The sequence below is a fragment of the Nomia melanderi genome, chromosome 1 (genome assembly GCF_051020985.1).
Source record: "Nomia melanderi isolate GNS246 chromosome 1, iyNomMela1, whole genome shotgun sequence".
NCBI lineage: Eukaryota > Metazoa > Arthropoda > Insecta > Hymenoptera > Halictidae > Nomia > Nomia melanderi.
The window spans coordinates 27,659,768-27,727,716 of NC_134999.1; the positions used below are offsets into that span (position 1 = coordinate 27,659,768).

The 67,949-nt window shown below is 34.3% G+C and overlaps 2 protein-coding genes across 4 annotated transcripts; one reads left to right on the top strand and one right to left on the bottom strand.

Moving 5' to 3' along the window:
• Nucleotides 1-361: 361 nt before the first annotated feature.
• Nucleotides 362-33,097, top strand: Awh (LIM/homeobox protein arrowhead). Of its 2 annotated transcripts, none has more exons than XM_031980226.2 (6): nt 362-569; nt 19,127-19,410; nt 29,664-29,881; nt 30,841-31,089; nt 31,648-31,821; nt 32,676-33,097. In XM_031980226.2, exons 1-6 carry the CDS (start codon nt 564-566, stop codon nt 32,780-32,782), a joined length of 1,038 nt encoding a protein of 345 aa, XP_031836086.1. In that variant the 5' UTR covers nt 362-563; the 3' UTR covers nt 32,783-33,097. The 2 variants fall into 2 exon arrangements, with proteins under 2 accessions (XP_031836086.1, XP_031836087.1); XM_031980227.2 differs by having other exon boundaries at nt 32,715-33,097.
• A 2,525-nt stretch (nt 33,098-35,622) lies between these two features.
• LOC116428538 (LIM/homeobox protein Awh) lies at nt 35,623-60,958 on the bottom strand. 2 transcript variants are annotated; one of them, XM_031980288.2, is made up of 4 exons: nt 60,694-60,958; nt 48,127-48,446; nt 37,883-38,337; nt 35,623-36,907 (listed from the first exon to the last, which is right to left on the bottom strand). In XM_031980288.2, the coding sequence occupies exons 1-4, from the start codon at nt 60,706-60,708 to the stop codon at nt 36,699-36,701; spliced, it is 999 nt and encodes a 332-aa protein (XP_031836148.1). In that variant the 5' UTR covers nt 60,709-60,958; the 3' UTR covers nt 35,623-36,698. The 2 variants fall into 2 exon arrangements, with proteins under 2 accessions (XP_031836148.1, XP_031836150.1); XM_031980290.2 differs by having other exon boundaries at nt 37,879-38,337.
• Nucleotides 60,959-67,949: the final 6,991 nt, after the last annotated feature.

Sequence of the window (67,949 nt, forward strand, 5' to 3'; positions counted from 1 at the left end):
AACGAAGTTCCAAACTCTAGGAACATCTCATTGAAACCTATCGGGACGTGTTGTACAATTATGCCAGGCTATCTCCGTCTAAAGAGAAGGATCTTCAAGAATGATCCTCGTGCGGGAAGCGACCAATCGAGGTAGAGCGGTGCCGTGGGCTAGGAGGGGTTGACAGATGCGCGCGCGCTCCATACGCGTGGCAGAACTGGATTCGTCACTGTAGGCGGAGCGTGTGTCCGCCAATGGGGGGGCGAACCAGCGCTAGCCCCTCCTGTAGCGTTCCAGCCACGCCTACTCTTACGATACTAACGTCGAGTCGCATCCCGTAGATTGTGTTCGTGTAGCGCACCCCGCTCGGGAATTACGTTATTATACTGTCGAGCGCACCGAGTCTCGAGCCATGCTGCGCTCCTCGGGCGTAGCTATCGCTTGCTCGCGCGCCCCGTGAATCCGTTTATCTTCCACGCGGTTCTACGCGATGCGTTTGAGATTGCGGATTACGTTCGTGTGATCGATACTACGGGAGATATCATCGGTCGCTGGCCGTGGTATCGCACAAATCTCGAGGAATCATGAAGGTAAGTATTTCACGTAAAATTGGAGCAATGTTTGCCGTCTGTGATTCGTTCGATTACCGCCCCTTCATTTTTATTGGGAGTGAGTGAAACTTGATTTGTGAAGATAAATAGTGGTTGCTGCTGATAATGTGGCTGATGAATATGGTTTGGAAATTAGCTGCAGTTCTCGGTGTAGATTAATATGGTTGGAGTATTCCGAGTTGGAATATACAGCTCTGTGATTGTGGTATTGATTATTCGAGTTCATCGTCGAATGAATGTTTGAAGTGCTTTAAATTGGTCTCTCGTTTTTTGGTAAATTTGGAATTTCATTTGCAAAGGAAGAACAAATTATCGATGCTACTCAGTGTCGTGAATTTTATTATTTTAATTTGTTGTATGTTATATTACCGAGATGTTTTTAAATTGAATTGGAAGGGACTGGGGTTTCACTATAGAGAATTACGAGATGATTATCTTAGTTCTTTATCACAGCGTGGTTTTTATGTGTGTCGCGGTTTCAGGTATTTACTAGAATGCACAGCAGATAAGCATTTTATATAAGGATACTTAAAAAATACCTATTAGTTTTGATCAGGTACTTTGTTTCGTTCTAAAAGTAAAATTAAAATATTGTCGTCATTTATTGTTATATTTTTATTCAGAAAATTACCGTATTACTTATATGTTTGTATATGTTCGTATTACATGGCATTTTTTTCAGTTCTGTATAAAAAATTGAAAATTTCCCCTTCGTTGAAGAATATTTTACGATTCTTGAAAAACTTCAGTTTTACGAATTGGAATAAGTGTATTACATTTATTAGCTGAGAAACATCTTAATAATTAAATAAATGAAAATGATTCGAAAATTTTCAAACTTGATTTAATTAATACAAGCTATGTAGCCTTATCGAATTTTGATAAATTTCATCCGTACATTTAACAATTACAAAAAACATAAAATTATTTAATCACTTTTCGGTAACAGCACTTACTCTTAGGTTAACAATCGTTCGAAAATTTCGCTGTCAATTACCGCCAGTATTTATAATCACATACATATTACACACAAATCGTATACAAATCATTTTGTACTTCAATTAAATCCAATCATTTATGTCTTGAAATGAAAACCTACCCTACCAACATATATAAAAATATTTAAATTAAATTTTATAAATATATCAATTACAAAACCTCAAGATTTATAAATACTTATTAAATTACGTGACAAAGAATCCTTTTCTCCGCTAATTCGTTTAGTATTGTTGCGTAGCAGAAGTCAGAATATTTTTAGTTCCACTCTTTCTAATTTTACCTCAAAATTTTTCCACTAAGCTTCACATATTTTAACAAATTCTAAATATTCAGCGTTAATGGGATTCCCCTATCTACTGCTAGAACATCACTTGACGGCTAGGCTAAGAAATTCAGCTAATCAATCAGTGTTCATTTTTTCTCGTCTAATTTTCTGTTAATTTTATCTCCTACTTTTTGATGTCTTTGATCGTTAACACGTTGACTACCACGGCGGTCACCGATAAGCAGAGCTTCCAAATTACAAACAAATAATTATAACTTGCAAGGCAACTGATGTCAAATAAAAATGTTTACAAGCTTAAATAACTAGATAATAGTGTACCGTAAAAGGTTTGCTACCAAATAATTAATAATTTTTTCTGTTTTTATAAAGAATAAGCGATACATAAAACGCTGATGTTTTTCATGGCAGTCAACGTGTTAATTCACTGTTTGTTACTACGGTCACGCGAAATTGTAAAATAGAAAGATCCCCTTTGCCCTTATGCCGTTGCGCTAGGCACCAAGTCATTTCCCAACTATATTGTAGAGAGATCATTTGATGACTCGGCTGAGGAATGTGTGTGTAATTGGTTAGTTCTAATTTTTCTTATAATGCTAATTTGTTATTCGTTAATACGGTTATGCGTAACCAATCAAAACTATAAGTAAAATTATTTCTTAACAGTCGAGAGCTATTTTTGTAATACTCGCCCATAAGACGCTAGAAAATTAGGAGAAAGCTTACAAAACGTTTCCAAAAATGAAAACTTAAACATCACATTTAAATTGGTTGGTTTAGTTATAAATTCAAGATATTTAGTTGATTAAATTCTTTACATGTTGCCGTTTAGGGCCTTTCATTCGTTAACATGTTAGCGCTATGTCAGTCACTGATAACCGACGCTTTCAAATCACTTGAAATCAATCGTAACATTTAAGATAACCGACGTTGAATGAAAACGTTTAATAATGTAACTAAGTTGATAATAGTGTAATGCAGGATCGTAACACTAAACAATTAATAATTATTTCTGCCCTTCTTTGCTACAAACGAATAACTCTACGAAAAAACGGTCAAGATTTTCGTGGTGTTTAACGTGTTAAGGGTTAAACTATCAAAATAACTATAAACGACGAGGGGTGCTCTTGTCCTTGTACCTTCGCGTTAGACATCAAGTCATCACCCAACTGTACGTCTTGCGCCCCGGTAATCAGGAAATGACAAACTTCGTGTTGGAGTGGTCCGCGTCATAAAATCCCCAGATCCGTCTCGCCGGGGCTTGATGAGGTTGATGAGCGTTGGTGGACAGGCCGTGTCTCCCTGCCGCGGTGCCACGTTAAAAGGAAAAACAAACGGCGCGGACGGATAGCGGGGAATCTTCGATGCAAGACGGATATACCGGCAGTTCGGTTGCTTCCAATGTATTGTAAAGCAGGGTCGCGCAGTTGGGGAGTAGCTCCGCGAAGTAGGGGTGCCGGATTACGCTCGATCGTTCCGTGCGATTGTCTTGTCGGGATGTCGATCGTGTGTCATTTCGACTAACCCTCTGTATGCTAAATATATTGAATCTTAGCGGCCGCACGATCGATGCAATTTTCTCCGTTGTCACCGACACATCGATGCGTGTCGTTGCTCCGATCGGAATGACGGAGCAGTCGAACGTTTCCGACCAGCGTCCGAGACGGTGAACGTTTAATTATTCATTGCGCTGCGCGGAGGCTAGCTTCTACGAGTTTAGCCCTTTGCACCCGAGAGGTAACTCTCGGTCGACACTTAATTCGATCCAGCAAAATTATGGTCTTTACAATATTAACCTTAACCTTTTGCCTTATGATTTATTTCTCAGCTATGAGAATACAAGTATTTTACCATTAATAATTGGTTGAAGACACAGACAAATTTTAGACGTGTTCTAAGTCCAAGTATAATTATTGACAACTGAAGAATAATATTTAATTTGAATTCTAAAGAACTTAGTAGTATTCGCACTTGTTAAATTCTGGTTAAAATCTTCACCACGAATCTGACTCGTTGTTGTAAGGCAAGTTAACCCAGCTGGTAGAATAAAAATACACGTTTTGACTTTGTCGTAGATTGAAGTTGTTTATAAGTTATTAATCGTAACTATTGTCAATTTCTTGATTTTATATATTTTCTCTGGGAAAGAGCATATGCTGGCAGAATTAATAGTTTACTTCTTCTTTCTGTAAACGTAAAAAGTATTGGGAATATAACGAAATTTCTCTTACTTAATCATCGGTCGCTTAAGTGTTGTTCAGTGCTTTGTTATTCCTTGAAAAGTGAGGAATATCCAATTCGCCCATAATTCCGGAGTGAAGCAGATATTTCTCTTTTCAATTTTTTGCTTATAAAGTATTTAAGTTTTTAAGCTTTTTACAATTTCTTTCTACTGATATTGAAGCTGCGTGTGTATTAAGAATAAATTCGTAAAATGAAATTTTTATTCTAACTTTTAACTATTAGTTTTCCACTGATCATTCCAGGATCTAGAAAGAAATTCTATTTTGTGTAAAAACTTTTTATTTAATCTGAAATTATACAATTTAACGATAATAAAATCAATTATTGGCATATTTGTCGCAAATATACTACCTTTTAACACTACATATATTAAGACAGTTTTTGTGACACAACTCTTCCCAAAGATTGCATTGAATCCAATCTTTTGAAGGTGGTTAGATAAATTCTTCATTGCAATAAATACATTATCATTCTCTGGAAGATCCTGTATTTATGTAATAAATTCATCCATTCTTATTAGTTTTCATCCTTCTTTTAATAGTGACCTTGGTTGGTCTAATCTTTAACTTGTTTTATTGATTTTCAACAAATATTTTTGTTGACAAGTGATGTGAAATGTAAAATTGGTCTTTTTATTTATTCGACAAGTAAGTCTTCTTTGTACAAGGTATGTAATGAGTTTCCGGAACTTGACGTATGGCCAGTTATTTGGAGTTAACTCTTATTGTTGTGCCTTTCATTGTTTCTGGACACCGTGATCCCTGATTCGTCTGGTTTTATACGTTTATATATAAATAATTATGATATTTACAATCATATACAGAAAAAAATGAGGAAAAACAGAAATCCGATTCGCCCCATACGATTTAATTCGAATAGCCCCGTTCCGAAGGATTTCAAAGTGAATGTGATAAATGAACAAAATACGATATAAAAATCTAAAGTACGTTAAATACTGAATTTAGACATTTGAGAGACTAATAATAATCAACACATTTAATTTTTCAAGCTTAGCTTGCCATTTTATATGTGAAATTCTAATCGACGTATTTTAGACAAGTCACGAATTTGTTACGCTCGCGCGCGTTCGATTCTAACACGTGTTGGTGGCAAACAACGGTTTGAAACAATTTAAGATGCATTGGAGTGTGTGAAGTAATATCGACGGTCAGCATGCTGATTTTTATAACAAAATATGGAAAATATTCTTATTTTTATCCGATTCGCCGCATGATCCTATTCGCCTCGGTCAACTGTACATAGTTTCAACCTTCATATTTTATTAAAGTAGATTATTTATTTATATTTTAGTTTATTTTACACTTATTCCATCTACAGTTATTACTTTCGCGTATATTTCATATAAACTTAAAAATAACGTCCCTTTCTAAGTAATCGTTAGAAAATTAAATTTCTTATTTAATTTAAAATACTTGAATACCATTTCTATTTAGAAACATTTATTTATTTGCACTTTACACGTAACATTCTTCGAAGTTCCATCATCCAGTTAACTGCGTTTGATGAGTTTTTATATATTTATCCACATCATATTAAAGCTCGAAATGATAGTAATTCTTTCAATGATGAATTATTTATTTTTTCAGATAAACATGCAATTCTTCTTTGTTTCGCGTTGATTTTTCATTAAAATATATCCTATTTTTTAGTTTGAGATTTTTCAAACTAAATTCCATAGTTAACCGTTCAGAAGCTGCCCCAAAACGTTTCTAATTATACAGGCTAATTCTTAGTGATTTGAAGCAATATTTTCCACAATCAGGAACTCGATTCACTTGGACAGACGGCCGCAACAGTTCAAGTGAACAACTGTGCCGTGCCTCCCTTTCTGTCGTCTCGCGGCGACTTGTTTTCTCCGTTCAGTCACGAGTTCTCTAAAAACGGAGTCATATAACTCCGGATCAGGCTGATGCGCCATTTTGCGCCTTACGTCGACAATTTACTGGACCACACACGCACTGGACGCACTGGGTACCATCTTGAAAGGTCCTTTTGCGCGCGTGGGTCGCCGTAAGTCTCGATTTTGATCTTACAGCTATTTACGGTTTCGCTCCTGTCTTTGGGTAGGTATATTTTACTGATATCCGTGACCTGTTACCGTAGGATAATCGCAGAAATTCTTTCGATAATTCCTCATTGCATCAGGTTTGTTGCACGTGAACTTTTGGACTTGAGGAGCAGGCCGGATTTATCGGTTTCGCGATGCGACGTCATGAATGAGACTCATCAACGATGCTCGCTGGTAGTATCGTGAACTAAACTGTAAACTCTCTTGTTTATTAGGTGCTATTTGTTTGGTAATGCAGACCACCTTTGTTTCCTAACTGGAAGTCGACCCGGATAGTCGTGTAGTTTAAATCTTTGTTAATATTTATTTAATATTAATTGTAATTGTTACGATTATTACTGGTATTTTATTAATATTTTATTTTTTTTAAATAATGGTTGTCCTTATAATACGTAAGTACCATTTGTTTTGTATATAATTTGGTAAATGTTCTTAAAGCTTTTATAATTAAAAGGAATTGATAAACAATTGTTGAAAATTAGCAGTTATCTATAAGTCTTCCTATTTAAAATTGTTTATGAAAACATGAAAATTAATATAAGGAACTTCTTTATGATGATGAAAATTAGATCAAAATTAGACATTGATTATCTTATTTTTAAAATATTGAATTGGAATGTTCTTTGCGTCTCGGTTACTCTATTTCACACGTTCCTTATATTCCAAGAATTAATTTTCTATTAAATTCATTACCTTATAAAGGTGAAGGTCAACCTTGATCAGAAATTCCTTTTTATTTTAAAAAATCGTGTCTATTTAATAACGTGAAATATAAGGTCGGATGTCGTAAAATCTTGATCAAGGTAGAAAAACGTTTGTCGGAACTCTCGGAACGGACGTTATTTGACATCTCGCCGATCCCATAGATCGTAACTCCGGATGATCCGTTTCACGCGAGGTATGAGTTAGATCCGCGTGCCCTTTTACATCATTATATAATCTTCGGTGATCTCTCGAAATCTCTGCGTTAATCCTGCTTTATCGGTCCCGTTTACTTAACTCGTGGTGAACTACCGTTTCTAAATCTCGTTTTATATTATTTGTTTGTGATGGTATGCAATACCCACAGATACTTATTATTTTAAAAAGTTAAATGGAAAGGGACGTATAATTATCAGAGTAATTGCACGAAATAATTACTGTTCCAAATAATTATCGAATATAAAACAATGAATGCAATAGGCATGCTATTCTATTTAAAAATGGTAATGACCTTAGAATTTCAAAAAGATGGTGCTGAAAAGAGAACATTTTTCACCATCATCAAATTTGCCCCTTTGAGTAGTAACTTTGAACTAAAACATTTTTTATTCTGACTTTAAAAATGACGAAATTATTATTTTCTTTTTGTTACAATTTGAAACGTATGTAATTATACAGTGATACAAAATAAGAAATAATGAAAAATGTGGTAGTATTTGGTCGTGTAATATGAAATGTCGGATTTTTCTTACTCATAAATGATTGAACACTTGTCGTTGTTCCTTTGTTTTTCGTATAACCTTTTAAAGAGTTTTATTGTAAACTATCAGAGTAACTTCTTGCAAAAGAGCTTTTCCGAATTGTGCATAACAACTATTGTTTGTATTGTTTTTTTATCTTGGATACCACCAACATTCGCGTAATATTCTTATATGAATTCAAATTTGGAAATAATGCTGCAGAAATCGCTGAAAATATAAACAAAGCATTTGAGGACAATAGGTACTATTGTAAATGAAAGAACAGTGCAGCGTTGATTTGCAAAATTTCGTTTCGGTGATGTTTCTTAGCAAAACGATGTCTTTAGCATTTATTTATTCTAAACATTTAGAATTTTTCAAGAAAGGAATGCCTCTATCAAAAACACGTAGGCAGGAGTGTAACGAATCGAACGAAACATATTTTGAATAAACATCTTTTAAAATATCAAATATGGTTTCCTCTTTTCCGTAAAATCCAACAATTCACATTACACGATCTAATCATTTTTCATGAACTTAAAATTTTCTTAACACTGAAACTATCTACTAGTCAAAATGACGGGTTTCGATTTGTTTCTTTCAAAATTATTGATATCTCCAAAGCATTGAATATTCAAAATGATCTTGAAAATAAATAGTCCAACTTGAATACTATAACGAATGTCTGAAGAAACTGAAAACAATTTATTGTCCTAATTTCTATACCTGTTACTTAATCGTAATAACACTAAAACTACCGAGCAGTTAAATTGACTTTTTTTAATTCCTCCATAAAAACTATATGATTGCATCTATTGAGACTTTAATTGATTTACAATTGAGTTCGCGTATTGCTAAATCAATTGCTTTAATAATTGCTCGAAGAAACAGCTATTATCTCTTTAATAATTTCAAAAAGAAGAAATCAGGTATAGGTCATTTTTACTACATTGGATAGATTCAGTGTTAAATGCCTGGTAGTTCTAATGTTCAGCGATAGAAATATAGCTCGATCGCAGTTCACGATCTTTTTGATCGTTTAGACGTAGGAGCGTGAGGCTCGTCGGCCCGGCCGAATAATAATGGGTACGATACACCTTCGTTGGCATACTCACTAGCCAAATGTGGTGGTTATGCTAATTGGGGGAACGATTTTTGGAGGGAAGGAACGTCGCCGCGTCGATGACAAACTGCGTATTCCGTGAACCGCAGGAAGAAAAGAGAAGAGCCGCGATAATATATCGCGATAGTTGTAGAAGCAAAACGAATCAAGCCACACTTCTGACACTCTATTAATAAAATGCAAACATATGTTAATGTGACGCGTTCCAACGATCAACTGAATCAATTTATTATCTAGATTCGATGTTCCCGGTTTCTTATTCCATTCGATTTGGCCGTAACACACGCAGCCGGCGTGACTCTGGAGAAGTAAACGCATACCACTGCCACTAATTCTTGGGAAACCCTGATATTTACGGGTTCGACACGATGATTGATTTATTTCTTCGCCATCGTCGTGTAATAAGGCATATTTAATATTTAACAACTAGATTGAATATAAAAATCATACTTACGCAACCTCACAGTTTGACAGATTTAATGAAATTTGTAATATTAATATAACGTACCTAATAAAAGAGTTTTATTTATTTAAATAGGATAATATACGAAGTTACATACGGAACAATAATTTATATGTTGAAAGATAAAGTTGTATAAACAATTAATAATCAACTATTAACATTCCTGAAGAAATAAACAATAATAATTGTAATAAAAGGTCAATATACAAAATATAAAATAATCATTTTCTATTAAATCTATTTCCCTCAAACTTCATTTGAAAATTAGTTCAAAAATTAAATTAATCTAATTTCAAACATAGTAACACAATCACTAAAAACAATATTCATTTATAAATAAAATTTCTATATGTACAATCTATAATATTACAATTTTATAATACCATAACCACATAATTTTATAATCAGTAATAATAAATAAGTAGTTAACAGTCCTCAAATTTTCGTCAATCGAATTTCCTTATTCGAATTGCACGATTAATCGTTTGTTTCTTTCCACATTCCGGTATCATCGCAGCATAGCAGTGAAGTTAATAGCGAGGCGAATCTGTCCGGTCATTCGGTGCATTAACAGAACGATTTGAGAATAGCGTAGCGTCGTGTCGCGCGAAACCAAAAATCGGACGACGATTTAAATGGATTTTGAGTGGCTAGTCGTCGGCTCCTTGAACGGATCGTCCATTGTATCCGCGAGGGATCGTTTCTTCTTTGGGGAGCCACTAAAGTGAGGTAGGATTTTTCTACGAAGGCGTGAAGAGAGGCTCGTGCCCTTTTTCGTTCAGTGCCACTCGAAAAGCCGCTCGAAACACACAGAAACCAGAGGAGCATTATTTTCCTGGGGTATCCTCTTCCTTGTACACTTCACCCCTCGCCCCTCCGCGCCGTTCCACCTTTCGAGTAGCGGAGGATCGTTTCAAAGGGCGACCAAAAGAGGGATGCCTGTAGCGGGCCACTTTGTCAACTTGTCACCTGGGCCCAGAAAACGCGAAAGAAAACGAACGAAAGGCCCCTCGGGCAGAAAGGAACGAGTCTTCGTTCTTGTTCGCACCAGGAAGTCTCTAGACTCCTCTCTTCCTGGAGATGTTCTCCTTTATTTCTCGTTTTTTCTTTCACTCGAAACTTTCGACTCGTCTCTCGCTTTCGGGTCCCTTTTGATTTTCATCGGTGAACGGCTGGCCGCGCAATTCGGTGCAAATTGTCTTCGATCGTTTAAGGGAGTGTTCAGGTCTAGCATTTTTTGGAAAATTGATTGCTGTTTAAGGTGTTCTTAGTTTCTTGAGCTTAGGGGACGTGTGGCTCCAAAGGGAATTTGAAAATCTCAGGAATTATTGTGAAAGAGTTTCAAAAATTACTATTACAGAATGTCAAAAATTACTATTACAAAATTTCAAAAGTTACTATTAAAAAATTCGAAAAATTACTATAAAGTAACTGAAGTGTCACCAGATACTCAAAAAATATTTTTTTTCGCTTTCTTATATTTGCTTGGTGGGTACTCTATCTTAGAAATGTTGTGTAGTGTAAGAATGTAATAGATTTTTTACATTAGACTTGTGGTTGAGGTACTAGGCGTACTGTTAAAAGAGAATTAACATTAACATAATACCTACACAAAATAAAAAATTTCACAACTATTTGTATGTTGGAAAGATATTTAATGAAAAGTCGAAAATCACAAATTGATATTTGGTTTAGTTTGTCATAGAAAAAATTCCAAAGAATGATTTTTTTCTGTAATCGAAGATCATAATACTTCCTTACAAAAAACTGAACTTTCTCGGAACTAATAAATCGATAATAAATTAACGGGTTATACGGCGGTGAAAATAACAAGCAAAACGGATTAAATAATTAAGTCGGAGGAACTGAATATAGAGAATGAGGTCGTGCAGCTGTTGCATGTAATTATACTGACAATGAGCGACTTAAGTGTTACGCGAAAACTTAAAGTTCATACTCTCAATCACAGTCTTATGTGTTTCTATAGATGGGACGCTCAAATAGGTGAGGATGTTTGTGAGAGGTTAATTAGCGATACAGAGATACATGTTTAGGATATTTAGTCGATTTGTTAATAATCGATACATTTCTGTTTGCAAATAAAAAACTATATGATGTGATGGATCACCAGAAGGTATACTAATAAATGTTTTAGTGTATTTAATTTTCTTATGAAGTAGCGTACATATAAAAATTATTTAAAAATAAATGGTGGAAGTTAAAGAAAATTCTGCTGCTATCCTTCATATCATTATAATTTTACAACTCTCTGTACTATTCTAAAACATTTAAAAGAAATGATATTGAGTTATTTTTGCATATCGCTGTATTTATATTAAGTTCCTCGTCATGGGAAAATAGTTAACTTTTTTCAAATTCTTTGACAAAGAATATAATTTATTTTACTGTTGTTATTTATTCGAAATCGATAGATTTGATCAATAGTTCAATTATTTTAATGAAATTTTAAGTAGATAATGTAGACTGTGATTAATGCGATTAATTCTTTTATTATTAGAGAAAAATTCTTTTAAAAAACGTCTGTTCGAAAGACAGTTGTATAAATGATTCCGGAGAAGAACTCGTTTAAAATTTCGTTCAAATAAAATTGAAACATTGATTCCGATACAACGTCCCAGTTTGTTTAATGCCACGCGATTCCCCGTGGTTTACAAGTTCCCTGTGTGCACGGGGCTACTTTTCCTGGATTCTCTGTATTTCACGAACACGAGGCGTAAATCCGTTTCTGCTAGGAACAAACACGCGAGCCAATTAGAAACGAACATTTTGTACGGGGCTCTCGCGAATCGAGAAGGTCGCCGTCCAACAGGACTTATCTGTATTCACAAGTTCTCGTTAGAGGAGTTTAGTAGTTTATATGCTGAATACTGTCGAAGGAACTCGAATCATTGATTACTCTTCGTGATCGTATACCTACCTACTGTCGTGCAATATTAATTATACGCTACGTTTCAATATGTTGACGTTCGAGAACAGGATCTGTAGATTACTGTGTAGATTCGCAATTGCCCATATCGATATCGATTTTACTGTTGAAATATATTTAAAATTTATATCTTTTTGATATTTATCAAGTCTCTCGCAAAAAAATATTAATCATCTCAGTAACACGTATTTCCCGTTATTTTTAAGTGGGGTAAACCGAGACGAATAAAGAATAATAATTAAAACTCAGAATGAACATTTTTCAGCGTCAATATTAATAAAGAAAAATTTTAAGAGACTTAAAAAGGTTCTTTTGATCAGTTCTATATGACTGTATTGACGAATGATAAATTAGTATTAAAAACGAGATGATAAAAGATGAAAACTGATTAATTAGATCAGTAACTTAGTCATCAAGTGGTAGACAGGCAATAGGGTAATTCCAAGTGAGATGACCCGATCCCATATTATCAAATATCTATATTTTCAGTTGTTTTTAGTGGCATACTGAATCTTACATACGAGTCTATTTAACTATCCTTGATATATGTATTTACTTTAATAAATATATTTTCTTTACGGCAGGCATTAACCAGTTAACTGTGTTTGACGAGTATACGCGTCATCTTAAAGCTTGAAATGATACTAATTCTTTCAACGATAAATTCTTTATTTTTTCACATAAACATGTAATTCTCGTATGTTTTTCTTTGGTTCATCATTAATTCCTTGTCCCATAATATCGTATTAAACTTGCGACGAACATTTTAAACTAAATTTGAGAAATCTAAGTATTACTTACTGTTTTTAAATATAAATTAAATATTACTTTTCTATTATCAATCGTTAAACTTCGGAGTAAACGTAGACGTAAAATAGGTACAAAAATATTTTCTCTTCCTAATGAATGATGAAAGATAAATTAGTTGTATCGATACGAAATAATTATTTAATTTTATTGCTCGCAGAAATAGAGATTTTTCAAACTAAATTCCACAGTTAACAGATTAAGGATATTTATAATGTAACAGTTCTGTTTAAAAAAACTGATCCGCCTCTGTCCAACATACCCTAACCCAGACACCTTGAATATTCTTGAAAATCGAAATCATTGTAACGATCGTAGAGGAACATTATGGTTATTACCGGTACACGGTGGTGCCGAACCCCATGGCAGCATACCTAGATAGGAACTGGAAGGGAGGGAAGTATCGGTTTCAATGGACACACCGTGTCGTAGACCGGAAAGTGACACGGAGTCGCGGATACCGTAGGAAAGGGCGCACTGGGGTCCCCGAAGGACCTCCCGTCGACAGGCTTTGAACTTTGAAAGTCATACCCGGGTGGTGGGTTTCCGTCGACAAGCGGACCGAAACCGAAACCACTCGAGAAGCAAGAATGGGGCCTCATGGCCGACTTGAATAGAGGCGTGCATAAACCCCCGTGTACCAGCCCTCTATGGATGTCTCTCTGCGGACCGTTCACCGATCCACCTTTGTGTAAATAAGGCAATAAGGCGAAGGAAGCGGGATTATTCTTCGCAAAGTCCACAGATCGGATTATGGTCGAGAGGCTATAGGTGTACATCGATACTATCGGGACGCCAAATATTTGAATGGACCATATAGCGTCCTTCTGCAGCTTAAAAAGAGTTGTATGAAGATGTGGCGACATTTGGGTCCGGCTGGAAATGGGTCGGGGATTCGAGGAGTTGCTTAATGTCGGTGTAATATGGTTGTACTAGGTTACTATGTTCTTTTGAGGTCATTAGTGGAATTTGGTGGTTAACCGTTTTGAGTGTTTCTGTTTCCAACGGGTTTTTGGTATGTATATATAATTTAGAGTATGTCATACTTGTTATTTGTTACGAGTAAGTGTTAAAAAGTATAATGCAATATAACTTATCTTGGTAACCGTGGAATTTAGTTTTAGAAGTCTTTTAATGTGCATGCAGTAAAATCAAACAATGGAGTGTATACTGGTCACATGCAGCTTAAATGTATTCATAATATATTCTAACGACAATATTAAAGCAAAACGACGAATTACATGTTTACCTGAAAAAATAAATAATTCATTGTTGAAAGAATTAGTATCATTTTGACTTTTAAGATGGCGGGTATACTCGTCGGAAGCAGTTAACCGATTAAATAAATACAACTTAAAATTTAAGTCCTAGACCGCTGATTGAAGCTTTCAGATTCATTTCTGTTTGCTAAATATGCTTTAAAAGAGAACTTTTGACCAAAGAAATATATTCTTTTAATATGAAACGATATATAGAAAGATTACTTAACAATAAAAACTAGAAGCATAATCGGAACTACTTTAAGACAGTTCCGTGTAATACAATATCCTGCTAATACAGAGGTAATTATGAACGCAATTAAATGTCCATTAAAACAGAATTGAAGCATGCAGGATAAAATAAAAAACCATGAGATTACATAAACTTACAGTCTCATCAAAAATAGATGTTTTTGTAGAAAAAGGGGATGAATTTTTAGGATATGGAAAACAGTCGAACCATTCTTGTCGCGCTATCCGAAGTCAGATTTCTATTCTCGCCTATCATTCTCATAATAAACTTCGAAAATCACGCCTCTGACAGGCCGTGCGACCGCAGCCAGCAACCGTAGAAGAGTCAAGGCCGAGTACAAATGGGAGGGTACATCGTTCACCATAACTCATGGGGCTGGTCCTATGACGAGGACGCGTCTCTCCACGATCGTCAATACATAGACCTTACAACACACAAGCGTTAAGTGTTAGATGTATGTAGGTATAGATGCGGTACCTACGGCTTGCAGGTATTACGTTACAATGCCATTATGTGACTCCCGTGTGCCACCATTGTACACGGTTCCCTCCGACGTATGGTTAACCACCAACCATAACCAACCAAATGTTCGCACATCCTAACCATGTACGGACATTGTGTTGTGTCGATGTGATGTTATAGGTACATATTAGTGTATTCTAAGCCAGTGATGTCGATGATATCAATTTTAAAGCAGAGGAAAGACGATTCTTGAACTTAATGAAATAATATTTGCACTTTTGGGGAAGAGATTTCTCAAATTTCACCTTTTCGTTAGAAATATTTGTGAAATAATTAGAAATTGGATTGTTCTGTCACTGTTTTCGTTTTTCATGTTTGTTATTGATAATTATATGCTCGTTAAGCAATAATTTTTTTCGAACGCATGACGTTTAATCTAGATGTTTATTGTGAGTTTCGATTTTGTTGAAATCCAAATTGTAAATTTTCTCTTTTAGTTTTATTTGACATGAATTATATAATATAAATAGTATTTGATTTAATACAACTATGTAATAATTATATTATAAAATATAATAATATAATCGTAATTACATAATGTAGATAAAACGCGATAATTCTTGCGGATACATTTCAACTTGCCTGAAAAAACTACTAATTATACCACACAATGGAGCAAAAATATTTTCTTATAGAAAGTGGGAGAAATTACAAATTGTCAGATTTGTTTTGAACATAGAAACAGATTTAGTAAAACACGTAATGTTGGCAGTAGTAGAGTCAACGCTGAGCATATTGTTATCCTCATAGGCACAAAATTTTCTCCGACTCCTAATAAATCAGCCACTTCGAAAATGAGCCAAAAAAGAATTTAGGTATAGATTTTCATTTAATTTTTTGCATATGGACAAAACTCTATAAAAAGCGTTTGTTGAAATTTAAAAATATAAATACGTGTGTATTTTGAACAGGATAATCAGCAGCATAACTGTTTTTATTGGTTATCTAAGAATTCACAAGCCTCTATAATTACTCAACTTTTGAATCCTTTCATCAAGACATTTAAATTTCTTACTGATTTATCCCCTTTTGTAACCAAATTGCTTTAGATCCACGACAAAGGCGTAACTTTAAAATAGTCTACGTGTCTTAGCAAGATTAGAAACGTATACTGTGAGTTCTATTGCAAAATTGCTCGTTAATCTTCTAGGTTCGAGTCCTTTCTTCCGTCATAATAAATCCGCCGCTAAAATATTGCCAGTTGGTATCAGTGTGTTCGTGGTTCACACAGTGTGCACACCCACATTATAGAAGTTGGTTCGAAAGAGAGTTATAGGTGACAATAACGAGGGCCGGTTGTATGTGGAGCGGGATCATAAAACGGAGGATTAGACTGCTTTCGGCCATTAGTCTAATATATGTACACGTATGTTTGCGGATATTAAAAACTCTACGAAACGTTCAAACGGTCCGACATTGCAAAGTAGGTATTGTCATTATTAGATAATATTCACTTGGGTACTTCGGCTCATTCTCCAGTGAATTTAAATTTTATTGCTCCACGACTGGATGTGATTCCTTTGCATCTATATGCAATGAGTTTAATTCAGCCTATAGTTTAATGATTTATAAAAACATTCAAAGTTTATTACCTATGTTCTTTATATTACGGAATTTTTATATCCGAATTCATTAAGCGAGTTTTTAGAGTATGAACATTTCTGAAGGAATAATATGAATATAGTAAATATTTTATAGCAATATACGGTGATGTAAATGAGAAAATATGAAGTTGCTGAAGTGTGAAGTTGAACACTACGCATACCTGGTTATTGGTAATTACAGGTTAATACGTCTTTCGCAGTCAACATTAAAATTAACAATCAATGTTTTTATTGGAATGGAAAATCTCTGAAATTTTTAATATAATACATAATATTTTTTTATATATTGAGTGTTTTAGTAGAGAAGCACTCAATCGCATTCGTAACTTATTCTACAATTTTTCTTCAACAAGAAAATCCATAGAAAAGCATCTTCAGGTACAAAATATAAAAGCAAAGGCTTTTATAAACATTTAACACCGTATTACTATATTACTATAACCAATTAAATAACTAATTACAAAAAAACCTAAACAAATTAGATTTAAATATATGTTAGTAAAACCAACAACAAAAAACAAAAATTAAAAAAACTCATTGATCAAACAACACAAGAATCGATATGAAATTAACTAAACAACAGAAAGCTCGGAATCTTTAATCTAATCTTAAAACCGGTCGTTTGATCTTTTAACGTTAACCCCTTGCCCTATGATTTCTTTCTGAACTATGATCGATCTATTTTCTTATTAATAATTTATTGAAAATACAAGAAAAACTCTAGGCATATTCTACGTTAACGTTTGCTCTAAAGTATAATCATTGAAGAAAGACAAATAATATTTCATTTGAATTCAAACGAATTGAATAATGTTTCTATTTGTTAAATTCTAATTGAAAAATCTTTACCACGAAACCGGCACGATATTGCAGATCAAGGGGTTTGGCGTATCAACTTATTAGAATCCATTACTTCTATTAAGAAATCGGTTTCGGAAACATCATTAAAGCTTCACCCCTCTCGGCCCTCCCTCTCGCCGGAAGTTTATTTACCCGGCACGCCCCCCTCGTTCAAAAATCATTTAGCCCGTGGTGAATTCCAGTCGATCCTACCACGGATCCGACGCGAGTTCCCGTAACAAGACCGCCGACACAATGACAGAGATGTTCAGAGGCGGCTGGATGCCACGGTTGCCCATTTACGCGTCCAATTGGCGTACACAGCCACTGTGAAAGCCTCCGGAGGGATGTTACGGGGTGGGCCGATCACATATATTACACCGGTGGCTGCGTGCTAGAGAACAACGACTTGCACGCACAATAAAGCCACCCGTACGCGGGCACAAGGAGGCATGCGTGTCGCCATACTGAAAGGGAGCATCGGGGGATTCGAAGGGCCGATACCTTCCAGACTAGCACCGCAGTTATGTTAACAACGTGTAACGTTCCCCGCGGGGTATCTTTTCGCTTGACCAGCTGCCTACCGGAGGGTATGCCGAACGTGAACGTTCGACATGTTCACGGTGTAAACTGTGCATTAGTGGAGACTTTGATAATCCACGGGAATTATCGGAGATTTTCGAAAGTGAATTCGATGGGAAGGCGAAATTGGTGGCATTTTTTGAGAAGTTTCTGTGGGGTATTCCTGGCGTGGTCTGATCTTATTTACACTGTCAAATGTCTATATTTTTAATCGTTCTTAACACATTGTTGACTGGCAATTCTACCCAGAAACTATCCTATATCACTGGTTACTGTTCCGTAATTAAATATGAAAGTGAAGCAATCTAAATAAACTTCAATGTACTTTATTTATACATAATGAATTAAATATAACTTTCAATACTTCGCTTTTGCAGCATTCTATATTGGCTGCGTTTCAAAAATTGAATTGGCTAATGCAAGTGCAAACACGAGTTAACTTGTAACCGGTTAACAACGTGTTAATACTAGATTTTACGTACATTTACTGTATCTACAGTTTATTCTCTTGCTTCTAGAGAAATAGATTTTTTTTCTTTCATATTCTTGAAGTTAGGGGCTTAAAGGTAAATTAGAATACACATTTGTATTTGCATCAATGAAAATCGACCCAAACATTTACCACACAGTGTTTATGAAAGTCAATATCAGTCAAACTGTCTCGTTCTGTAAATCTAGTATTAATGGTATACTGAAAGTTGCACAGAGGCCTATTTAACTATTTTTCTTCTACTTATTATTTATTTATTACGCATAATTCTTCCCTTTCCGGTTTAGACGAACTTCCATCCTAATATCCGTTTACATTTACTTAACTTACTTATGTATTTTTACCTAAACTTTATCATCTTTGCACTTCCCCTATCCTTCTCTCTTGTTTCACTTCCTTCTTTTCTATCGAAATTTTCTAATCTACCGAATATTCTATACTTTATGACCACAGAGAACTAACGTGTACGTGTAATAAAGAAAAAGCATCTGTCGATAAACGAACGAAAAATGTACTTTCGTTGATAGCTGTTCTTTAAGCTTCGAGTGCCATTTAAACCTGACGATGAGGTTTCTCTTTGATGTTACAGACGGAAGTGGAAGACATGACGAGTGACAGCGTCTGCGAAGGCACCGGTTCGAGCCTCGGTGCTCCTGAAACCACTGGCGGTTTGATAGGACCGGAAATGTCATCGAGTGTGATGGAGTGTGGCGGCTGCGGGGAACGTGTACGCGAGCGTACCGTTCTCTGCGTCGGCGGTCGAACTTGGCACTCAAGGTGTCTGAGATGTTGCGCTTGTGCCAGGCCACTACACGATCAACACTCCTGTTTTCTAAAAGGAATGCGCCTCTACTGCAAGCACGACTACGCGCTGTAAGCAAGACATCCATTCTTTTATTATTATTTAACACATTGAATACCAAATAATTTCAGCCTAAAAAATACACAAAATGGGAAAAATCTAGTATGCAAATATTTAATTAAAATGCGTTGTTATTATTGCACGTTTATCTTGGTAGATAACAAGACATCTATTCTTTTATTATTATTTAACACGTTAAATGTTAAATGATTTCAGGTTGCAAAATGCACAAAATAACACAAATGTAATATTAACACGTTCACCGCTACGGTGATCACCGGTGACCGAAACGTCCGAATTACTTGAAAACAATTACAAGAAAACTGATGTCGAATTATATTGTTTAGTAATATGAGTAATTAAATAATATTATAACTTAAGAACTATGAAACCAAGCCATGAATAACTGATTCTAATACCATTTGTCTTTGTTATGATACGATAAGTAATGTTATACGAAACGCTATAAATTCTCGTGGCGGTCATCGTGTTAAATTGTTTCATTGAATTGAGTTGTTATTATTGCACTTTTATATTACTAGGTAGAATTATTTGTGATATAGAAATGTTTTCAAATAGTTATCGTTCAATCGAGTAAATCCTGGTAATTCGATTTAGTTGGGAGTCACCGGCGATCACCATGGCATTCAACGTATTAACAGTCACTATCCATCACTTGGTCTTTTTAGATTCAGATCTTTCTATGCCGGTTTTTAAATAAAACTGCTTATTCCTGGTTATTCTCTAAATAGAGTAGTTAGAATATACTTTCTTAAGAAATAATGCGTTGCTTTTTAAATAATTCCATTTCAATTAATTGATTCACTAACATTACTTCGAATAAGACAAGTCTAGGTATATTATGCGGACAACGTGTTAAAACAAAATCTGATAACTTATAAAGAAGAATGTTATAAAGAGTAAACTATCGAAATGTTGAATATAAAAGTATTTCGCTATTGAAACCTCGTATCTTGTATCATTATATATTGGTAAACAGACATACGTATGCACCAAATGCAAGTTGCATTCCACACGTTAATAAACACATAACCAACAGGAAACAATCCAACCAGTTCATAAACACGTTAACGTTAATTTACGTTCGCTTATCGGTCAACTAAAAGAAACCTGGACAGGTTGTCACGCCGTATAATCCTTCTGTTCGTTCGTATTAATCAAGCAACAGATTTTTGCAGGCCAACGCGCGAACCACTTGCTATCATATTTATTGCATCGATACCGTAATCATAGCAGTAGCAGTTTTACTATGCCTTATTATGCGATCGATTGATCTACCGGTGTTAGATATCACGCTGCTCTGTTCACTTTCTAGTCGCGGTTTATCTTGATAATTGAATCTGTTTCGATCGCTGAACCATGATTGGTGGAAAACGCAGATCTCCGATGATACAGTGGTAAAATTGCACGCATTGCACTTTGAAAATTATATTTCTAGTCTCGTTAGTACGCTGCTGCAATTACCTATTATCTTCAATAGCTACTGCCTGGCAGTAATAATAAGTATACGAGCCGCTCACTGGACAAATCGGTTAACTCCATAAACCAAAAAGCAGAGAAAAGTGGCGCAGTAATATAAATTGATTTTTTAAATTTATTTTTAAATGGAACATCACATTACCGTTATAGAATGGATCTCACTTTATTATTACAGGTGTATCTTTGATCTCATAAATATGTAAAATGCATGAAATACTATATTGAAGGACAACTCTGTATTACCTACCATTACAATTTTTATATGAACAACAGAAGTTTTATTATTTCGAGGCACCGAACCTAATAATCAGGAAATTTGTTATAAATATAAAAAGTTGGAAACCAGTCAAGCACATGGACGATAAAATTTTAAAAAATTCAAGAAATGGAGTTAACCGATTTAGCCAATGAACGGTTCATATAACACTCAGCAGTTGTGGTCTGTGTATTAATCGATTCTATTTGTGTTGATAAATATAAAAATTTGTTTAATTACCAATTATTAATCATTGATGTTCTATAATTTATAAGTGGATTGATTATATGTACAGAAGTATATAGAAAACTTTATATCATATTAATTATTGAATAAGATACCTTAGTCACTTTTCATTAAACTTTTTTCATTAAAAAATCCATTTCTTCGCATAAATCAAATTTCCAAAATCAAATTCGAGAATATAAAGAAATTACGCATTTCATTCGTTACACGTTCCTCCAAGAATTGAACCGACAATCACTATTTTATTCTCCACTCTTAATATTTCTCTTAAGCTCCGATTATCTACCAAAAAATTTCTTTACAATCCCCGCAACGGTCACATTATTTGAAAATGAAAGTGAGATCTAATTATTGAACGCAACCGGTATAATACATTACTGATTGGCGCGCCTAATATTTGATGAATCATTAAATGTTATAAATGTTATAAATTAAATCACATTGTGTCAATAATTGAACGACGCGAGGGATGGAGCACGCCGGAACGGTGTCCCTGGTCTCTTGCGTGTACGAAAGGACCGCAGTGTAGTTTCCGATCATTTATCACGGAAGGTAGAGAAGCGTAGATCGAGAAGGTGGCTTTGGTTCTTTCGAAGTCGCTTGTCGACGAGTCTACGGGTCGTGGATCCTGTCGACCGGGTCATCGTAAGCCAGCATTACGAGGCGAAAAGCATGAGTCAAAAAAATTACGCGGCGGATTCTTGTAGACCTCCCGCATACACGACTTTGACTCCTCAAAGACAGACGGGTCGAGAAATCCGGCAAATGTCTTCAGAGGGAACGCCGACTCCAATGCGAAATTTCTGATTGCGCTTCTACAGTCGAACCTTGTCAAATCTGTTGCCCGGTGCCTTTCAATGTGTCGTGAATAATTATTTCTATTGTCCTGGAAAATTAATTTCAACGCTCAAATAATGGATTTCCTCATACCGGTAATTCGATTTATTCTTTTATCGTATGCTTTTTCTGAGCTTCAATTCATTTGTAGTATGAAGTACTGTGAAGTAAATTTGATGGAATTTAAATATTATGAAATTTTTTTCATAATATCAACAAATGAAGTAACATGCATTGAATGTTTCTATAATAGGTAAATATTGTAGTAACATCGTCTTCTATCTCATATAACATAAACAAGGAAATAATAATATATATTTGAAAAATAACATTTTTAAATTATGGAGAAGTAAAATATAGTTTTAAGAAGAAAGGATAATAAAAAATTAAGATTTTAATTTAATTAAATTTTTATATGTATCATTCAATTTACAATCAATATGATTTAATTTAATCGATTATCTGCTGGATTACCTGATTATAAATGTGCATTACACGCTTGATGATTATAGCAACGAAATTAAATCTCGCGAAATTGAGTTAAACCTTTTTTAATAATAAAAATATTTATTATGGCACATGTATTCTCAACGCTAAGCGACGATATAAGGTAAACTCGGGTCAGTTTCTTTCTTTCTCAAGGTATATTCATTTCCGTGTTCGATAATGTAGACAGCGATCGCGTTTCACGATCGGATATTACGATACGTGATTTAGACAGGCCGGTGCAACAGCCAGGTGACCGGTTCAAGTTTGATTGACAGTTGGATAAACTCGTTGGAAAGACTTTGACTTTGACTCCCTGTGCACAATCGACGAGTCACTTCGTAGCTTCTTTGGCTTGGTTCTCTATAGGCTTTCGTGGCCTTCTTTTCTACTCTCGAAAATATTCCAGTTCAATATCATTCTTCATAACATTCGTTTGAAAAATACTTTCGTTATTTAAAACAATTGACATGTACGCGAATATTTAAACAATTTCGATCGTGTTTAAATGAACAATTAGCTACTCTAGCCATTACATTTTTGTATTTCAGATATCAACTACTGGGAATTTCAATGTAGCAAACTTATATTTCATCTCTCTTGTATTTTGATAAATATGAAATCTGAAGTGATCTGAATCTCTAATACTTTGATAAATATGAAATCTGATATGATTTCAAATTCCCAAAGATGAATCCATTCTATATAGATGGAATCCATAAATTATTAAAACTTTAGGAAGAAGTCATTAATAACGATATATTATTCAGTAAATATTAACACTAGAATCACCGAGCGTTTAATACAATTAATGTGTACTAATTTTTAATTAACTAATAATAATTAACTAATTTAACACGAAAACTACCGAGCAGTTAAATTGACTTTTTGAAATTCCTCTACAGAAACTCCAAGAGTACATCTATTCAGATTCTAATTGGTTTTCAATTCTGTTTGCACATTGCTATATCAATTTCTTTAATAGTTTCTCAAAGAAATATCTGTTACCTTATTAATAAATGCGAAAAGAGGAAACCAGGAATGGATAATTTTGACCAGTCCGGTACTTTTAGTGTTAATTAAAAAACGAATAGAACTTTTATGTTGACCAAATAACCTACATCTGATAAATACAGTATAATATTTCAATTCCAACTTCAGTTTTGCTTTCAGAAAGAAAGTGAACGCGAGGTAGGTATTATTTCTTCGATTCAATGCACTCTTCAACCTGCTCTTATTTCCCTTCCTCCATTTGCATCTATTTCTTCGAATCTTTTACACTCGTCTCACAGCTGCCACCACGTTTCTTCATCTTGTTTTCTCCTTTCCTACTTTCCTTCCACTTCTCGCTTATCGTAGTCCGTTTCTCCTCTTTGCCTTCGCGACCCTCCCTCCTTTTATCCTTATACTTACTCCGCTCCCAGCGACGTACTCCGCGGGTTTACATTCACGCAAACATACTCTTCGAAGTTACAGCTCGCGCTTCGGGGTCCAGGAGTCATTTATTTGTCGCCTGGCGACCGGTATACCCCTCGCCACCTTCCAGGTAAACGTACGTCCGTGCGCAACGCCTTATCTAACCCTGCAAAGTGCTCTCCCAGTCGAAGTACGAATTATTTCTGCGACCGTTCACGCGAGTACGATTATGGTTACGGTTTACAGCCCGCATTCTTGGGAGAAAATGTCATTTTTCAAATCGATACCGATGATTTTTGAGCATCCGAAAAATCGATTTTTCGGAATATGATATTAACATTGATAAACAAATAACGGTAATTATTATAGAGGCGCGTTTAACGGTTTCAATGACCTTGCATTATGCTTTCATCATTCAAAATCATGTTTTTTCTTTTTAGTGAAAAATTGCATAGAATCATGTCACTGACGTATTTTGAGGCATTGAAACCGGTGAGGATGTCTCTGTTCCGAATAATTATGCAAATAAGAAAAGTTTTAATTATTTCTAATTTCCTTGAACCAGGTACGAGATTATCAGAGATAATCTCTTATATTAAATCAGAAGCAACCTCTGCAAAGGAGAATACTCTATTAATATTTTTTATGGAAAATTACATAGGAGTTGCTCTTACAAAAAATGATTAATGTCAAAGTTATTTGATTTCGATCCCCTACAACTTTAGTTTAAAACACTTTTTTACATAGCAAATCATTCATGAATAATTTTCAATAATAAATTAAAAATGGATGTCCCAAATGTAAATGTTGAAAAGTAGATGTTTAAGAGACACGAAGGAAAAGAATGGCCAACAAAAGGAATAATGAAGGATACAGAGGATCGTATTATAATAGAAAGTATCTGTAGGGGAAGGGAGGAAAGTTTAGGGAAGAGAAACTTGGCTCTCTCGTCTTGGAAAGTGATCTCCACTAGCGAATGTTTCTCAACCTTTAAAGCCATCCAATGCTTCTACTATTTCTTCCTTCGATAGCCTTCCTCCAATTGAATATATTCTACGATTTTTATATACTTATTTGTTCTATAGAATAGCGTTATAAGCTTCACCATTGTCTCAATAAGAAGTTAATATGAGATAATATGTAAGAATCCAATTAAACTATACTTTCGAAAATCAAAACACTATAGTGTTTCCAAATACTTAACCCTTTGCACTCCATAAGTTTTTCACTAGAAAAACCCAATATTTTCTGTCGAGATACGCACAACGTTCCTTAAAACTGATTTATTTCTCCCATCCTAATTTTCAGTAACAACGAGTTTTACTGCTGACAATATTCCGAAATTCACGTTTATTTTTCATAACTTTCCTATCATATCCAAGATAAACAATTATTCATTTATTTATTCATCAACTATTCATATTGTATTCCTTAAACCACGTAGAGTAATAACGTCCATTAAAAAACTATGGTCGACTAATCAACTCAAAAATCAACTTTCAACATTGTTCTTTCGAGGGAATTAAAGTATTTCTATTCGCATTGGCTCAAAAGGGTCCGACGTACTCACTGCTTATTTCGTCTAAAAATCTCAGTGAGCTACGCCTTTACGGTGTAAACAGTAGCCGTGTAGCGGTAGGACACGAGCATGGTACACGACACACGCACGTACGGTCAGATGAATGGCTGGAAAGGTGGGTGTTACGGGTGCACCGAGAGGAGCACCCGGAGCAGCATCCTCCGGCAACGACAAGCTGAAGCGGAGAGACGGTGACTCCACGGCCGAGTCCGGTGTGGTCGGTTGTGTGCGCAGCGGCTGGTAATTAAACAACGACTAGTGGCCATTAGCCCATTATCATATTCATGAACACGGAAAGTGCATCCCGATTCCTCGTCCGGTTCCTCCGGCGACGATCGAGCTAGCTGTTTATACGGTCTGTGTTCGCGGACCCTCCCCGTCCTACCGCGCCCGTCGCGCGTCGGCGAGTCGCGGGGATATCTTATGGGGCCACGCGACTACCCCGGTGGCCCCACCACCCCATTCCACACGGTGAAAGTAGATGCGGGCTAGTAGCTACTAGATCCATGACACTGCCGATCATCGATGAATTGCTACGATTCGTCTTGTCGCGTTTCCGCGGCAACTGCTTCCTTAAACAGTTAACTGCGTTTTACGAGCACACAGGTCATCTTAACCCCTTTGTTGTCCATCGAAAGAATTGTACCTAAGTGAACGATACCGAACCAATTTGATGTAACTTAGTACGGCTCGAAGAAAAATCGTTAAAAAATGTAAGAAAGTTATCTACAAAATTCGAAAAGGATCACATTACTAAGTAAAGGGAGAATGAATTAATGCCAGTTGTATTACAATATTTGTTGAAAATTGTATTAATAATATTTATTCAAAGTTATCAGGAAAAGTGGAAAAATTAGTTTTCTTGTGCAAACGGTGTTTGCAATTAAGAAGAATCACGGTTTGGTCTTAGTTTGATGTAGGGCACGTGAGGATAAATATTGTATTTTCAATTATTTGTTATAAAAGTACTTAAAAAGTAACTATACAATTATTTGTAGGAAATTCCACGTGTCAAATTTTTATTTTATCGCTCTAGCGTATACACAGTCTCGGTATCAATCATCGCGAAATATAACGAAAAGTTAAACTCATAAACCATTTTTCCAGTTTGTGCAACATCTCACATAGGGTTTCTGAAGAGGAATTCAACCATTTAGAATGTTTTATAAATTAATTTTAAGATAAAGTTCTCTCACGATGCGAATAATAAAGCGTCATCGCATACGCAACAATATGTCGTCGTTGGCACTATTCGCAAATGTTGCTAATAACGCAATATCGTTGTTCAGCACTAAAAGGGTTAAAGCTTGAAATTATACTAATTCTTTCAACGATGAATTCTTTATTTTTCAGTTAAACATGTAATTCTTCTTTGTTTTCCTTTGGTTTTTCATTGAAATATACCCTAAGTGCATTCGTTCTGCGTTTGACGAATATACACTTCATTTTTTGATTTTATTGCGCGCTAAACGAGACATTTTTCAAACTAAATTCCATAGTTAACAGGTTTATAGCTTTCAAGTGTTTTTGCTGAGTACGAGCATAAAAAGATGGCAGTTTTTTGTGTTGTGAGGAGTGTACTCGCCATTAAAGATAGCAATTTATTATTTTCTGACGAGTATATTTGTCACGAGAAGATGGCAATTTTTAAATTTATGATGAACATACTCGTTGTGAAAATATGGCAAGTTTTTGTTTTGTGATGAGCACACTCACCGTACAGAAAAAATTTGCCTTTGCTATTCAAAGTGAAATTTGGGTGACATAAAGAAGATATTCATAATTTTGTATTTCTACATTTATAATCCTTATAATTATAAGTCGGTTTATTTCTATAGGTAATAGAAAAAGTTGAAAATATTAATCGAACTATAATATTTTGAAGCTAACCAAGAAATGGAGATAAAACGTTTATAAAGAATTAAATAACACAAACGTATATATATTTAATTATAGTTTAAAATATGAATTTAAAATAATTACATCCTAAATAAATATTATTATAATACTATTTATTAAAGTGTTCAGATAGTCGGTTTTAGCTTCATTAACGCGAAGACAATGGACTTGTAAATACCTGCATAAGCAGCTACCTATAGGGATTATATTCCGTTGTTTTCGATGCACGTTGCAAGTTTTCTTGGGGTAAAAAAAATTTCACAATTGACATCAACTCGCTTAAAATTCTAATCCCTGCCTAACATCTTAACGTGGGCGCTGAAGACACAGAATCGCTGATCCCCTATATAAGAGGTATGGGATTAAAGTTTATGGTTTTCATGGTTGCTATACCTGTATCAATAAGATTTCATAAGTTATGAGAGATTATAGATTTCAACAATCTATATGAATCTAATGTTTCCTTTCCATTAAATTTTAGCCTTACTTTAATTTTCCAAGCTATTAGCAACATGAAAGGTCTAACTGCTTATTTATACTTCAAACATATCTTAATACTGAAACTACCAGACGGATCAAAACAACCCATTCCTGATTTCTTCTTCCTGCAATTATTGAAAAGATAACAGATATTTCTCTGAGAATTATTAAAGAAATTTATTTAGAAATACACAAGCTGAATTCTGAATTCTCAATAGATGCAGTTTTGGAGTTTCTACAGAGGAAGTTCAAAAAGTCTATTTAACTGCTCGGTAGTTTTAGTATTAATCGTCGCAAATATTTTTATTGTTTCTGATAATACAAAAAAAAGTTTCAAATCATATTTTTGGGAACTCCAAAATGCCCATCGTGTTCGAATAAACATTCGCTCAAATCACATCTCCATGCGAGACATAAATATGAGAGTAATTAAAACATATGAGTAATTAATATCTCTACTATGCATGCAATAATTCTCTACTTAACTGCAACTGCTAATAGCCCATAGAAATAAATTCCATTGCGAAATCTGAGAGTTTTCCGGCACGGAGAAGCACCAAAGACGGTGCTTGGATTATCGACACCTGAATACGAGCGCACACAGAGGCAAAAGAATCGTCGGCACTTTGCCGGATACATTCGTTAGGGAGTGAGACGTCTTGGAAGCTAAAGCCTTCGGTGAGCTTCCATCGTGGAATTTATGGGCGCCATTGCCGCAGGTGACCGCGTGCTGCGTGCGTGCGAATTCTTTACGATCGCTTCTGATTTCCCTGCATGAAACCGCGTCGTTATTCAGCAGCTCAGCGTGGAAAAACTATGAGATCTCTGTAAATTTTTGCAGAAAACAAACTAATTGAAAGTTGAGAATAAAGTTGAGAATTATAATTTCCTTGTTGCAGGATTCCTCACCTACCTGACATCAAATTAATTTTCAGATTTACGTTTATGTACTTTAACCTGTTGTGTTCGAAGAAATTTTCCTGGGAAGTTAGAAATTCGAAAAGTGTTTGTTTGAAAATGAATAAAAGTTTTCGAAAACGAATAACACGCAACACATAAGTATCTTGTCCGTACAAGTGATTAAAAGTTCGGAACTTTTTTTTGATTTTCGATAAAATTATTTATTTTCAGCAGTCTAAATTTTGGTTGCTGAAGTTCATTAACTTAGAGATAATATTTTTATTTCTATGACAATTTCAATCGATTGCATATATTAACTATTTTATTTCAATATTTAATTGGTAAATATATTTCTAGACTATAGATTCAATACCAAACATTGAATAAAAGGTTTAACACGTTCAGATGTCATGTCTACCATTTTTGATATTTGGAATACACGCGCAATATTTCTAAGGAAATATTTTTTATGAAACATGTGGCAACGAATAGTGGTACACGTCGCGAAGCAACGAAAACGTAAAGAAGTAGTATCAAAATATGTATAAAAGTTAACAAAACCTTGAATGTAACTTAATATTTCATTTAAAATCAGTGCAATAATAAACGATTTAATGTAAGAGATTTATAAGATTGCTGAAGTATCATCTATATTTTGTTTACAGAACATTCGGCGCTAAGTGTGCAAAATGTGGACGTAGCGTAGGAGCTGGAGATTGGGTAAGGAGAGCTAGGGAAAGGGTATATCACCTAGCCTGTTTTGCTTGTGATGCCTGTTCCCGTCAACTCTCTACAGGTGAACAGTTCGCTCTCTTGGATGCCAGATTGCTCTGTAAGGCACACTATCTCGACGTCGTCGAAGGAAATAATACTTCTTCCGATGGTGAGGTTATACGGATACATTGCAATATTTATCCATTGCGTTATGATTTCTCTCTGAACTATGATCAGTCTAACTATATTCTTATTAATTTATTAAAAATACGAGAAAAATTCTAAACATATTTTGTGTTAACGTTGGCTTTAAAGTATAATCATTGATAACAAAGGAATAATATTTCATTTGAAATCAAACGTATTGAGTAATATTTATATTGGTTAAATTCTATTTGAAATCTTCACCACTAGTCAAACACGACATTATAGGACAAGGGGTTAACACATTCGGGACCATAATCCTATATCTTTTTATATTTCTCAGCTGAATACCAATAACGTACTTCTACCTCATTTTTAATTTTTCCAAAAGAATACCAGTAACATAACTCTACGTCATTTTATATTTTTTATAAGAATTCTGATCACTTAATTCTACGTCATTTCAAAATCTGTAACCGAAAATTAAAAACATAGCTTTACCATATATTTTTTGTATTCACAGACATTTGAACAACATACTTTGTGGTATTCAACTATAGACTTTAGGAAAGATATATAGTCGCGAATGTGTTAAAGCTATTTTGTGTATTAAACTATCTTATAAAACGTTAGCTTATCTATAGAAAGGTTACTCCGAAGATTTTACAGTAGATAGTTAAAATCATGCTCGACAGTTTACCAAAATGATATTTATACAAAAAAAATTACATTATCATATTGTGTTTTATTTTCCCATATAATCATTTTGAAGAACATTTAACATATTGCACCTGTCAAGATGCATAATATTATTTATTCATAATTCGCGTAAAAATAGAATAAGCTTTATAGTCGATGACTGGACTACTTTCTATTGTGAAATGGTGTAAATTTAGAGATTCAAAGGAGGATAGGATAGAGAACGGTGGGATGTAGAGACAAATGGAAAGGAAGGTGGGGCGTCTCTAATTACTACTTTCGCAGAAGGCGGTGACTCCGAAAGTGGCCACAAGAACGGTAACAAGGCGAAGAGGGTGAGGACCACCTTCACCGAGGAGCAGCTTTCGGTTCTGCAAGCGAACTTCCAATTGGACAGCAACCCCGATGGCCAAGATCTGGAGAGGATAGCGCATGTGACTGGACTCAGCAAAAGAGTTACGCAGGTTTGGTTCCAGAATTCTAGGGCGAGGCAGAAGAAGCATCTGCACACAGGCAAAATGAAAGGGCAACATGGTACTTCTTGCGTTTGTTTCTTTCAGATTACATACTCAACTCACGGCAATTCCTATTAATTACCATACGTAGGGTGTAACGAAAAGAAACAATTCTTTTATTCGAGAACATAGTAAATTCCCTCGAATTCTTTATATTTTCCAATGAGTTTTAGAGTATGAGTTTTTTATTCGGTAAAATAAGAATTTAATTTCTTAACGATAGGAAAACTTTTTGGAAATTTTTTGTATTGCAGTTTGTAGTCTATTTAAAGCTAATTAAGTTTTATTGGAAACGTTTTTTTCGTTAGATTATCGGAAGTGCCTAACAAATCATGGCGATAGTTACGTGAAACATATTGTATATTGTATACTATATTTTTTATATACAGTTTATTTATTTTAAATAGAAATTTCGGTTGTTTAAAGTCGAATGAATGTATCGAATATCGTGAAAGCATATTTGAGAACAATCTAAGTATGAAACAATCGATCTTTCGACAGGGTAAATGACAGTTACACCTAGAAGTATTAGATATTACAATGCTCTAGGGTTAAGAAGCATCATTTACTGTTACAGTTCATCAATCACCTCCGAATTCCACTGCCGCTACGGGCGATTTCAGTCGGCATATCAATTTACATCTGACTTATTCCTTTCAACATCAGCAGCAACACCATCATGGCCAGCAACAACCGCAGCTCAGCCCAGCTACGTGCAAGAGTCCTACACCTTCGATTTATCATAATCACGGTAAGAGAATTTTTAACCTCTTGACTTTCTTCTGGCGTCAGGATGTATCAAACTTTTTAAACTTTCTCAATAAGGAGTTTTGAGCAATAAATTAAAAATATAGGTAAATCTGTTTTTCAAAGAAAATATGTTTAACGGATTTGTCGAGAAACTACTCTAGAAAACAAACAACTTTAATTTGTAACTTTAAATGGAATACCTACAGAAACTTTTGTAAATAATTCAATCATTTAACATGGACTATTTAATTAATAAAGTATTAACGTTATTCGTTATGTATATGATTTGGGCTAATGAAATTGTTACTTTGTATTGTAACGATCTGTATATACCTATGCTTATTATAATAATATGCAACAAATTTTCTTTTTTCGAGTATTAAAATTTGAAAAAATTCTTAGATGATGCCAATTACGTACAAAATGAATTAATATTAAAAATACGGAAGTAAATATTGCTATTACTTATATTTATCTTATAAAAGATCACTGGTTTATAATAATTTTATTAACATTATCTAGTTTAAATTCGAATGATATTATTTAATCATAAATTATTGACCCTTTTAAGTCACCTATCACTTTCGAGAAGTACTCAAACTTTAATTTTATCCGTCTTCAGTTCTAATAGATACACTTCTTTTCGATATTTCTTGAAAATAATCCTAACCGATTTTCATAATATATCTCTATATACATTTTAAGAATATGTTAATAACTAATATATTTAGAAAAATGTTCGTATCTCAGAAATTGTAAACAATATCCCACGAAAATTGTGTCCCTAAAACAATTAACTCACAGTCAGACAGGCGATAGTATACAAAATGGAAACAAAACTTTTGCTTTGAAAAGGTCTACTTTCAATCGCAACCCCGTCAACTCTGTCTTCAGGCTCGGAACAATCGATGGACGAACTCTCGCAGGATTCGATGATGTTGTCGATGCCGAACGAAGTCTAATCTCCGCTGCTGAATTAGCAGTATTGTAAATATTCTCATTATCGAGTTAAAGTTTATTATAACATAAGTCCACGATTCGGTGAAAGCGATAGTCCCCTCTGTTTAATTTAATTTATCAACGATAATCAATAGCCTCAACGTCAGTGTCGTAATTTAATCTTGAATCGTGCTGGCTTCTGGCCAAAGTTCTTGAATCGAATGGACGTTTTCTTTGGTACACTTAATGTTTGATTTTTCAACAGCGCTGTTGATTCACGACCGAAAATGAAAATGCTCGCAGTGAAACAATGCGATTCAAGTCCCAAAGTCTCTTTAGGATATGCCACTTTTCTGAAACGTTAATTTTCGCAAATCATTTTAGTATAATGTGATCTGCAATTGTACTTGTCTGGTTGATTAATTCTTTAAAGAGTCTTCTGGTTGAGAATTGTGTGATTTTATAAAATCTACGTGTCTGATATAATACAACAATGTGAATAATTATAAGCTCAATGAAATTTTGAAAATTTTAAAGGGATTTACTATCGCCTACAAAAATCAAAGCGTCCATTAAAATATTATTAAGAAATTGCCGTTTTCAAATTTTTCGTAATAATAGTAATAATCATCGGACAATGTATATACTCTTGCTTATTGAGGCAACTGTACAATATTGTAATTACTTTGAAAAATATTCTCGTTATAATATTTAATTAATGTCTAGTCAAATAATTTTGGAAGACCAATAAAACAGTCTTTCATATTTTTTAAAGACTTCAGGAAAACTTATTTTGATCCTGTAATTATTCACGTTACAAAATTTGAATTGATTTTAGTAAAATGTAAAGTATATTACTATATTAAAAATCTGCCATCAAATATACGTTCGACGTTAAAATCAAATAAACAGAATTTATTTGTCGCACGATTGAACAAATAATAAAAGTTTTGACCGATATTAATGGTTGATGAAAAAGTTAGTGAAACACTTTAAAGAATTAATTTTCCAATTTTTTTCAGCTACGTATTTCATATTTTCCGACGATACGTTAGGAAATTGCGGAAGTGTACCGAAATGTTTTGTATTATTTAAATCGAAATCCGCCCAAAATGTTAATCGATAACGATATCAGCAAAATCGTAGATGGCGCCAATTTTTAAGACTGGATGGCGGCACAGCTCCCTCGCACTTGGTGTCAAGCTTATTATAAATAAGTGATATACAATTTAACATTCCATGTTAAGCGTGAACACGTCCGCCATGGTGGAAGTGAGTTGTATGTACATGTGTTAATGCATCGTTAACTATTTGTCTTTAATCGTAAACTTGTGTTAATTCTTCTTAAATATTAATTAAACTACGAACGTTCATGGAAATTCACAGTTTTACAGAGCAGCTAAAGAAACATTGACGATACAAAAGGTAAATTCCTTCATTAATAGTTTTATTCTGCTTAAAATTGGAACACAGCTTTAACTCTTTGCGGTCGAATATCGCCGCAATGGCGACTTCGAGCCTTGATAACTGAAATTGAAAACTGCAAATGAATAATTTCATTATACAACCAACGAGACACTGACATGTGGTTCTTTTCGATTTTACTATTCAAAACTTCGATGCATCATTCAGCTTTTTATGAAAAGAAATGTTAGAAGTTTAAGACAGTCTCATCCGCAAAGGATTAATAACAAAACATTACAATTTTTAATATATTACACTCAACACATTTGTATTCTATAATCGAAACATCATTAATGTCATATTACTTTGCCAGGGTGTCTCGTAACTGCTGATGCAAAGGGTAAAGAGTTAATTCTATATGAAAAATAAGTTGGAAATTTCGAACAAACTTGTTCTATTCAAAGCTTCCTTTCTTGAAAAAATTGAAATTGTATATTTTTCGAAGTTACATGCACATAGCTATCGAGAATACTTTCCCATTAATTGTATCATCAGTATTTAATTATAAGTCTGCGAAGTGCACGTATGCTCTGTAAATATTAGCGCTTGATTTTCGATTTTCCACGGATTCTGTAAAAGGTCGACTTTAAAATAAATTCGTAATTTTGTTGAACGAAACGTGAAAGTTTCAAGTGTGACGAATAAGAGACAAATGTAATTTTTCTTCTTTCCAGGAATTAGAATTTCTTACTTTTCATTGTTCCGAAGATTTTTCCTGATCTAATCAGGCAGTTGTTTTAATGAAACACGTAAGATCGTTTAAGATTAGCGCGAATCAGAGTCACCCGATGTCACCGGGAGTTCCTAACGTCTGATGTCTCTAGAATGTCGAGCTTGGGAGATCTCAGTGTGCATCCGAAAGCAATGCTCCGAATGAAAGTATCTTTTATAGTGTCTAGGTAATTGTGTATCCGTAAAAGAACCATAATTTAATATACATGTATTGTGATGTAAATATTGTAAACTAAGTATATACAATATAAAATGTTGCACATACCTGTACCGTTTCCTTTTCTGGCAATCTTGAGTAACCTTTTCATTTTCTGCTCAGAAGCACATTTATTTTCGCATTAGTATTAACACTTTGACAGTCGGTATCATGTTTGTTGACAAATAAATAAAATAAATATTGCAATATACATTTCAATCATTATAATTTTATAATTATAATCCCCTGATTATATTTTATAATTATATTTTATAATAATATTATAAAGAAATCATTTTATTAGTTTTCAAAATGAAATATTTTCAGAAACTGTCATTAGTATCTACGTGATACATTTTGCGATAAAAATATGACCATCAAAGTGTTAGTTATAGGGAAAAGTGTACAGAAGGGTTGGATGATTTTTCGATTCAATAAAAAAGGAAATGTTAACAGTAAAAGACACTTTTATTGATAACAGTACGTTTTACAATATTGCGGTAATGAGTGTATAACACAAGCGCAATATCAAGTTCTCATGCACAAATTTGGATTTATATACAAAAGCTACGGGGTATGCTTATGTACAAGTGTTCATTTGTAAAATCAAATTGTTGGTAATGATATATTGCAATTATTCAGGGTTTGAAAGAGTTTGTAAAACACGAATAAATCAATGTTTTCCTGGCAATATATCTAATGAATTAATGATTAACGATTCAAATGATGAATGAAAAATTTTCGAATTCTATACAATCGATGCAACGTAAAATGATCGTAAGATGGAAGCATCGAGAAAAATCTCCTGAATCGAGACACGTTGTTCAAATAAATAACCAATACAACTGTTTTATAATATATATATGTACATTACAGAATGGATAATCGTTTCAAGAAAAAACTTCAATTCTTTCATTGCACATTCGTCACTGCATAGTTAGCACGTTTGTCATGAGAAATTGTCTGTAAACACAAACTACGAACTGCTGTAACTGAAGTTAAATAAATAATTATGATTTCATCTATCTAGAATCTATAATCCTCACCATGAAATCCTATCCTATTCATATTATCACTTTTATATCTTCCACTGCGGTCAACGTTTTGTTTTTTGTTATTTTTTCTTGTTTTCAGTATTTACATTTAAGAAAGAGGATTTCAGTTAGTTAACATTGACGCTTCGACGGTTCACCTTCGAAATCCTAGAACTTATAAAGAGTTTCTAAAAAAGTTTCTGTGATAAAAATAAACTTTCGCTGTAGAAATGAGATATCCATTTCTACTTTCTGGATCGCATCACTTTCGATTTTTCGGTCATACATACAAGGTTTGCTAAAACTTCGGAATGCGGACGTTCTATGGCAACACTTACACTTTCGTCGTTCAATGTTTTCTCAATAAATTTCACGTGAAAAAGTCCCTTATGTCTAATACTTCCGCAAAACTTTCTCAAAACGATCGACCGTGGGTCCATGAAGAGTGTCTAATAAATTACCAGACGTTATCACTAGTTTCGCGTGAAACTATCTTGTAATCCTTCATCAGAGTTACCCAACCTGGTGACAGAATTGGGCTTGAAGATGGTTGGGCGTGGATGGGGTAAGTGGTGTCAAAGGGGTGAGAGGTGTCATCGGACTGCCGGGACTCTCACTGCCAGCACTGCCACCCTGATATCCACCCAAATAGGCGCCCACCATGCTCACTCCAGAAGAGTACAGGTCTCCTGGATGATGCTGCATTGGAGGTGAGTGGTGCACTGCGCAATACAAGCAAAGAAATAATTCGTTTAGCTGTCAGGCGAATTTAACCTTCTGCCCTATGATATCGTGTCAGACTCGTGGTGAAGACTTTAAATTAAATTTGATGAATCGAAATGTTATTTATTTTTTAATATAAATTAAATATTCCTTTTCTATGATCAGTCGTTAACGTCTGAAGTGAATGTAACGAGCAGTTCTGCTTAAAGTATTAAATTCTCTTTTCTTCTAATAAATAATTAACGTCAAAATATTTTTACCGAGCACAATTGTGAAACAAATCATATGGCAAGGGGTTAACACAGACTGAGAAAATATTTATTTTATCGATCAAGCAATTTGCAAATTCAGAAATAATATAAAATATTATAATATAAAATGTGTCAACAAATATGGAACGTACATATACATATTATATTAATCCTCGTTAAAATTTTCAATACGATATGTTTTAGATTTTATACAATTACTTATATTTAGTAGGAATTTTAATATACACCAGTCCATTTTGTTTGAAAGTATAATAATTTATTTTCTCGTTTCGTGATGTTTTTATATTTAATTGTTCCATGTTACCCAATTTTTGTAAATTTCAATTTTCTCGTTCTGTTTGTCTGAGAACAAATTTTAATGACCAAAACCTAGATCAACGGCACTTCTGCTTCTATTCCTTACAATTAAATGCCATATTCACTAATGAATTAACCAGTTAACTACGTTTGGCGAGTATACACGCTATCTTAAAATTCTGAATGGCACTAACATTTCAACAATGGACTATTTATTTTTTTTTAGACAAACACGCAATTCTATTTCGTTTCGCTTTAGTTTTTCGTCGGAACATATCATAAATGCATTTGGCCTGAATTTGACGAGTATACACTTTATTATTCGATTCTATTGCGCGTACAGTAAGAGATTTTTCAAGCTAAATTTCGCATGTAACAGGTTAATAGAAGCAAAAACGTACTCACTTTGTGTCTTAATCTTGCCGCTGTGTTTTTTCTGTCTGGCCCTCGAATTCTGGAACCAAACTTGCGTAACCCTTTTACTGAGCCCCGTTACGTGAGCTATCCTCTCGAGGTCCTGGCCATCTGGGTTACTGTCCAATTGGAAGTTCGCTTGCAACACGGAGAGCTGTTCCTCCGTGAAGGTCGTTCTAACCCTCTTTGTCTTACTGCCTTTACCGCCATGTTCGGAGTCACAGTCTTCCGAAGACGAAGTATTATTTCCTTCGACAACATCAAGATAGTGAGCCTTACAGAGCAGCCTGGCGTCCAGCAAGGCGAATTGTTCTCCCGTAGACAATTGACGAGAACAAGCGTCACAAGCGAAACAGGCCAAGTGATAAACCCTTTCTCTGGCCCTTCTCACCCAGTCACCGGCACCCACGCTTCGGCCACATTTCGCACACTTTGCGCCAAAGGTTCTGCAAACAGAAATTAGTAGACCTGTGATGTAATGTAATATAATGTAATTAACCCTTCCATTGCAGCTTTAAATTTTAGTATTAACTTTTAATAATAAAGACGAATATTAACCTTTCCATACTAAAAGATTATTAGTTTGGAAGGTATTCCACCATCAGTTATTCTAAGTGGCATAATTGAGCCACTAAGAAATACTTTTATTGCAACTCCAACTTATTGCTTAGACATCATTCTTGCAAACATTGCATTGTTATTATTACAATTATTGAACATATAGGAACTCGCCACGAAGTGAATATTATACAATTATATATAATTACATTATATAATGCTGTACAATATAATTTAATTAAACAAATCTCATACTGATACTAAAGAATACGAAATGTTATCCTTGCATAAACAAAATATCAAGTAAAACAATCGGGTGCCCAGAAAATAGATTTTAGTTTTCCACTGTCACTTTAATTCATTTTCTTGTTTTCAAATAATTGACTGCGAAGAACGTGCCACACTCATCAGGTTGAACAGCCATAACGACAAATTATAAAAGATTTTTGTTTCGAAATGGTTTATAATAAGGTGCTTTCTAAAATATCTTTGGATTCGTGATTAGAAAAGTTAATTATGTGGAGGTAATTCATTGAAAATGTTTCCATGTCTCGCGGTCGGATCGCGGTTCTAGATTTCTTTTTTAGCCAGCAAGGAGGCAACAATTGAAAGGGACAAGGAGCTATTTTGGTCGGGGCTGCAGGTTCATTCAGGACCTCCGTGCATGAGAATCCGATGGCCCTGTCCTCATTAACATACTACTCCGCCACTTGATGTCCCTCGGAGTGGAACGCGTCAGATGCACGAGCTACGGTTAAGGATCGGTTCGACCTCTTGCGATTCGATCGGCAGATTACGTCGAGATTATCTCGACATCTCAGTCCCGCGGCTTCCCCTCGCCCTACAAATGACTCGAACCCTTTGAGTTTATACCGACGACCAGGAAATGGGCGACACGCTCGGGACTGTCGACCTCCGGATCGAATATATAAGCGACGCGCGACGACTAGCTGCTAATTAGTTGGCGTCATCGGACACCGTCTATTAATGGATTAGATAAAAAATGGCCTGCAAGAACGTTTAAATTGCATTTTTATGAAGACACTACGATCTGTTCGAGCTCCTGGTGTTATTAGCGTTTTCTAAGTGAGACTTCTCTTCTGACCGATTAACACTGAAACTACCGAACAATTAGAGCGACTTATTTCCATTTTTTTATCAAAATTATAACAGTACGTTCCATGAGATTCGAAGTTTCTCATAGTCCAGTGTCTGTACAAATACATAAATTTAATTTAAAATCTCTAGCAGAAATGACTTCATAATTTAAATAATAAAAATTCTGGGGTAGGTCAATTTAACGAACCTGGTAGTTCTAGTGTTAAATATTATATATGCCTGAAAGCTTACGAATCATTAAAAATGTTGGTGTCGTGCACGTAAAAGAGTTGCATCTAGGTATCAAGCGATTCTGAAGAATATTTTGAAAACTTTTAGAAATACCTCTATAAAAACTTCAAAAGTGCATTTATCGAGGCTAATTGATTTATAATTCAGTTTGCGTATTGCTAAATCAATTTCTTTAATAATTTCTCAGAGAAACACCTGTTATCTTTTTAACCATTGCCAAATGAAAGAATTAGGAACAAGTCATTTTGACTCGCCTGGTAGTTTTAGTGTTAATTATACTAATGCCATTTATAAAGCAGCAAAAATCGCGAATAGTTTAAATTGTCAGTGATGCTGTTGTTGAGAAATTAAATATTATGTTTATTTCAGTTCTATACCGACTGAAATTGAATTGAAATCAGATTTTAAATCATTAAACAATTATGCTCAATATTTTTAAACAATGTCTTTTGTAATGCGTATACTTCTGTTAAAATTTTTAAGCAATTCCTTTAATATTCTATGCTATTACACTGCCTATTTCAATCAGTAATATTGAAACAAGTCAAAATTCAACGTAAGCAGCATAACAGAAAATGTTAAATACAAAAACATACTTATAATTAATGCAATATTTATTATTGCAAGCATGTACCATTGATAATCAAAAATTACAAATCCAATGAAAGTTGAATAGTTATAATGCAAGTAAAAGTTTGGTAACAAAAAATGGGGATACCATTTTGTGCAGAAAGAAAAATAGTAAAGAGAAAGAATAAGTTATGAAAAGTAAGAATGCTCGATCGACCAATGGTTTATTGTATGGAAAAATATGGTAAGCTACGGAAGGATTAGTCTGACGACGAATTGCATAGTCATCGTCGCATCGAAGATATTTTCGGGCATTATTGGTTATGGTGATTGTGCACTGGGCACGCCTAGAAGCACGGAGTCTCTCAGACATCGAGACGTGTTTCTAAATTTCATTGTTGCCTCTGACATTTCTAGTCGTCGGTAGCCTACTGTTAGGCTATCAACTATTAAATATATAACGAAATATTAAATGTATTTAATAAATTACATATATTTAACACAAAGATTTTGTCGTTTTTTGTACTCGTAAACAAACAAATATTTTTCTTTTGAAACAAATAACATCTGTTTTCAAACTATTATACATATATGAGACACTATAGTTAAATAGTGATTTTAAACATCTCTCTTTAAATGCAAAATCAAACAATCATTGTAGAATGTATTTTAATTTATTATTAGAGGTATAGCTTCAATCTAACGAACATGTAAAACGCATAAAATAGTATATCCTTGAAGTAATTGTTATTATCATTCCAATTTTGACATGGCCAAAAGACTTTTTATTATTTCGTGGCACCAAACCCAATCCTAATAAAATTTGCTTTTAAATATAAAAAGTTAAGAGCCAATGAAACGCTGTAATGTTAAAATATTGAACAATTCGAAAGTTGGAGTTAATCGCTTTGACCAGCAAGCGGTTCACATAAAGGACAATCTTCCTTCGTTTTTACTTACAATTAGTTTTATTTTATCCAGCGAACAGTTGAGCACTCTCTTTTTTTACTTTCCATAAAAAACCGGCAAAATGTTTGCATCAACCACATATTACAAAACTTTATAACGTTGCCATATCAAATTAAGTGGTTCTTCCAGTCACCTCTCTATTGCGATGGGTTAATTTCAATAAACCGTTCCAAATCAAGAAATCACTAAAAAAATATGCAAAGAAGTCCCAACGAGAATTAATCCATAAAAATCGAATGCAGTCGTTAAGAATGTTTTGCGACCCATCGCCGAACACCTTATGTTTCACCGTGACTGGGGAAAGTGCAAAAGATGACGCGGCTTCGTTAAATATCAGGCGAAATATCTCGTGGACTTTGGGCGAGGTGTCATTAGCATAAATAGTGGCGCCACCCCTAACCTCCTCGCGTGTTTACGTCGGATGATCGAAAGAGAAAAGAGTAGACAACGGAAGCCCTGTGTAACCAGCCAGGAGGAGAGGAAACTGGTATTGGGTATCTATAAATCTTCAGGGCCGTACATCGGCTACCAAACGACCCCGCCCTAATTTATTCATTTGTTCTTCCACACAGGCGGGCCCTATAAGTCAACGGGGGATTAAGTCAGGCGCTATTCGACCTCAGCACGGTAGAATTCATGGTCCCCCCGGTCCCGACCGCATTCGATTCTCGCGCTCCGCAGACAGATTACGATCACGATCTTCGATATCATGAGAGATATAAATGAACGACTATATAAATTACTACGTTCACCGCATTTTATCGTTGAAGTATAGTTTTTGCCGGGGGTACCGATTCCACCCGACTGAGAAATGAATTAGAACACTTCTTTCGATCGACTTGGAATAGAATTATTACGGAAATAAAAATTCGGCTTATTGTATAGCGAAGACTTTGAGAATTGTAGGAATAATTTATAATAATTCATTCAGGAAGAATATGTTGTACGATGTTAGTGAACTGTTGGAATATTTCATTGGAGTTTTTGGTGTTATGGTTAGCGCGTTAACTGTGAAATTTAGTTTGAAAAATCTCTCGTTTCGTTCTCAATAAAGTCAAAAAATGAAGTGTATATCCGTCAAACTCAGGATGAATGCACTTAGGTTATATTTTAATGAAAAACCAAAGCAAAACAAAGACTTATATGCTTATCTGAAAAACAAAGAATTTATTGTTGAAAGAATTAGTATCGTTTCAAGCTTTAAAATGGCGTGTATACTCGTTAAACGCAATTAACTGGTTAATTGTGTAATTCAGTATTGTATGAAAATAGTTTATGAATCATTGTGATTAGTCGACTGAGCTCTTAATACTTATCAAATTTTACTTCACCTGGTGGTTTTAATTCTTTAGTAACAGTCAACTTTGATTCATTGAATTTCGTGTAATTGTTATAATTATGATTATTTCATAAGGTATATAATAATTTCGTTTAAAAACACAGTTCACGCGATGTTTTTCATGTTTTTTTTTTCATGCATTACAATCATTATATAATGTTAATGAAGTATTAAGACCTACAATTTCCATCAAAGATTTTATCACGTGCATCATTCTTTTACTGGCAACTGAGTCCTACAATTACAATCGCCCTTTATGTAAGTAATACACCACGTAACTCGAAGAAACAAATTTTTTGCGAAACGAGTATCCTTACTGATGTAAGTTTAGTTTTCCATCTCATTGTTAAAAGAAACATGACAGCAGCAAATCTTATTATCCTTATCATGCTTATATAATAAATATGTGACAAATATATGGTAAATATGATAAGATTTCCCTGCTGTCATATTTTTCCTAACAAAAAAGGAGGAAATCTAAAGGTACTCTCACACCAGTAAGTATACTCGTTCCGCTAAAACTTTGTCTATACGAGTCACGTGGCCGTCACGTGGGAGCGTTAGTGGTTCGCCAGTGGGTGATTAATGTCTTCGATGTAGTCTCCTCTTTCGATTCTACCTTCGTCTTCTTCTTCTTCTTCTTCTTCTTCTTCTCCTTTTTCTACTTTTTCGCTTTTTTCTTTGGACCTCACGTACAGCCAGCTATTCACGTCACCGAGCATACGTGTACCATGTATGCTCGCGCGCGAGCTGCGAGTCACGTTGTGACGTTGAAGCAGCACCGATGCCGGCTACGAATAAAGGACATCTCAACTGACTTTTTCTCGCGATCACGGGTCCGTATAGAGAAAAAAGAAGACTGTTTTGCCAATCGGACGGTACGAACTTTTGTAACGGCGCTTTTCAATTGACAGACATAGTGTTGCCGGTGAAACTGTGTCCTGTTATATATGTAATATACAATGAGTGTACTTGAAATCATAGCAAGGCTTTTCTTTAAAAATTGTCTTTTATATGTAGTTAAATATTTTCATAGAACATATAATTATACATTGACAATATTCGTTAAAAGGAAACTAAGTGAATGTGTGAAGGGCACATAAAAATCGTAAGTTACTAGAAACTATATTTTTTTAATTATGCCTAATTGTAGACAGTGAAAAGTAATTTAGTTAATTTTTTAGTATTTAGAAATGACCGATCGATTTAATTAAATTTTCCAACAATTCTTCGACAACATTTTTTTATTCTATTTATAATGCATTTCCTTTAATTTTAGTTATTTATAATTTCTGCTAATTTCGAGTGATTACATAATAGCTAACTTTATATTTTTCCTCAAAGACATTATAATACCTATATAAAAGAATAAATGAAGAAAAATAATTTATAAGCTACAAAATAACACTTCTTGATTCATTTACGAAATCTCAAAGCTATAAGGTACAAAAATAATTCGTTTATGAAAAACAAATATAATAAGAATATTATTTGTTAAAAAAACCTATTACATTTTCCATTGTTCTATAGTTAATACCCAACAACTTACATACCTGTGTCTCCCCTTAACCCTTTTCCTTATAACAACGTGTCAGACTCGCGATGATGATTTTAAAGAGAATTCAACAAGGATGAATATTACTCGATCCTTTTCAATTCAAATGAAATATTATTCTTCTGTTATAAATAATTATACTTTAAAGCAAACATTGACTTATAACGTGTTTAGAATTTTTCTATTTTTTGAAGAAATTGTTAATGGCAAAATAATCGCATCGATCATAATTGAGAAGTAAATCACAGAGCAAGGTTTATTTCCAATTGAATTCATTCAATAAAAAAATCAACCCATTCACGATCCAAAAATAAACTACTAAAAACCCAAACAGGAAACAGTTGTAAAGAAAAAAGCACAAACACACACGCCGAGTTCCGACATTATTATTCCCGAAACGTATTCAGGAAATCATTGAAATCATTCGGGGCGGGCGAGGATGGGCGAAGCTCACCCCTGGCGATTGGAATCTGGACCTTTTTACGGAAGGCGTAGGCATTCGCATTTAAGTGCCATTAAGGCAGAAACGATAAGGTCGTGATTAAGGCGGCGGCCGATTCACTGTCGCAGCTTTCGGCCGTACTGAATTAAGAGAACCGGAATTTCGTCGCTGAGTCCGCTAATAGAGCGATTTCTGGTCCGGCTCGCGTCGTTTTCTTCCCTCGGCCATTCCCTTTTTTTCATTCTAGTCAAAAAGACGCGGGGGAAACGACCGTCGTAGGAGGAGGGGGCGGGGAATAGCGTCGGCGAATATTTATTAATTTAAAAGACACCCGTCCTCTGCCCGATTGAAAAGCACCGACGCGACGCGGCGACCCAGCGACGCGGGGACGCGCGAGGGTAGGTGAAAGAGAGAAAACCACAGCTGGTCCCGAGAGCTGGCTTACGAGGCGAATTCCTTGGTTCCTCGGGAACACTGACAGTCTTTTTTACTCGTGACTCGGCACCCGCATACCTGTATATTCGTGTTCTCAATCAAAAACCACAATCCTTTCGGAATCGCTTTGTAATCGTTTAAGTTGTAAACATTAAACCGATACGGAGTAACAAGGCGAGCGCGCATCATAAATGTAACTTTTAAGATTCGGCTGCGCGCTCGGTGATCAAACGAGTCGATAAGTAGTCGAGCTGTGAAATATTCTGTTTTTAGAAGGGATCTCTGTTTTGACGATTCTGTCTTATCACTGAAATTGTCTTACGTTTTATTTCTCGACTATGATCGACGCAACTACTTTATTATTAATAATTCGTTGAAAATGAAAAGAAAGTCCAGGTATATTTTATGTTTGTGTTTGGCCTACAGTACAAGAATTGATAACAAAAGAATAATGTTTCATTTGAATTCACGAGAGTTCGGTAATATGTATGTTTGTTGAGATTTGTTTAAAATCTTCACCGCGAGTCTGACACGTTATTGTAAAGCAAGGGATTAACACTAAAACTATCGAATAATTAGAGTGACTTATTTCCCGTTTTTTTATCGAAATTAGAACAGTACGTTTCTTGAGATTCGAAGTGTGTCCTACTCTTGTATTTGTACAAATACACGAAATTAATTGACAAGCTTTCGCAAAAACGCCTTCATTATTTAAATATCTGCAAAATAAATATTCTGAAATAATTTAATTTGAGCCGTCCGGTAGTTACCAGATGCTTAAATAATGAAGAAAAAAGAAATAGCCTACTGATCCTTTGCTATTTGAAGAATTAAATCGTTTGTATGCAACTTAATATTCCAAATATGAATGTTTGATCTCGTCAAAATGTCATCATTCGTTCTCAAAGGGTTAATTATGAATTATGTTAGGGCTGACGTTCCGAAGACTGAACGACACAGTTATGAAATTATACGAAGTAAAGGAGGAAGTGTTCTTAATCTTTTGCACTCGAACTTGCTCGCCATTCGTAGTAGATTTTTTTATTTGATCGGTCAAATCAACTACTAAATATAATACTGAAATCAATGAAGCATGAAATCACATGTAACTAAAGTTTAACTAACAGTTTGATCTGCAGCACAGTATATTGTTGATGTGCGTGAGTGTGTGCGTGAGATACTCCAAACTTTGGCAATACCTGTGATTAGTACTTCGAATGCAAAAGATTAACACTTTACCTTGTGATTTATTTTACAACCGTGATCGGTATAATTACCTTGTCATTAATAATTCATTGAGAGAAGAGAACAATTATAGGCATACCATCTACTTGCTACTTTACTTCTTAGTCACTACTACTTTTTATTGCTTTTTACCACCTTTTTAAGACCTTTTCTCACTTTTCAGTACTTCTTAGTACTTTTTACGACTCCTATCTAATTCTTTCTACGACTCATAAAGATTAACCGATGAATTAAATAATGTCCTGTCTCGTCAAAGGAGACGCTTCACTAGGTACGACGTGACCAGCGTGTATAGCCAAGCTTAAGATGTTTTGGCTACCACCTGTGCTCCTGGAAAGGACCATCATTTGTTTGACTTATATACCAACCTCGCAGAGTATGCTGACACCAGCATAGCTGATACAACGAACACCCTGTCGCGCAGGTAGCTTCAAAGTATTCCACGGACAGCTTCCGAAGGATCAGTGTTCAAAGGTACCATTACGGATTAAACGCTAGTGACTCACCAAAATTACTAATCTGCGTTTCTCTGTTGTGTGTTACAGAATTTTACAATAGATACCTTTCATAAAAACTTGTGTAGTAACCATTTATTTTTAATCTCCGTTTATGACGTTATTTCTCACATTACTACAGATACTCGCCGTTCTAGCGCCACTCTTTTTGGTTTACTTACCTTGTATTTCACCTGTTGGTTTTATGTAGGTAGTTATCATTAACTAAATGAGGTATTGCACCGATCTTATGTTTATAGCGGTGACCTTAGAATTAAAATTGTGCCGGGATTAGGGGAACTGACCGCAGGCTCTACCTCGACGAATAACAAGGACACGCCGAAACCGAACCCCCATAATTACCGAGCGTCGCGTGTGAACGTCTCCCCTTGCCCCTGCGCACATTTACACCTAAGATCGTTAGACAAATACATTAAATAAAGCTACATTATATGGTGACCTTTAATATTAGTCAGGTAGTAAAAGTTTTCTGAGAAAAGCTTTACCTGGTGAGATTAAAGTAATCGACGTGTTAATGTCCATCAATAGCTAGGTTTATATGGTTGAGAGATCATTTAACACATTATTTACTGACAATTTTACCGACGGTAATTATCATATGCTACCGGTTATTACTCCGTAATTAACCCCTTGGCGTACTAACTACTTTCGCTACTAAGCTCGTGTAACATTTTACTGTCACAATTAATTTAGAAGAAAACAATTTAGAAGAAATGCATTAAAATTTTCCTCTCTACTTGAAGTGTAAATTTCATTTGGAGATAATAAATTGATAATAGCAAAATAGTTGTTCGTTTTGATCCGTGGATAATGAACAACATTGATTGTTGTTAAATTAGTCTAGAAATCTTCATCAGGAGTCTCACTCGTCACTGTATGGCAAGGGGTTAAATATTAAAGTGAAACAATCTAAATAAACTTCAATATACTTTATTTATACATAATGAATTGAAATGAAACTTTAGACTCGTAACCGGTTAACAACGTTTGGCCATGAAAACACCAGTTAACTCGTGGTCGGTTAACAATGTATTAATGGCGAGGTTGAGGAACGCGAATCTCATTGGCCAGCTTTCATCATTTCTCACCTCATTTTTGATACATGTTTCCTATTGGTCAATACGATTACACGTAATCAATCAAAACTATAAACAAAATCCTTAGCGAGAGACCCCTCTTGCCCCTGTGTTGTCTCACCAGACAGCAAATGAATTCCCAATAGTATATATTATAGGAATAGAAACGAGTTGTACTTACATCGCATAGTCGTGTCTGCAGTAAAGCCGCATCCCTCGGAGGAAACAAGAGTGCTGGTCGTGCAAAGGTCTTGCACAAGCGCAACACTTCAGGCACCTGGAATGCCAGGTACGACCCCCTACGCAGAGGACGGTGCGTTCGCGAACACTTTCCCCGCAACCACCGCATTCCATCTCCATGCCATCGTGACCCTCGTTGTTTACAACGTTAGTGCCACCCTTTTTGATACTTGATACATTGTTGTTCTTGTTCGTAGTGTTGTTATTGTTATTCGAACAGAGGATGCTGTCCGTGCATTCAGTCTCAGCTTCAATTTCAGTCTGCAACAGATTCATTAAAAAACATACTTTCGATAACGTCCATGATAATCAAGCATAATTCTTGGTTTTTTCTGTATTAACACGTTGAATGCCACGGAGGTCACCGGGGACGGCCAACCAAATCGAATTATTATAATTCACTCAGTTAAACGATGATTACTTGAAAACATTTCTATATTATAGATAATGCTATCTAATGATTTAATGTTACATTTTTTCCATGTTGTGTATTTTGCTCTATGAAATCGTGTGGCATTCAACGTGGTAAATTTTATTTCAAGTTCGTGGTAACATTGACAGTGATTAGTACTGATCATCTTTATATTTTACACTTGTTCACTATTTTCGATTGTTATGATACGTATATTAGAAATAAACTTTTTTATTGGTTCATATCTTATTTCATTAGTAAATATTAGATGCCCATTTTTCGTGGGAGAATTTTTTAAATACAGTAAAACGTTAATTATTCGATCTCCGATTATATGAAAAGTGGATTATTCAAATGATTGATTATAACAAAAAAAAAACATTCATATAAATATAAATATACATAATAATAATTTTCGATAATGAACGAAATATTCCATTATCTATAATTGTTATATGTAATAAAAACGATTAATTTTTTATTCGTTAACTTTTTTAAGATATTTTCTCCATATTATAATTGTGTTTAACTTCAATAATGATCTAGTTTTAGTTGCTGACATTTTCCATAGAAATGTTCGCCACAATTGTTGTTATCAATCTCCGTTTTTCAGTACTTCTGACAATGAATAGATAAAACGATGCTCGTCGTTCAATTCATAAAGTAAATGCTGAGGTAAAAACGTTTCCAGGTGTGGCTGCAGGCTCCAAATCTCAATTAATACTCGGCAAAGTGAAATAATAAACAAACGGTAGGCCGCCGGCTGATAAATGACGCCGCTCTGGGCATGATCCCTCGGTCCCCGGATGGTCTGAGCAACGTCTACGATCCGCATGATTACATACACGTCGTGTATCACTTTGCGTGCACGCGATTCCGCGGGATGGCCTCTGGTAGGCGCAAATTTGCTCATTGTGGCGCAAAGATTTAAATGAAACTGCAAATACGTAGGCAGTGTAAATTTGAATCGTCTAATTTATAGGGTAATTCTAAGATCTTGCCTCCTTTCCATATTTTACCTTTTCCACTAATATTTTTTTCTCCAAAATTAAATTATAATACCGACCATTGTTGTTTATAGCGCCGATTAATATTTATTTACGTTTGCCCACTTCAAAATTATGTGATCACGGCGTAGAATTAATTAAAATGAAAAAATATTAGAACCTTTCACAGATGTACAAAGTTTATTAGCTTAACATTTTTTAAATTAGTAACCATACGCATTAACATACTTCTAGAAAATGTCATTATATTGTTTAAATAAAACATTTGCAAGAATTTAGTTAATTCTGTTGGATTGAAAATTTAACATTTGAATTAGCATAATTCAAGGTATTATGAATATATTAATAATTATGAAACACATTGCATTTCTTACATTAAAAAGATATTTAAATTGTAAATATTTCATTTTTACTCTACACTAATATTTTTATCACGAATCATTCAACGAAGATACTAATTTAAACATCCCCAAACTGTTATGTAATATAGACAAGGATAATATAAAGCACGTTATATCAGTCACGTGTAAAAAGAAAATAACATATCGTTTCCTGAAATTGATACATTGCTTTATGATATTTTCTTATTAAATTTGTTAGATACTATCTAGAAATAATAATCAAATAATTTATAATTACCTTAACTGATCTATTCCAATTTGATATAGATGAAAATGAGTATCATAATTAATTGAAATAGGTTTTAGAGTCAGTTTTTGACGAATAAAGAATTGATATTATTATTAGTCGTTTAAAAGCAAACAAATTTAAGAAGAATATATCAGACAGATCTATAAATCCATCGTGTTTATCGGACTAATTGATCGAACGGTGGGGAAACATTACAGGGTCACGTTTAATGAATTGGGCCCACTTACGTACATGAGATGATCGAGAGATCTCTTCGGCAACTATAAACTGGAAAGAGGTTCCTACAAGCTTGTCTGCGCAAAACCCGCGTATGTCATCCGCAGAATTTACTACACGCTATATATTAATTTATATCGGTATAATATTTAACAAGATTTATTGCTCGTCTCAGCGATAGGGCTATTAAATCCAGAGGAATTGTTAATGATTCTAAGCAACGGGACGTAGGCGAGGTTTCAGAAAGGGTCATCAGCTTAATATATTTGCCTTAGGCTACTATTCTTCTGTGCTTCTATCTTGAAATTAAAAAATAAAGACTTTCCGTTTCCTGTTTAATATGGCGAAAAATTTACATATTACTTCTAGAAACAGCTCGCTATGAATATTATATGATCTACTCCGTACTAAGACCACGTATTGTTTTCTTCATTTTTAATGGTACGAATATTTCACAAACTATTTGAATAATTTGAAAAATGGAGCACAGTGAATTATAACTAATAGTAAATCTATAGTCATATATTCTCATTATTTATATTTAATAAAGCTCTAATAGAAAGTTGAACGAAATAGTGATTAACCTCATTTTTTATTTATTATATTCCAAATGCTCAATCTGTATCCGAAATATTTCGTTTCATTAAAAATAAAAGATATATATTTATTGTTTTATTATTATTACTAGAGTATTATAATATATATCTTTGGCTTTTTTTTTATTGATTCGGTTTTAGAACATTAGCATCATAAGATTTATTCATGCTGCGATAAACTATCGTTCATTAATCAAGGCCCGTTAAGGAGAGGACTCTTGCCATTCGAGCACGATTAATTGAGAATCGACGACATCATGCAGCTAATTCGTCTTTTTTTAGCCACGTAACATGTCGTGACAGTGGGAAAAAGAGTGGGGAGAAAAGACAGCGGCGGGGGAGAGAAAGTCATTGTGAGTGCGTAGAGATATACGCAAAGATAACGCTTATCTGATCTGTAAGTGACTTTTTCTTATCGCTGTCTTGCCACACGTGCTCGTATAGACACCTGTACGCACAAGTGTACGACGAGCTTCAACTCAATGATATTAATTGGTACACAGGTAATGCACAAAGTTATTATTCATCCTAGCGTGCAATCAATGAGTTAATTACATACGTTTCTCGATTTACTGCGTGTCCTCGTGATTATCGACTTCCTTTAGTCTACGATTACCGATATACGTTGACTGTCACGTGAAATGTATTGAAAGAAATATCATTGATGAACGTACACTAAGACTTGAAAATGAAAAATGTAGTATGTAATAAAAGTGTGCATTATCAAATTAAATTTAGCTTAAATTGTTTTTTAACCCCTTGCTCTATGATTTATTTATCAACTATGATCGATACAACTACTTTGTCATTAATAATTTATTGAGAGAGAAGAAAAATTCTAAGTAAATTGTATGTACAATATTTGCTCCAAAGTATAATAATTAATAACAGAAGAGTAATATTTAATTTGAATTGTAAAGAATTGAGTAATATTTATCTTACGAAATTCTGTTTAAAATACTTCCCTCGAGTCTAACACATTGTTATACAGCAAAGGATTAATTTATGAACATTATAAAAAAATATTATTCAAATAAAATTATCCAACATGTAACAATGTAAGAGAGGCTTTGAAAAATGTAATATTATAAAAATACAAATTTCTGACTTCAATAATTGTTTTCATATTAGCCAGAATTTTTAGAAACATATCTTAAATGTAATAAAAGTAAAATAATTTATTTAAGATTATTTAGAAAATCGAAATATTGTGAAAGTTAAGTTTTATGATATTTAGTATTTAATTATTTATTTAATATGGACAAATAATTTCTAAATTCATCATTCGTAGCTTGTAAAACTTTTTAGTAATGGAAATTTATAAGAAGGCAGCAGAGTCAAAAGTTGCGTAAACAACCTTCATTTCTAAAGATTCAGTAAAAGATTGTTATCTTAGTAAAGTGTTTAAACAGATGACTTAAAGTAGACATGTTTCCAAACAAATAAACCGTAAGTAGTCCAGTGAAACAGTTTTGGCGGATAGAACAGTTGATTCTTTCAAAATAATATTCCAAGCGCAAATACGAAGTGTTAAGACTGCTGAGTCGTTTCGGTGATTTCAATGCATGGGTATTTAAAAGGACTGTGCATAGAATGTTGAAGTCTCCGTGTTTGACTATTTACGTAAATATTAAATGCTTATTATATAGACTTTAATTGGTTTTTCATTAGAATTGCAATATACAATGCAGTTTCACTACTTAACTGTGACTAATTATATTACTAACAAATTCTTTGTATGGTACTGCATAAATAATATAGGGTAAATCGGGGAGAAATGGCCCACTTTTATTAAACGAATTATTAAATCTTAAATATCATGAATACCTTAACAACAAAGAACATATTTATGAAAGTAAATATTAGTAAGGACTATAGTTAATAATACTCTTATATCCAAAGATCAATATACCACTGAAAATAATTAAAAATATAATTATTTGAAAATCCAAACGAGATCGAGCCATCTCACCCGAAATTATCCTAGAATATACGAACAAAAAATAAAAAATAAATTTATAAGGAATACATATTTTTGCTCTACTTCTTATTTATGCGGTATGTCACATATAAAATATTGCGTTGTCAGAAGTAGGTTACAGTATCAACTATCCGGCTATAAATATACGCAATCGGGGCAAAAGTAAGTGGATAGATAGTAACAATACTTATCCACGTGTACATAGATATATTCCTTGCATTAGGAACTTACAACCGAAAAGGTTGAAAGTGCATCGTACATGAAAACCTTGTAAACCTAAATTTCTTGTGAGAAGCTTCGAATGGAAAATCGTTACTCTACATTTTCAATTAATTTTTTCATGAGAAACCACGTCCAATTGTACCATCCAAACGAGACATTCTGTATATACATACATCCGTCTCTTCATTTACGTGGTAAATAACACCATTTACGCGATCTAAATTTAGTAACACCAAATAAAATTTACCTTCGCTTTCTAGAATGACATGATTATTTATTGTTAACCTATGTGAAATAAATATGTAATTCTGAAAGTTATACCAGCTTTTCTCTTTAATATTTTCTTTTCTTTTATACTAATTCTATTTATGCGATTTTCATTCACGTAAAACGAATCTACGTGGAACAATATTCTTATATTTACATTTATATTTAAAATAACACAAGAATATAGTACACCCCCTACAACGCGATCAAAACATTCCATGTTACAGGGTTTCACGTGAAATTCCCCTTTTGGATACTGATCCAATTTGCATTAAGTTTTTGCACTCGAAGTACTCCTCACAGGTATTGCCAAAGTAGTATTGGCGTTGTACACTGTAAGTTAAACTATTTGAATTTGTAGTTAAACTTTAGTTGCATGTGATTTCATGTTTCATTGATTCCAGTATTTAGTCGTTGATTTGACCGATAAAATAAAAAACTCTACTATTCGCCATGACGAGAAGGTTCGAGTGCAAAATGATAAATTCTTCCTCTGCTTCTATCAGTTTCTTATAGAAAATCTCACTGTCATAATTATTTTCCGACGATCTTTTATCGTGTTATAGATTGTCCTACTATAATCGGTATATCCACTGTATTATGTATACTTTTTCTTTTAACACATTAAGCGCCACGAGAATCTTAAGCGTTTATAAGAATAGAAACAATTATTAATTATTTGTTATCTGAATTCTTACATTACTCTATTGTCAACATATTTATGTTAATAAATATTTTTAGTCGACATCTGTCATCTTGCATATTGTAATTTTTTTCAAGCAATCTAAAGGCGTTAACCTATTGACCCTTTGAACTTGATTTATTTTCAATATTGTTAGCTGTAAATTTATATTTATTTTTAGATATATAAATTAAAGTAACTTGCAGCAGTAGAATTTAACACGTGTCATGTTTATGTCATTTATTATTATTATATTAAGATTTAATTTTTATACTCTTTTAAAGTATGGTACTCTTTAAAACAGTTTCCAACGTTCTATAACAAATCTGTATTTCCATCTCTAGCATGGCATACGAGTGCAAAGGGTTAACCGATGTATCGATCCCAAACTTTTGACCGACAGTGTATTTTCAATTGTAAATAACACCCCTGACTTAGACGATATTCCATCCTCATCGATGATGGTCCGCGACGCGCGACTTTTCGACGCGTGAATTTGCATACGAAGCGTCGAAAGAACGCTTCAAGCAACCATGGAAGAAGAAACGTGGAAAGAAACGCCCGTTGCATAACAGACACCTCAAGAAAGACAACATCGACGACAGCCAATTTCGAAGACGGCTACAGCGCTACGGCTAACGTCTCCTCATCTTCCTGTCTCTGTCTTTCTCTCCTCCAATTCGTTGCAACTTCTCTCGCCGGCCGATAATCATTTCATGCATAGCTGGACGGTCACTGATTTATGATCTGCCGAAGGCGAAGTTGAACTTCCCAGCTGTGATTTATACCTTCTGGCATTTCGATCTTCCCTTAGAAACTAAGCCGTGTTCTTCTTCGACGGGACTCGGGGCCCGATGATTAGCGCCGCGACGCGATATCGCGTCCATTGTATCGGGATCATTGTTTGTCAAGTTCAAATGTCGATGTAAGTGTATCTATTCCCTGATTTACACGGTACTTCATCTACACAGATTCCTGTTCTTACACGCTTTTCAAAATAGCAAATTCAACACTGAAACTACCGAACAGGTCAAATTAACCCATTTCAGAGCTTTTATTTTGCAAGTATTCAAATTATGAAGACGCATTTACGAAATATTTGTAATTAAATTTGTGTATTTGTACATTCCAATCTCAAGAAACGTATTGCTCTAATTGTTATAAAAAATTAGCAATTAGTTGTTCTAAATGGTCGGTAGTCTTAGTGTTAATTCCTTGCCTTGTATCGTCATGCGAGACTCATGGTGAAGATTACGAACAAAATTTAATAAATACAAATGGAGTTCTTCCGAGTTCAAATTGAATATTATTTATCTGTTATCAATTGTTATGCTTTGAAGTAAACGTAAACATGCAATGAGACTAAAATTCCTGTATTTTAATAGTAAATTACCAATTATAAATTAGTTCTAACGAGTGCAGTAACAATAGTGCATTACAGTAGTATTTTTACTTCATCTTTCATTTTCTTGCGTCCTCGTTCTTTTAGTTGCTTGTTTTAATTTGCAATTTAATTAATTTATATTATATTCAGGAGGTTTCAAATGAATGCACCCGAAGAATCGTTCACGGTGGGTGATTAATATATTTAATTTATATATTTAATAGCTAATTGTATTTCTTAAAAAGCTTCGAAAACACGCGCGTATAACACTTTCATAAACGGCTAAACGGCACAATATGATAATTGACATTTTAGATTCATGCAACTTCCTCGTATCTCACTACAATACTCAACAACGTATAGTCGTAAATTTCTATTATCGTGTAGTAAATACTACTCGACGAAAATACAATATAACACGCCTATCAAGTCTCGATTCGTTAATTCCATTGTTTGCAAACAATAAATTTTCATTCTTCGTCTGATTAAATCACTAAACGGCATGTGACGTGCAACGAACATTGCATAAATGCTTGTAAAATATCCTTTCTTATCTTGATTCGTTCAAATCGTCTCGATGAAGTATCGCTTTGTACCATGCAATTCTATTATTTTATTTCAAAATTTCATTGCTAAATTGAAAAATTTCGTTTCTAATTTAAAAAATTTCTTTGTTAATCCCTTGCCCTGCTTTTTGTGGTGAAGATTTCAAATCGAATTTAACAAACATAAATATTATTCAATTTGTTTTAATGCAAGTTACATATTAGTCCTCTGTTATCAATGATTATACCTTAGAGCACACGTTGACGTAGAATAAGACTGAAATATTCTCTTATTTTCAATAAATTATTCATGACAAAATAGTTAGTTTAATCAAAGCTCGGAAAGAAATCATAGAACGAAGGATTAAATTAAAAAATCTCATTGTTAAACTTAAAAATTTCATTGTTAAATTCAAAAGTTTCAAGATGTCGAGGAGAAAACTGAAGGGAGCACAACGAGAGTATTTTCTGATGGTCCACAAGTCTATTAGAAAAGTCACAAAAGTCGTGCGGAACTACGTAAAATAAAGGTACTCCAGTGACCATGGCCATTCCTATAATTTTACAATGGTGTTTCAGTTTTATGATCCATCGAAAGGCAACTTCTCCACAGAATTCAAAGAGTAATTTACAACGGCTCGAAATTCGTTTTTATCCTCAGTTGCCCCTAGAAAGTAATCCGAGGGTTCAGAAAGAGGCATTATTTCTCAGTGAAACTAAACCTAATATTTACCTAAGAATTCAGGAAATTATGTTCTTGAATTGTTAGACGAATATTCCATTTCTCGAGTTTTAGGCGTTTTATGAAAGAGTTTATATTTCCGAAACTGATGTAATCTAAAAAAACAAAGCAATACTTGGTATCACCAAAATAAAGATTGGTTTAAATAAATACTGAAATGAAATTCTTGTTTATTATTTATTTTCATTGTTACATCATCTTAATGAACGTTGCTTGAATAATAATCTATTTGAACAAAATGATTTCAATATTTGCTACTTTAATAGAAATTTAGGTATTTGTTTCAATACAACGGAGAATCAAAAATACTTCTCTATGATTTACAAAATTTATATGTTAACAACTATAAATATCATCAATAATGTTTATGTTTATATTTAACAATGTAGCTATTTTTACTGGAATATGTTTAAGCAATCAAATATGACAAAATATGGAATGTTCACTATTCTCTATTTAATTATCTCATTCATGAGGAAAATATATTTTGAAGTTAAAGACAGCTACAGCATAATTCATAAAATTTTACAGCCTTTGCGTACTAAGAACGAATTAAATAAAACCATTAAAATTTAGAAAAACAGTCAATACAGTCATAAATGCTTACCGTCTATATATGTAATTTACTCTTTTCCTTAACACTAAAACTACGGTACTAGTCAAAATCGTTAGTTTCCGTTTCTTTATTTCAGGATTATTGATATCTTAAAAGTATTAAATACAAGGAAATGATTGTAATAATAAATCGTTTCACTTTAATACTATAATAAATATCTAAGAAAACCAGAAAAGGCTTGACTGTTGTAATGTATATAATCAATAAATATTAACCCCTTGTCTTATAATAACCTGTTGGACTCGTCGCGAAGTTTTCAAGCAAAATTTGACCAGCATAAACATTACCAAATTCTTTTGAATTTATTCTTTTGAATATTTGAATATTATTTTATGACTTTTGAATATTATTCTTTTGTTATCAATTATTATATCGTAGAGCAAACATAAACAAAGAATATATCTAGGATTTTCTTCTTTTTCTTGAATAGATTATTGATGACGAAGTAGCCGTACCGACCATAGTTGATAAATAAATCATAGAGCAAGGGGTTAACCGTATTAGATGCTCGGTAGTGCTAGTGTTAATTCAATATTTTGAACAATGCAGTCCAGCGTTATTTTTCAAATGATACACAAAATATAAAAATCTGATTAACAACTCCTTGACCAATAGACTGGACATCCATCGTGGTGCTCATTGTCAGCGTCAAATATTCGTTCCAACAACTCAAGAATTTTTCAATTCGACCCGGCCCGTCGTAGGTGGACGCGATCATCGGAGAATGCAATCAGCGGGTAGTTACGAAGAATAATAGGAGTCATTTTTTATTCGTCAACAGTTCAGGGCGACGAAGATGAGCTGACAAAGTGAGAAATGCAACGGGTGAAGAGGTCAAACGGGCCTCTCTACCGACTACCGGACATCGATGCTGCTCGGATACGTTCGATTCGTCACTTGACTGCGCGGACGCGCGTTTAATAGCACGGTCGAATACTATTTCACATGATTTATTACCCTTAAACATTTCACCGGAAATCGTAAACATTTTTCTCGATGTTCCAACATCATTAAATCGGTCCAGGGAAATGCCAGTACAATAGAATCTCGTACAACACGATTAAAAAATTCTGTATTACAAAGATTTCACGTTTACAAATATCGCATTAATCCCTTCACCTACAATATTCTGCCAGACCCGTGACGGAAAATTTTTAACTGAATTCGACAAATTTCAGTGTTATTTATTTGTTTTAAATATGAAATAGATATTATTTTTCTATTAGCAATCGTTAAACTTTTCTAATAAATGATTAAAAGTAGGTATATATTAATAAGTAAATAGTTGTATCGATCATAGTTAAGAAATAAATCGTGGGGCAAGATGTTAACCCGCTATAGACCGAATTTTTATTTGTCACTATAGAAAACTGTATGCGATATAAAATTAACAAACATCAACCTGTAAATACAAATGACCAATGTATTCGATAGTTTTATTATTTGTATGGAAACGAACATACCTCGTAATATTAAATTACAATTATGAACTTTCATGCCTGAGCGTATACGTTTAACTTAATTAATTACTTCATCTTATTCACCACTGTTCTATGCAAAATGAAGTAAATCAACAAGATGTCAATATATTAGTATTACTTACTAGCGTAAGTAAGAAAATAACTGGCTATAAAATAAAAATATACAAGTTGGATGATATATTTTTCTTAGTGGAAACAGAAACAAAAGGAAAGACATCAATTGAAAACTGATTAATCGGAAAATATAGAAATGATATGAAGAATTAAACGAAAGTGTAGAATTTTAAATCCGGTCGTTTGATCAGTTCTCGGTATTGTTAGTGTTAAATTCACTTTTTTGGTATTGGTTCAATTTCTTTTTCTGCTTGCTTTGCTTTCTTATGAAAAATCTCACTTGCATAGTTATTTTTCAACCCCCGGAGACGCTATTTAATGAAAAAGTTATTCTTCGTTGAAATTTGATTCGAAATTCGATAAAAGATAATTTTTTATTGAAATCATTTGATCCTGTTATTGAGGGTTCTACTGTACTAATTAATTTCATAAAAATCGCGGATTAGTATTTACGTTGTATGTCGCGCGCGTTTGAAGATTAGCGGCGGCGGCGGCATAGACTTTTGCACTACCGAAGGCGACATGGAGTAAATATCAATATATTATCTTAACTTAGTTTTAACCTCTTCAGTGACGAATTCTGTTTTAGAACAAAGTTAATTTTACCTCTCAAAAAGCAATGATACCTGGTTTTTACAAGTTTCCACTAAATAAATCGAATAATAATAAACACAATTTTGATAAATTTTAGTAATATTAAGCTTAGAATAATTAGTTACTTATCATAGTTATCCACTCTAAATGTAAATAAACATTAAGTGACTTTATCAAAATATCGCACTACAATTTTCCTTCATACGGATAAAGCCAAAATGAACATAGAGCGTAAATGCTTGCTAACGGACGCAACATTCAATCTCTTTTAGTAAACTATAAATATGACAAATAATTACTTTATTGAAATTTCGGTTACTGTACGGTGGAATTTTGCATGCTTTGAAGAATTTCTTATCGAGTTTCGAGTTCTAAGGACTGTTACTAGCTTAAGTAAATCGGATAATCGAAGCTCTACTGTAATTACAATTAAAAATTCTAATGTTTAACCTCTTGCGCTGGAAAGGCGTACTATACACGTTGAGATGTTCTCTTTCAAAAATTGCCGCATTACATACACTAGATTGTTTTCAAATGTATCACTCTACACAAAGTTCTTAATAACCAAAAGTAGTGTATATATCTGCGTGAAACAGGTAAAAACAAAATTCTTTTCGCAAGACGTAAACGATCACCACGCACGAATAAATGTCCAAGGAATCACCCCTTGCTCTACAATTTCTTTCTCAACTCCGATCCATACGACTACATTGTCATTCATAATTTACTAGAAAAAAAGAAAAATTATAGACATATACCATGTCTGTATTCGCTGTTAAATATAGTAGTAGTTAATAATAATTGATTACACAAGAATAATGTTTACTTGAAATTGAAATAAATGGAGTAATATTTATGTTTATTGAATCACGTTGAAAATCGTTACCACGAGTCCGACACGTTATTATAAGGCAATAGGTTAACTCAATTATTTACACGTCTAAACATATCTACTAATTGTAATCGAATATAGACAAACTCTCTCAACATCGGCTTACCTTCATGTCGTTCATGCGTGTATTGCCCCAGTCACGATATCTCCATTCGCTGTTCCATAATTAACCAACGGAAAGTCCAACGGGGAAACACGTCCGGGAACTGATTAAAAATACTACAATTCAACAATTACAGTCACAGCACCAAGGATCCAATAAGAAATGTCTGAGAAACTTGCAAACCGCACCAAAAACACCGAAGGAATCACAGAAAAGTCTGTCGCCTCACGGATCAAAAAGGACCAGAGAGTAAAGTACCCTATCCGGATCCGTGGCCCGGGGAAGACTGGCATTCTCGATTCTGCCCCTTCCACACGTTACAATCGCGCGGACCACGCGCGAACCCAGGCCAGCTCCTTCTTTACAGGGTCGCTACGGTATATGTACACACCCAACCGACTCGTTTGTGTGTGTTGCCAACCTTTCTCTGTGTGCCTGAGACGAAGGGATGTTGGAGGGGATCTCTGTTCCGTGACTTGACTCGATTCGACCCTGCTCGTGGTATAGGGTACCAAAGAGACGACAGTTCGGGGGACGGAGAACCCTGGAACGAACGATAAGCCCCGCCCACAACCCACGCCCATACTCGCTGGAACTTGTACGACTGCACCGACGTGGGGGTAAGTCCTCCGAAGCGAATGAAACTCGAATGGAATTTCTGCACAGATCCGAGCACGATCTTCTTACGCTTGTTTTTCCTATTTCTGACTTGTTCTTCTTGTTTTTCGCCGGGTCTTGCATTCTCTTAGGCCGAAGTACCGTGATATGATATCTTTTGCTTTTTTCTTTTTGGAGAGGAACCGAGCTTTCTATTTTTTTATGGAGCTTTCTTTTATTCTATTGTAGGTACTTATGTTTTAGGAACTTTTTTTCGTAATATCTTTGAATTTTAAATTTTTTCCTATGTTAAATAGGAAGAGATAATTGAAATTGAAGGTTGTATAATATTTTGCGAAATTTGATGTTCCAAACAAATTTAATATTGGAAACTATATTTTTTATAAGTTTTAATAAGAGCTACTTTTGATTGAAATAAGAATCATATTGTAATTGTGAGAAAACGATATTTAATACTTCGACGGTTGGAGTTTCATTTGTATAACTGTATTACACAATTATTTGGAATGTAACACAGAATACTTATTAGTTTTATTACAATGGTTATTATCAATAAATATTTTTAATCGCATAATTTCCTTAACATAATTGTTTCACTTTGATATAGTTAGCCTGAGAATAGCAAAATTATGTAAATATAATATAATATGACATATTTATAATATTTAGAATATAATGTACTTATAATATTTATAATACTTATTATATTTGCATAATTATGTTCCTATAACATCAGCACCAACTAACGATGACAAAAATCACGCAAACGGGAATAATGTTTTCAATTCCGCCAAACCGGAATGCCTGTAATCATATGATCTCTCACGTAACAAAGTAATAATCGGAATATTATGTTTTCCTTCGATTCGATTTCCAATAAGAAATCGAACTATATTCACGATTGAAAGTACGCGGTAGATGTCACGTATCGATAATACACAAATCGTGGATCACGCGGCTGAAGCAAGTGAATTGTGTCAGAAGAGAACAACAATGCTCTGTTTTGCCACGAAATGGTTACATTCAATCAAGTTGCGAAATAAGCAAACAGTAATCGGTTATCGAATATCGGATAAGTATCAGTAATATGTTCTTCCTGTATGAATGCGGATGAATACCTTTAAATGCAAGTGATTTACCTTTAAACGTGGATAATAAGCTATTGCTCCAAAAAGTTTATAAGTTTCATTTGATAGGGTTAAATTTATATTTATAGATCGCTAATTCGTAAACATACACTTTGTGTAAAATAATATTAATAATACGATATTTTTGTCATATTTTTAATAATTTTTGTATGGCAATACTGTACACAAAGTTAACTTTCAATAAATATTTTACATTTAACAAACGTAAGAGACGATCATATTTCGAAAAAATATAATACCATGAAGACGTCAGTCGCAATTTATGCACTACTTAATTAATTTTCTATTATTAATCTCATCAATTATGTTCTAAACTAAAAGTGTCTACGGATGAATTATAAATTTTCCTTTTCTTTGGTAAATTATCAATGATAAAGTTATATTATCAAATGCAGTTATCAAATAAATCATAGCACAAAGTGTTAAAGCGTTCAACAAGTTGCCAAATTTTGCTTCATTCTTGAATAACTCACACCCAAAAGACTATCCTTGAATTGGCTCTTTTCTCAGTTCGATCCCTTTCCCCCTATGGCAGCATAATTCAAGAAACACTGGATTTCACGGATGCGTGCACATGCGCGGAGTATTCCGGTAAGGGTGGCAATGAAAGGACTCGAGTGGCTAGGAAGGCCGAAAACCCGTTTGACAGTTTCCCTGGGCTTCGAAACGAAAAATTCATATTCATTCTGGGCGTGGGCGTATGCGGGTCTTTCTGACCCTGCGTGAATGTATAGATAGGGCCTGGCAATATATACGCGTACACACGCACAACACCGCTTTGATAGACAGAAAGAGAAAGAGAGAAAGAGAGAAAGAAAGATACGACCGAAAGAGGGATAGCAGTGATAAAAGGCGTTAGTCCATTCCGGAATGATTTATGTGTCGGCGGAGCAGAAATACAAACAGGTGCTCGAATCCCCTTGAGAACCCAAACTCATCGAAAATAAAAAGGAAGCGATGGAATATAAAATATATGTCCATGCGTAAATACGATGGAAAAGGGATAGTCACTGTCTAAGGATAACCCGTAACTAAACGGTCAACCGAGCACCACTTTTTGACCTTGCATAGTGAACCTGAAACGGATTGATCACCCTTGGATCGAAACGATCAACTAAAAATTTGTATGAATGTAGATGTAAGTGTGCAGGATGAACACTATTGGATTGATGCAAACGTTTTGCCGTTTTTAGTTTTTAGATTTAGTTCAGTGACTCAAATGTTCGTTGGCTGAACCAGAACTAATTAAGTAGAAACGAAGAAAGAAGTGTATATACACGTTATAATAAATTAAAAACAGGTATTATTTGTTTCGAGGAAAATAATGTTTTTGTTAACTGTGTACGAAAAACGTCGAAATTTTTGCATCGACTCAATATATCTGGGGAGAGAAATACTATGTGGATTGCTGTAAAAGTTTCGTGAAAACACTCATGAGAAAAGTCAAATGAGTTTGAACTAATGGTTTCATTCTTTTTCGAAATATTCTTCTTTGACGTTGATATATTTTTCATTGTATTGTGTTAACAGTTTCTAAGCTTAAACATGTGAAGCTTTACCAAAATAACAAACAACCAAGTAGCAAGAAATATTATGGCGACCTGTAATATTCAAAGAACTGCTTTAGTGATATTCTGTAGTTCACTTTTAAAAAGAAATTAAAATATAATTAATTATATAATTAAATATAACTACGTGGATTTCTTTATATTTATTCACAAATCTCCGTAATGTCAAAGTATAATTCTGATTTACGTAAAATGATCCTTAACAGCGACTCGAAGTTTGAATATGACATAACTGTTCGATACAAAGAAATGTCTACATCTTTATATATTTAATACAATTTTGTTAGAAAAAGAATAAGATTTCCAAAATGTTAGAATATTGCTGTTTGGTACTGTCATGAATTTTTAAATAGCAAATAGAACACAACAGGAAGCTCTAAAATGATTGAACTGATAAGGAACGAAAGCGTTTTCCCCGTTTCTTTAAATCTATTTTGAAATATGTAATACGTCTTCCCTTTTGAATTAGTTTCCATTCTATTGAAATTTCCCTTCTATCCCAGAGGAACGAAAATTGTTTACTATTTCACGTTGAACGACGCCGTCGAGCCTGCTGATTCTCGTTTGAATATGAAATACATCTGCATACAGTTTCACCGCAGGTGCTCCAGCTTTCCTTTTGCCTTCTGAATCGCACTTCATACTAGAGGAAACTTCTATCAACCCTGTATATAAGGGTTTCGTCGACATTGTGTTACCGCATGATTTCTTCGAATAAGAAACAAACTTCCTCTTCGCTGCAAGATACATATAAGATTCGCATAAATAAGCTGCAATACAATAGAAATCCTGGAAAGATTGCATACGTTAAAATAAACGAAACAGGCGATAGATACAATCGTAACAACATTCGAAATTATGCAGTTAATTTATGAAATAATAACACTGTAGTAAAGTCACTTATTCATCTATAAGACTAACATTACTTCTTCAACAACATAATATTATACAGCTGATAGTTATCGTTTTTGCATTCCTCAATTTTTCGCTAAAATAAATGTTTATTTTAAACAATGTACGAATGCTTAATCATCGAAGTAATCTTAATACCATTCTTATTTCTACTGTAAAAGCATAACAGTAATCAAACTTTTAATTAAAAAATATCTCGTAGACATAATTAATTACATTAAATCTAAAATGGACCATTTTCACTTTTCTAATAGTTTAAGGGTAAATAAATAAATTAATAAGTAATTTCGATAATTCTTAATAATTAATACGTTGAACGAATAATTATGTAATCGATGTAAAGTGTTACGAGTCAATTTGATTTATTATATGTTTTGTTATTCTGTTCCGCAAATTCGATCTGTATGTTTACATTATTCTTTTTTATCCTGCTAACTGTGGAATTTTATTTCAGAAATCTCTGATAATGCTCTCAATGAAATCAAACAATGAACTGTATACTCATCTAACGCAGGCCAATATATTCTAACGAAAAGCTAAAGCGAAACGAAGAAGAATTACATGTTTATCTAAAAAAATAAATAATGTATCTTTGAAAAAATGAGTACCATTTTAATTTTAAGATGACGTGATACTCGTCGAATGTAATTAACTGTTTAAATAATTCCTAATATTATAACCCTGCCTAATTCTATCACAATAAATCGTTAGTTTTCCACATAACACGGTTATCCAAGAAAACCGATTTAATAGCGACCCAATAAATTTACAATTGAATTTGCTAAGGATCGTTCGAACAACAGAAGGTATCGATACACGCGCACCTCAAGAGAAAAGGGCATCAATCGCGAACGGGATTCTTGATGGTATCGATTATTGCCTTTCCAAGGCAACGTACAAGGCGATACGGCTGTCTCTTTCGGTGGGATCGACACCGGGGAACCCCATGGTTTCTTTTTCGAGGATCCTCCGCGATCCTCGTGAGCCAGGACCTTTGTCCACCGTCGGTCCCACCAGCGGAATAATTCGACAGCCATTTTTCTCGCTTTATGCTGGGTAAGCGTTACTAATGGCCCCTTCCTTGCCGATCGCGGGTCCTCGGCGCATGTTTATGCCAGCGTAAACGCATACACGCGCTCGAGCGCAGTGGGACCGAGGGTGCACGCGTGTGCCTACGAGCCGGTGCACGCGCTCCTACGATCGTCTTAAAAAGTAAACAGCAACGGGGACATATAACACGCATTTGTTTCGAAAGTCTTTCTACAGTCGCGCATCGTCGGAGAAAAAGGGAACCAATTTGAATCGGGTTTTGTTTGAATGTTACCGTGGACAACGACCTTCCCGATACTGACAAAAGGGAAAGAGATATTTTAACTAATTAACTATGGAATTTAGTTTGAAAACTCTTTCGTTTTGCGCCCAATGAAATAAAAAAATTAAATGTGTATTTGTCAAACGTAGGACGAATGCACCTAAGGTATATTTTAATGAAAAATCAAAGGAAAACAAAGAAGAATTACATGCTCATCAGAAAAAATGAAGAATTCATCGTTGAAAGAATTAATATCATTTCAAGCTTTAACCCTTTTCGTGCTGAACAGCGATATTGCGTGTACACTCAACGAACGTAATTAACTAGTTTACCCTTCGCGGATGAAGATACTTTGAAGTATACAAAATCTTCAACAAATGAAGCTAAATTATATATCTCATTATATAATTGCTTAAACAATAGAAAAAGAAGAAACTACGTGCTGGTCTCTTGCTGTTCGAGTAATTAAATCATTTGTTCACGATTTAATATTCTAAATACAGAAATTTCATCTCGCCGAAATGTCGACATTTGTCCGCAATGGGTTAAGGTTGGGAGTGAAAGTAGGAGAAATTCTATTCGTGAGAATATTGATGAGTTCATATCGATTTTAATGAAAAGAGCACTGAAAAATGTTTAATATGATAATAAATGGGGCACGTTAAATACATGTAATTATTGTTTGAAAGAACGGAAGTTTTATTTTGTAATTGACTGAAATATAGTTTGCTTGATTGCCACTTTTTGTTGACACGAAATTACTTTTGAGTAAACACGAAGGAAAGCTGTGAAAATACTTGCTCATTTCACAAACAATTTACAATCGTTTCGCAAAGATAAATGAATATTAAGGAATAAACCTTATGTTAATAACTTTTAATGATTAATGATTTGTAAAGAAGTAAAAGCACCCGTAGCACTAGAATACCTTTTTCATAGAAATTTCATTACACGTTTATCTAAAAAAATAAATAATTGAACGTTAAAAGAATTAGTATCATTTTCATTTTATGATGAGGTATATACTCATTAAACCTCAGTTAACTGGTTAAATCACATAAAAGCATCCCAACAGCCACGCGACAAATTCAAACTTCCCATAATACTCTTCTTCGGTCATCCAAAAGAGTAAGTTTCAACGCGCTGCTTCGTTATTGGTGATCGAATTAAACATCAAAGAAAACACGGTAAGAGAAAAGGAACACTTTCGAGCTCTTAGAGGACGTGAAAATTTGGGGAAAACGGGGAATCTCTTTACAGCGAGAAAGTATTCGCTTTGTCGTGTCAAAGGAGGAGCGGCTGGCTGATGTAGACGCAGAGGCGAGACGCGTCGCGGCAAGGGATGCGTAGGGGGTGGAAACGGTCGAAGAGGATTGCGCGCGATGATGGGGTGGGTTTCGTTAGGTCGGGCGCAGTTTTGATGATAACGAGCGGATTTGCAATCACGACTACATTGTGCAGGATCCTGCTGTTAGCTAACTTGAAGAGGGATGAAACTCAGACGAGCTGAGATCACAGAGCAGGAAGCTGAGAGCGCGACGTAGACGACGGATGGGAGGATGCGTTGGGGGACGCTTTCGTACCGTCGCTGCCGCGAACACCTCCCTCTCCTACGCCGATTCAACTGCCAGCCGGAGAATGGTGGAAAGCGCGAATCTCAAAATTACAGGACTACACGCGTGCGTAGACGAACCAACCGCT

What these genes read in the sequence shown, in the direction of transcription:
- Awh (XM_031980226.2), top strand. An exon ending in AAATAATACTTCTTCCGATG is followed by an intron (nt 29,882 to 30,840) that starts GTGAGGTTATAC and finishes CTACTTTCGCAG; the next exon opens with AAGGCGGTGACTCCGAAAGT. An exon ending in CAAAATGAAAGGGCAACATG is followed by an intron (nt 31,090 to 31,647) that starts GTACTTCTTGCG and finishes TTACTGTTACAG; the next exon opens with TTCATCAATCACCTCCGAAT.
- LOC116428538 (XM_031980288.2), bottom strand. An exon ending in TGCAGACACGACTATGCGAT is followed by an intron (nt 38,338 to 48,126) that starts GTAAGTACAACT and finishes TTCTGTTTGCAG; the next exon opens with AACCTTTGGCGCAAAGTGTG. An exon ending in CGGCAAGATTAAGACACAAA is followed by an intron (nt 36,908 to 37,882) that starts GTGAGTACGTTT and finishes TGTATTGCGCAG; the next exon opens with TGCACCACTCACCTCCAATG.